Genomic DNA, 72,089 nt, shown 5'->3' with positions numbered 1-72,089 from the left:
CAAAAATGTTCTACTTGGAACGAAAAAGGGTTCTCTTTTTTCTGAGAGTGTACATTCTAGATTAAGGTTGTGAGTCAAAGGTTAGTAGAAAACCTGGTATTTGGCTGAAATGAGCCCTTAAAGGGCAGCCCCCGAAGTGACTCTTATAATCAACTGTACGCAAGATTTTCCTCTGCATTGATCTTACCAACCTCCATTGTTTCACCTCTGAGAAGCAGAGTTTACATCTGGTAGGTCTGCTATCTGATTGGAGGTTAATTTTACTGTAATACTATTGATCATCAACTCAGTTTTGGAATCCAGACAGCTCAGATGCTTATAAAAGGGTGTTGGATTCATTGTTCTTTCTCTTATGTTCCTGACCTGCTGTGGTGAGATACTCTCTCAATTCAATTTCAATTTCAATTCATGGCCTTTATTGGGATGGGAAACATATATTAACATTGCCAAAGCAAGTGAAGTAGATAACAAACAAAAGTGCAATAAACGATAAAAATGAACAGTAAACATTACACAGAAGTTCCAAAATTATAAAGACATTTCAAATGTCAAATTATGTCTATATACAGTGTTGCAACAATGTGCAAATAGTACAAAAGGGAAAATAAATAAACATAAATATGGGTTGTATTTATAATGGTGTTTGTTCTTCACTGGTTGCCCTTTTATTATGGCAACAGGTCACAAATCTTGCTGCTAAGATGGTGGTATTTCACCCAGTAGATATCGGAGTTTATCAAATTTGGGTTTGTTTTCTAATTCTTTGTGGATCTGTGTAATCTGAGGGAAATATATGTCTCTAATATGGTCATACATTTGGCAGGAGGTTAGGAAGTGCAGCTTAGTTTCCACCTCATTTTGTGGGCAGTGTGCACATAGCCTGTCTTCTCTCGAGAGCCAGGTCTGCCTGCGGCGGCCTTTCTCGGTAGCAAGGCTATGCTCACTGAGTCTGTACATAGTCAAAGCTTTCCTTAAGTTTGGGTCGGTCACAGAGGTCAGATATTCTGCCACTGTGTACTCTCTGCTTAGGGCCAAATATCATTCTAGTCTTCTCAGTTTTGGGAATCGCTTCCTTTTAGGTGGTTGTAGAATTTAAACGGCTCTTTTCTGGATTTTGATAATTAGCGGGTATCGGCCTAATTCTGCTCTGCATGCATTATTTGGTGTTTTACATTGTACACAGAGGATATTTGGTGTTTGTCCTATTTTGTGAATTCTTGGTTTGTGTGCGGACCCCAGAACTCACAACCATAAAGGGCAATGGCTTCTATAACTGATTCAAGTATTTTTAGCCCGATCCTAATTGGTACGTAGAATTTTATGTTCCTTTTGATGGCATAGAAGGCCCTTCTCTCTCTTTCTTTCTTTCTCTTTCCCTCTCCCATGACCTATGGGCAATGGCACAAGCCATGATTTATTTTGACCATGCTTGGAATAATGCCTTGTAACGCTTGTTAATGTTTGTAATTTAAGCTTTATGCCTTGTATGTCAATCCATTCATTTTACAAAGTAATTAAATACACTTGTACACATACTGTACACAGACACACACTTGCACAATATTGCATATGCTATTTATCTTATGGAGTCAGATAATTCATTTAATGGGCTAATTGCTTTGTCGATTTCTGAGTCGCATGTGAGGTATGTACAGTTGAATTCAGAAGTTTACATACACCTTAGCCAAATACATTTAAAAACCCAGTTCTCACAATTCATGATATTTAATCCATGTAAAAATTCCCTGTCTTAGGTCAGTTAAGATCACCACTTTATTTTAAGAATGTGAAATGTCAGACTAATAGTAGAGAGAATGATTTATTTCAGCGTTTATTTCTTTCATCACATTCCCAGCGGGTCAGAAGCTTACATACACTCAATTAGTATTTGGTAGCATTGCCTTTAAATTGTTTAACTTGGGTCAAACATTTCGGGTAGCCTTTCACAAGCTTCCCACAATAAGTTGGGTGAATTTTGTCCCATTCCTCCTGACAGAGCTGGTGTAACTGAGTCAGGTTTGTAGGCCTCCTTGCTCACACACGCTTTTTCAGATCTGCCCACACATTTTCTATAGGATTGAGTTCAGGGCTTTGTGATGGTCACTCCAATACCTTGACGTTGTTGTCCTTAAGCCATTTTGCCACAACTTTGGAAGTATGCATGGGGTCATTGTTCATTTGGAAGACCCATTTGCGACCAAGCTTTAACTTCCTGACTGATGTCTTGAGATGTTGCTTCAATATATCCACATATTTTTCCTCCCTCATGATGCCATCTATTTTGTGAAGTGCACCAGTCCCTCCTACAGCAAAGCACCCCCAAAACATGATGCTGCCACCCCCGTGCTTCACAGTTGGGATGGTGTTCTTCGGCTTGCAAGCCTCCCTATTGTTCCTTCAAACATAACGATGGTCATTACGGCCAAACAGTTCTATTTTTGTTTCATCAGACCAGAGGACATTTCTCCAAAAAGTGTGATCTTTGTCCCCATGTGCAGTTGCAAACCGCAGTCTGGCTTTTTTATGGCGGTTTTGGAGCAGTGGCTTCTTCCTTGCTGAGCAGCCTGTCAGGTTACGTTGATATAGGACTCGTTTTACTGTGGATATAGATACTTTTGTACCTGTTTCCTCCAGCATCTTCACAAGGTCCTTTGCTGTTGTTCTGGGATTGATTTACACTTTTCGCACCAAAGTACATTAATCTCTAGGAGACAGAACGCATCTCCTTCCTGAGCGGTATGATGGCTGCATGGTCCCATAGTGTTTATACTTGTGTACTATTGTTTGTACAGATGAACGTGGTACCTTCAGGTGTTTGGAAATTGTCAGGCGTTCTGAATTTTTTTGTCTGAGGTCTTGGCTGATTTCTTTTGATTTTCCCATGATGTCAAGCAAAGATGCACTGAGTGTGAAGGTAGGCCTTGAAATACATCCACAGGTACACCTCCAATGATGTCAATTAGCCTATCAGAAGCTTCTAAAGCCATGACATAATTTTCTGGAATTTTCCAAGCTGTTTAAAGGCACAGTCAACTTAGTGTATGTAAACTTCTGACCGACTGGAATTGTGATACAGTGAATTATAAGTGAAATAATCTGTCTGTAAACAATTGTTGGAAAAATTACTTGTGTCATGCACAAAGTAGATGTCCTAACCGACTTGCCAAAACTATAGTTTGTTAAAACCTCTACCGACCCCTCCTCCCGGATCCGGGATCATCCTCATCAGAAACGCTGACTAGCATAGCCTAGCCTAGCGCCACAGGGATATCATATAATATAATTTCATGAAATCACAAGTCCAATACAGCAAATGAAAGATAAACATCTTGTGAATCCAGCCACCGTGTCCGATTTTTCAAATGTTTTACAGCGAAAACACAACATATATTTATGTTAGCTCACCACAATAGCCCAACACACAACGCAATTTTTTCACCGCAAAGATAGCTTTCACAAAACCCACAAATAGAGATAAAATGAATCACTAACCTTTGAACAACTTCATCAGATGACAGTCTTATGACATCATGTTATACAATACATTTATGTTTTGTTCGAAAATGTGCATATTTATAGCTATAAATCGTGGTTTTACATTGCAGCCATGGTCACAAATGGCACCAAAACGGCCAGAATAATTACAGAGAGCAACGTGAAATACAGAAATACTCATCATAAAACTTTTATGAAAAATACATGTTGTACAGCAAATGAAAGATAAACATCTTGTGAATCCAGCCAACATGTCCGATTTTTAAAATGTTTTACAGCGAAAACACAACATATATTTATGTTAGCTCACCACAATAGCCCAAAACACAACGCCATTTTTTCACCGTAAAGATAGCTTTCACAAAACCCACAAATAGTCACATGGTCACAAATGGCACCAAAATGTCCGGAGAAATTTTAGACAGCCACGTAATCTAACAGAAAAACTCATCATAAACTTTGCTGAAAAATACATGTTGCATATATAATTAAAGATACACTGGTTCTTAATGCAACCGCTGTGTTAGATTTAAAAAAATAACTTTAGTACAAAGCACAGCATGCAATAATCTGAGACAGCGCTCAGCCATTCTCCGCCATGTTGGATTCCAAAGAGTCCACAAAAATACGAAATAAAATCATAAATATTCCCTTACCTTTGATGATCTTTCATCAGAATGCAGTGCCAGGAATCCTAGTTCCACAATAAATCGTTGTTTTGTTTTAGAATGTCCATTTCTTATGTCGAATTAGCAACTTTGGCTAGCATGGTGTTGCTCACGTGTCCATGAAGATTTTACGCATGAACGAAAAATTCAAAAAGTCATAATAATAGTTGAATAAACTGGTCAAACTCAGTTGATAATCCATCTTTAGGATGTTTTTCACAAATATATCCAATAACGTCCCAGACGGAGCATTTCTTCGTGTCTACCTAACGCATTGCAGAAAACGATATGACAAACCCAAGTGCGTAGCCAGGTACTACCAATATGGCTGACCTCTCACTCCAACGAGTCCCATCCGGTCCCAGAAAGGCTAGAGACTTCATTCCACGTTCTACTGCCTGTTGACATCTAGTGGAAGGCGTATGAAGTGCATACAGATCCATAAATAAAAGACAATTGAATAGGCAATGCCTTTCACAGAGACCCATTTCAGAATTTTCACTTCCTGTTTGGAAGTTTGCCTGCCAAATGAGTTCTGTTTTACTCACAGATATAATTCAAACAGTTTTAGAAACTTCAGAGTGTTTTCTATCCAATAGTAATAATAATATGCATATCATATGATGTAGGACAGAGTACGAGGCCATTTAAATTGGGCACGATTTTATCCAGAAGTGAAAATGGCTCCCCCTATTTCCAAGAGTTTTTAACAATACATTTGTGGAGTGGTTGAAAAACTAGTTTTAATGACTCCAACCTAAGTGTATGTAAGCTTCCGACTTCAACTGTATATAATATACTGTATGTACACATATTAAATATTACTGCCTACAGACTAAGCTTTGTACTTTTACTGTACCATGTATCAAGGCACAAGGCGAGATCCAGATGCAGACACAGGAGGCAGATGGTTGGTGTCTTACAATGTTAACTAATCCAAAAACGGGTAGGCAAGAGAATGGTCGTGTACAGGCAAAAGGCCAAAACCAGTTCAGAGTCCAATAGGTACCGAAGGGCAGGCAAATTCAAGGTCAGGGCAGGCAGGATAATCAGGCAGGCGGGAAAGTAGTCCAGAGTCAGGCAGTGGTCAAAACCGGGAAGACTAGCAAAAGAGAATAGAAAATGAGTACGGGGAAAAACACGCTGGGTGACTTGACTAAACATACAAGACAAACTGGCACAGAGAGACAGGAAACACAGAGATAAATACACTGGGGAAAATACGCAACACCTGGAGGGGGTGGAGACACTCACAGGGACAGGTGAAACAGATCAGGGCGTGACACCATGAGGAGTGGGACGAATTCCGACCTACAAAGACTGTGCCTTTTGTGATCATGTCATATCACAGAATGTCAGTTTAAATAATACCTGGAATGAGTTTCAGGACCTCCAAGGCCGGCTCTTGAAGTCCAAAGACGTGCTTTTGAACTGCATGTTCATATATACAACAGGCACTGAAAGTTCCCTTCCACAATGTTCTTTATCGTAGTTCTTTATCATGGTTGCCACCTTGTGACTGAAATGATACCTAGAACCAAGAGACAGAACAAACAACTGAGTGGAATACAATTTTGTTGGGCTATAAAGTTGTAAGCAGCCTTACATCCTGTCAACTGCAAAGCATTAACTATGATCAGTACAGCAGCAACATGAAATCTAATGATTACAGGACTTACGTCTTACGTGATCCTTTGGTTTTACTGAGAAAACTATCCCACTGTTGGAATACAGGATGCATCCTTCCCAGTTCTGCATAGTTCAGGAATCTTGTCAATGACATCCTTAAGTCTCTAGAAATGTAGACACAACCACGTTGTCAAGTATTTAATAAGAATTTCAAGTGTACAGATCTTTCTGATACTGTTGTATTATTTCATTCTATATTTTCTTGTTTCTCGTTTCCTGGATCGAGAAACACTCGCTAGTTTCTCTGTCTATACATCTGGTACCAGAACCAAAATCAAGTAGCTGACATGGTTCTGGGTGCTGAGATTAGTGGCAACATGATCCTAATTTCAACAGTGGAATATAGATTTGAACAATTATATGAAAAGATTATTGTTCACATTATTTCTTCAGGTTTCTGTGTACTCATCTCCTTCAGTTAGGGCCCCATCTTTTTACGTTTCAGTGGAGGACCTGTGCTATACTTATTCAGTACTGTTTTAACAGTCTCAAGATGCTCTCTGATTTCGTCTGTCAAGTATGGCAGTGATGTCTGTTGGGAAACAATTAATTGAAGTTAAGTAGTGTTCTTAGCATTGAATGTAATTGTCAATGACAAGTTAACAGTCAACTTAACTTGATATGATCTACCAGATCTTGTGTGAGCTTGGTGGAAAGGCATTGTATTGTAACCTTGTTTTGCTCAAGAAGTGGACTGTAATTGAGATGCACAGACGTGTGTATAAACGAGCCATAAACCAATGTGAGAATAAGTTTCCACATGCCCTTAGCACTAGTACCGCCATGGCTGTTTTTGATGCATTTTGTGAGTCCTAATAACTCTGCCATTGTGAAAGTTATTTCCAAAAACACCTGGGGGCCCATTTTAAATCCCCTGTAGGTCTAAGCCTTAGATCACAATATCTACTCAGCTAACATATGGCATTGTTTTAAGATAGTCATAAAATTGATAATTTTGCCATTTGATTAAGATCTTTTAGGGCTTTTAAGTAAGGTTGTGAGTAAGCTTTTCACGGTAAGGTGTATTCGGCGCATTTTATACATTTTATTTGAAATATATACAAAATATTTGATCAAACATTGAATTGGCCTTTACTGTTTTAGCCCATTAGAAACACATTAAATAACACATTTGTACATGGCAACACAGAGTCCCAAAATAAATCATATGGAATAAGGTTTTGAAGTGTGTGTCTTATATCCAAGATGGCATAGCAGTGTAGACGTGTTTCGTTTCGTCCTCTCGTATACTTTTGTATTTTTCGTATTTTTTGTATATATTTTAATTTTTTTTCTATCTCTTTTCGATTTTTAATTTGATTATACCTTCCGGTAACCTACCTCACCCAATGTGATACGGAATCGCTTTTATTTTTAACTTTAGAACACATTCAAGAACCCCCAGTAGCTAACCAGCTAACCAGCTACAAGCTATTTAGTCATTTTTAGCCACTGCTAGCAGCTTTTACCTTCTGCACAGACACCAGCCCTGTTATTAGCCTGGATATTACTCACCAATTTACCAGCATCGGACTGTCTCTCCACAACAACGCCGGATTCCTGCCGTAATCCCTGAGCCACTTCTGATCCTCACAGCTAGCTTGCAGCTGGCACCACTGCCACGAAGCTAGCACCAGTTAGCAAACAAAATTCTACAATACCTCTTTCGCCATCTGGCTTGGATTCTCTGTCGACACGGCGCCCCGCCGCACCACCACGTCTGGTCTGCCGACAAATACCCCATCCGCTGTGCCCTCAACCGGCCTCCGTCTGAGCAGACCCCCTCCGTCTGAGCAGTCCACCCCCGGGCTACTAACTTTAAACGCCGCGTGCTAGCGTAGTGGCGGCTTCCCTGCTACATCTACGGCTGCCCCCTGGACAATATGATCACTTGGCTACATAGCCGATGCCTGCTGGACTGTCCATTAATTCACGGTACTCCATTCTGTTTATTTGTGTTTTATCTGTCGGCTCTGTGTTTTAACTCAGGCTCTGTGTGTAGTTAATCCGACCCTCTCTGCCTAGTCATCGCCATTTTACCTGCTGTTGCTGTGTTAGCTGACTAGCTGCTGTTACCTCACCTGTTGTTTTAGCTAGCTCTCCCAATCAAGACCTGCAATTACTTTATGCCTTGTATACTGTTGTTCAGGCTAGTTATCATTGTTTTGGTTTGCAATGGAGCCCGTAGTTCCACTCCCCGTACCTCTGATACCTCCTTTGTCCCATCTCCCACACATGCGGTGACCTCACCCATTGTGACCAGCATGTCCAGAGATACAACCTCTCTTATCATCACCCAGTGCCTGGGCTTGCCTCCGCTGTACCCGTGCCCCACCATACCCCTGTCTGCACATTATGCCCAGAATCTATTCTACCACGCCCATAAATCTGCTCCTTTTATTCCTTGTCCCCAACGCTCTAGGCGACCAGTTTTGGTAGCCTTTAGCCGCACCCTCATCCTACTACTCCTCTGTTCCTCGGGTGATGTGGAGGTATACCCAGGCCCTGCATGTCCCCAGGCACCCTCATTTGTTGACTTCTGTGATCGAAAAAGCCTTGGTCTCATGCATGTCAACATCAGAAGCCTCCTCCCTAAGTTTGTCTTACTCACCGCTTTAGCACACTCTGCCAACCCTGATGTCCTTGCCGTGTCTGAATCCTGGCTTAGGAAGGCCACCAAAAATTCTGAGATTTCCATACCCAACTATAACACTTTCCGTCAAGATAGAACCGCCAAAGGGGGAGGAGTTGCAATCTACTGCAGAGATAGCCTGCAAAGTTCTGTCATACTTTCCAGGTCTATGCCCAAACAGTTCGAACTTCTAATTTTAAAAATTAATCTCTCCAGAAATAAGTCTCTCACTGTTGCCGCCTGCTACCGACCCCCCTCAGCTCCCAGCTGTGCCCTGGACACCATCTGTGAATTGATCGCCCCCCATCTAGCTTCAGAGTTTGTTCTGTTAGGTGACCTAAACTGGGATATGCTTAACACCCCGGCAGTCCTACAATCTAAGCTAGATGCCCTCAATCTCACACAAATCATCAAGGAACCCACCAGGTACAACCCTAAATCCGTAAACATGGGCACCCTAATAGACATTATCCTGACCAACTTGCCCTCCAAATACACCTCTGCTGTCTTCAATCAAGATCTCAGCGATCACTGCCTCATTGCCTGTATCCGCTACGGGTCCGCGGTCAAACGACCACCCCTCATCACTGTCAAACGCTCCCTAAAACACTTCTGCGAGCAGGCCTTTCTAATCGACCTGGCCCGGGTACCCTGGAAGGATATTGACCTCATCCCGTCAGTTGAGGATGCCTGGTCATTCTTTAAAAGTTACTTCCTCACCATATTAGACAAGCATGCTCCGTTCAAAAAATGCAGAACTAAGAACAGATATAGCCCTTGGTTCACTCCAGACCTGACTGCCCTCGACCAGCACAAAAACATCCTGTGGCGAACTGCAATAGCATCGAAGAGTCCCCGCGATATGCAACTGTTCAGGGAAGTCAGGAACCAATACACGCAGTCAGTCAGGAAAGCAAAGGCCAGCTTTTTCAAGCAGAAATTTGCATCCTGTAGCTCTAACTCCAAAAAGTTCTGGGATACTGTAAAGTCCATGGAGAACAAGAGCACCTCCTCCCAGCTGCCCACTGCACTGAGGCTAGGTAACACGGTCACCACCGATAAATCCGTGATAATCGAAAACTTCAACAAGCATTTCTCAACGGCTGGCCATGCCTTCCTCCTGGCGACTCCAACCTTGGCCAACAGCTCCGCCCCCCCCCCCCCCCCGCTGCTACTCGCCCAAGCCTCCCCAGCTTCTCCTTTACCCAAATCCAGATAGCAGATGTTCTGAAAGAGCTGCAAAACCTGGACCCATACAAATCAGCTGGGCTTGACAATCTGGACCCCCTATTTCTGAAACTGTCCGCCGCCATTGTCGCACCCCCTATTACCAGCCTGTTCAACCTCTCCTTCGTATCATCTGAGATCCCCAAGGATTGGAAAGCTGCCGCGGTCATCCCCCTCTTCAAAGGGGGAGACACCCTGGACCCAAACTGTTACAGACCTATATCCATCCTGCCCTGCCTATCTAAGGTCTTCGAAAGCCAAGTCAACAAACAGATCACTGACCATCTTGAATCCCACCGTACCTTCTCCGCTGTGCAATCCGGTTTCCGAGCCGGTCACGGGTGCACCTCAGCCACGCTCAAGGTACTAAACGATATCATAACCGCCATCGATAAAAGACAGTACTGTGCAGCCGTCTTCATCGACCTGGCCAAGGCTTTCGACTCTGTCAATCACCATATTCTTATCGGCAGACTCAGTAGCCTCGGTTTTTCTAATGACTGCCTTGCCTGGTTCACCAACTACTTTGCAGACAGAGTTCAGTGTGTCAAATCGGAGGGCATGTTGTCCGGTCCTCTGGCAGTCTCTATGGGGGTACCACAGGGTTCAATTCTCGGGCCGACTCTTTTCTCTGTATATATCAATGATGTTGCTCTTGCTGCGGGCGATTCCCTGATCCACCTCTACGCAGAAGACACCATTCTGTATACTTCTGGCCCTTCCTTGGACACTGTGCTATCTAACCTCCAAACGAGCTTCAATGCCATACAACACTCCTTCCGTGGCCTCCAACTGCTCTTAAACGCTAGTAAAACCAAATGCATGCTTTTCAACCGTTCGCTGCCTGCACCCGCACGCCCGACTAGCATCACCACCCTGGACGGTTCCGACCTAGAATATGTGGACATCTATAAGTACCTAGGTGTCTGGCTAGACTGCAAACTCTCCTTCCAGACTCATATCAAACATCTCCAATCCAAAATCAAATCTAGAGTCGGCTTTCTATTTCGCAACAAAGCCTCCTTCACTCACGCCGCCAAACTTACCCTAGTAAAACTGACTATCCTACCGATCCTCGACTTCGGCGATGTCATCTACAAAATAGCTTCCAATACTCTACTCAGCAAACTGGATGCAGTTTATCACAGTGCCATCCGTTTTGTTACTAAAGCACCTTATACGACCCACCACTGCGACCTGTATGCCCTAGTCGGCTGGCCCTCGCTACATGTTCGTCGTCAGACCCACTGGCTCCAGGTCATCTACAAGGCGATGCTAGGTAAAGTGCCGCCTTATCTCAGTTCACTGGTCACGATGGCTACACCCACCCGTAGCACGCGCTCCAGCAGGTGTATCTCACTGATCATCCCTAAAGCTAAAACCTCATTTGGCCGCCTTTCCTTCCAGTTCTCTGCTGCCTGCGACTGGAACGAATTGCAAAAATCTCTGGAGTTGGAGACTTTTATCTCCCTCAACAACTTTAAACATCTGCTATCTGAGCAGCTAACCGATCGCTGCAGCTGTACATAGTCCATCGGTATATAGCCCACCCAATTTACCTACCTCACCCCCATACTGCTTTTATTTATTTACTTTTCTGCTCTTTTGCACACCAGTATCTCTACTTGCACATGATCATCTGATGATTTATCACTCCAGTGTTAATCTGCTAAATTCTAATTATTCGATTTATTGCCTACCTCCTCATGCCTTTTGCACACATTGTATATAGATTCTCTTTTTTCTACCATGTTATTGACTTGTTTATTGTTTACTCCATGTGTAACTCTGTGTTGTTGTCTGTTCACACTGCTATGCTTTATCTTGGCCAGGTCGCAGTTGCAAATGAGAACTTGTTCTCAACTAGCCTACCTGGTTAAATAAAGGTGAAATAAATAAATAAATAAATAAAAATATCTGAGAGATTTAAGAAGACACCCCTGAAGCTTGTATCATGGAGCAGAACAACTGACACCTCTGTGTTCGTGAGAGTCTCCCCTTTCGATATTGGTGACATATTAGTTTGTAGCTCCAACAGTTCGGTCTGGACGGTTGGTTTTTTGAAAAGACCTCTTTGAAATGAGGACGTCTGTGACAGAGTTCAGACGACTGCCATAAAGCTTGTGTATATCTTACAGCAAAACAGCTCACACTGTCATATTCTTCAGTCTAATATTTCAATGGTGGTGACTTCAGTTTGTAGCTCAAATGCTTTGGGATTTACAGACGATTTCGTGGTGATTTTCTTGTCCGGATCCTTATCTGTAGAAAAAGACCGCTTTCACAAGCCCAATGTTACGCAATAGCTGCAAACTTTATATCAGCAGAAAGAGGGGGTTGAACTGCAGCCACTACAAGCAATGGTAAGTCTCTAGCCTAAACACACAGGGAGCTAACTATTCAATATTCAAAATCAGGACCCCCCAAAAACCTGTTCTAGTTGCATATACCAAATTTTTGGTTTGGTAAGAAGAACCAGGCTTATCACTTTTGTTTGACTATGGAATTTAAAGATAACTACTTGTAAATGTTCAATTATCAAAACTAATGACAGATGATAAAGGCAAGTTAGCAGATCTCAAATGTCTGGTAGTTCTGCAATTCTAGAAGACTTTTGAGACCAGCTGGTATTTTTTATTTAAAGATGTCCTTTCCAGCTTAATTCATAACGAATTGCCTTTGAATTATATCACACATATCTCAGTTTTCCTACATTTGCTTGGTATATTTATTTGTCTGCAGATATAAGCGCTGGTATGAAAAGTGGGGAGATAAAGCAAAGCAGTGCGACACAAACAACAACACAGAGTTACACATGGAATAAACAAGCGTACAGTCAATAACACAATAGAAACGAAAGAAAGTCTATATACAGTGTGTGCAAATGGCGTGAGGTGGTAAGGCAATAAATAGGCCACAGTAGCGGAGTAAATTACAATTTAGCAATTAACACTGGAGTGATAGATGAGCAGATGATGATGTGCAAGTAGAAATACTGGTGTGCAAAAGAGCAGAAAAGTTAATAAAAACAGTATGGGGATGAGGTAGGTAGATTGGGTGGGCTATTTACAGATGGGCTATGTACAGCTGCAGCGATCGGTAAGCTGCTCAGATAGCTGATGTTTAAAGTTAAAGAGGGAAATATAAGTCTCCAGCTTCAGCGATTTTTGCAATTCGTTCCAGTCATTGGCAGCAGAGAACTGGAAGGAAAGGTGGCCAAAGAGGTGTTGGCTTTGGGGATGACCAGTGAGATATACCTGCTAGAGCACGTGCTACGGGTGGGTGTTGTTATCGTGACCAGTGAGCTGAGATAATGCGGAGCTTTACCTAGCAAAGACTTATAGATGACTTGGAGCAAGTGGGTTGGTGACGAATATGTAGCGAGGGCCAGCCGACTAGAGCATACAGGTCGCAGTGGTGGGTGGCATAAGGGGCTTTGGTGACAAAACGGATGGCACTGTGATAGACTGCATCCAGTTTGCTGAGTAGAGTATTGGAAGCTATTTTGTAAATGATATCGCCGAAGTCGAGGATCGGTAGGATAGTCAGTTTGACTGACACACAGTATGACTGACACACAGTAACAATTAAACTGCCCAGACAATCAGTGACTTTTATAGCTGACTGATATGTTAAGGGCAGTGAAAGCAGCTGATTCAATGGCCTATTGGGATCAACATTGACCCCCTGGTATGAAGTGGTGCTACAAAAATTGTCTAAAGTGGTGGTGGTTTTCTAAGAATTCCATTTCCAGTCAAGTGGCGTCCGCCAAAGAGATCTTCTGGATGATATCACTCTGGCCAGGGCATTTTACGATGATATAGCCTTTGTTCAGGTGAACAACTTGGCCATTAACACTTTTTAAGATGTCTGGCTCTGCTCCTTTGCCAACCAAGTCTGGCTTGATCAGAATTTATTGTAAACACAGTACAAACTGTATATCCATATTTAAAAAATATATTTTCATGAGAGAAAAGGGTGAGGAGTTCAAATAAACAATTGTGATAATATCCAGAGTCCTTGCACCTTTGGGATCCACTGAATGTGCCGTTCTCAATGCTTCAGTTGTTGCTATGTCAACATTGCATGGCACTACTACCAGGTTAATGGTCTCTTGTTTTATAATAATATTCAAAATAAGATGTCTGATCTAAATCGACATGAAAGACCAAAATTGGTAAGAGTATTATCTGTTGAAACAGACTGCTAACATCTGTCAGTGATACATATGTAACAGTTTAACTTTAGTCCGTCCCCTCGCCCCGACCCGGGCGCGAACCAGGGACCCTCTGCACACATCAACAACAGTCACACACGAAGCATCGTTACCCATCGCTCCACAAAAGCCGCGGCCCTTGCAGAGCAAGGGGAACCACTACTTCAAGGTCTCAGAGCAAGTGACGTCACCGATTGAAAGGCTATTAGCGCGCACCACCGCTAACTAGCTAGCCATTTCACATCCGTTACACATAGTCAATCTGAGACAAGGAGAAAATAACCATTCAGTTACTATAGGGCAAGACATGAGTTGAGTCATAGGCTTGACACATTGATGGACCAAATACTAACCGTTAGACTACTTTAATCTCTTCACTGTCCAAATAAATGTGGAGAGCACTGTATATGATTCAGTGAAGTTAACAAGGTTCAAAATGCACATTAATAATAGTTACATCGTCTACATACAGTATCTACTTCCTCCTAACCCCATTCATTTTGTGACACTAACCTGGTCACCAATATCCTCTGGTTGGTCTTTGAAAGGTACAGTGGTAATCCCAGGTAGATCAATAAGTGTGACGTCACATACATCAGGAGACGTGATCTCCAGCGTGATCAGGTCATCACAGATCCCAACACCATCTCCGGCTAGAGTATTCTGAGCTTTAAAAACAGGTAATTGGGTAACATTATTCACCCCTGTAATCGTACCTTTGTGAATTTGACTATCTATTGAAAACTATAAGCCAACATAAAATGACACTGTCAGTATGTATCTACTGTATATTTTGGGGAATATAAGGTGACATTTAATGCTTTACATTCAGTTGAAACTTGCATACCTGTTCTGACATGAATCTCAACCAATGAGGGGTCCTCAAAAGTCTCCAATATCCCTTGATAACAGATCTTTACCTTCCATTTGCCTCCAAAACTCTTCCTTAGTTTCAATTCCAACAGACACCTGGTGACAATACCTAAGAGGAAATAGATTTGTTTTAAATAAAAGTTGCACCCAATTGGTATTTGTTATGCAATATAAGAAATGCAGCCTATAAATTGTAAAGAGAACATTTACTGATCTAATGATGCAGTAGCAGATGCATGACAACATGTTTCTTCACACAGCACTGACTTGAGGAAGACCCCGTTGGGTAGAAACATATTTCTCCATGCGTCTGCTACTCTCTACTCAAGATAGTTTTCATCTGATCCATCTCACCACTTCCTCTGCGTAGTGCCCCCTCAGATTTTTTTAAATGTTTATTTTTTATTAAACCTTTATTTAACTAGGCAAGTCAGTTAAGAACAAATTCTTATTTACAATGATGGCCTACCCCTAACATTGCTGGGGCAATTGTGCACCACCTTATGGGACTCCCAATGACGGCCGGTTGTGATACAGCCTGGAATCAAACCAGGGTCACTAGTGACGCCTTTAGCACTGAGATGCAGTGCCTTAGACCGCTGCGCCACTCGGGACCCCAAGATAATGCATCCAGCACTGGTCTCATACGACAGCAATGGCTGGCAATGTCAGGTCCTTCTCGATTCCAGTCGATCTCTGAAAATCAATGAGTTCGATGAATGGTCGCACTTGTCTATCCAAACGGCTGTAGAATACCCCACTTTTCATACCAGCGCTTATATCTGCAGACAAATAAATATACCAAGCAAATGTAGGAAAACTGAGATATGTGTGATACAATTCAAAGGCAATTCGTTATGAATTAAGCTGGAAAGGACATCTTTAATTTGAAAATGGGAAACAAACCTGGATCAATTGTTTGGATTTCAACTTACCTTTCCTCATCCTCAGAACCTGCATCTGGTCTGTACATTGCTCGATGAAACACAAATGCACCAAGAATACATGTAAGACTAGATGTAATTTGTTCTTGAGTTATAACTTACATATTTCATAAAAATAAAGTAGACTTACTCAGTATTGCTCAGTTGTGTTTGTCAGAGTATAAAGAGCACACTGCAGAGACCTGTCAATATACCTTTGTACTGCAACAATGTGCAAAAAGGTTACTACCCCAGAATGGACACAGTCTGTAGCATCAAAACAATGTCCACGTACTGTAAAGGACTGGCATTATATGATCATCTGCTGATTTCAAAGAAATATAAACGGGGTGCTCCAGTTTATAATAAAGGATAAGGGTCAATCTATGCACTCATCTAAGGCCTGACTACTATTCAAGAGTAAAAAGGGTAGCAAGCATTCAAACTGAGAATAGACAGCGTAAAATTATTTTGGGAGTACCATTAAGGTTGAATCAAATCAAACTTTATTTGTCACATGCGCCGAATACAACAAGTGTAGACCTTACCCCCTTAACTTCTCTAGGGTAGGGGGCAGCATTCGGAATTTTGGATGAAAAGCATGCCCAAATTAAACTGCCTGCTTCTCGGGCCCAGAAGATATGATATGCATATAACTGGTAGATTTGGATAGAAAACACGCTAAAGTTTCCAAAACTGTTAAAATAGTGTCTGTGAGTATAACAGAACTGATTTGGCAGGCGAAAACCTGAGAAAAATCCATTCAGGAAGTAGGATTTATTTTGGTTTTGTAGTTTTCTATTCAATGCCATTACAGCATCCATTGACTTAGGACTCAAATTGAAGTTCCTATGCCTTCCACTAGATGTCAACAGTCTTTAGAAATTGTTTCAGGCTTTTATTCTGAAAAATGAGGGAGTAAGAGCAGTCTGAATGAGTGGACCCTGCCGTGTCACAGAGCTTTTTCATGCGCGTGACCGAGAGAGTGCCGTTCATGTTTACCTTTTATATTGACGACGTTATTGTCCGGTTGAAATATTATCGATTATTTAGGCTAAAAACAACCTGAGGATTGAATATAAACATCGTTTGACATGTTTCTATGAACTTTACGGACACAATTTGGATTTTTTTTGTCTGCCTGTTGTGACTGCGTTTGAGCCTGTGGATTACTGAAGAAAACGCACGAACAAAACTGAGGTTTTTGCATATAAAGAGACTTTATCGAACAAAAGGAACATTTATTAAGTACATGAATGTCTTCTGAGTGCAACCATATGAAGATCATCAAAGGTAAGGGATTAATCTTATCTCTATTTCTGACTTGTGTAACTCTTCTACTTGGCTGGTTACTGTTTGTAATGATTTGTCTGCTGGGCTATGTTCTCAAATAATCGTAAGGTATGCTTTCGCCGTAAAGCATTTTTTAAAACACCGTGGTTGGATTCACAAGAAGTTAATCTTTAAACCTATGTAAAATATGTTTTGTTTTCTGAATTTTTATAATGACTATTTCTGTATTTGAATTTGGCGCCCTGCAGTTTCACTGGCTGTTGAAGAGGTGGGACGCTAACGTCTCACATACCCTAGATAGGTTTTAAGGATCGAACCCTTTCTTTCAATTTTCACCTAAAATGACATTCCCAAATCTAGCAGCCTTTAGATCAGGCATTGAAGCAAGGATATGCATATTCTTGATACCATTTGAAAGGAAACACTGAAGTTTGTGGAAATGTGAAAAAATTTAGGAGAATTTAACATATTAGATCTGCTAGAAGAAAATACGAAGAAAAAAAGAATAGTTAAAAAAAATTGTACCATCATCTTTGAAATGCAAGAGAAAGGCCCTAATGTATTATTCCAGCCCAGGCGAAATTTAGATTTTGTGCACTAGATGGCAGCAGTGTATCTACAAAGTTTTAGACTGATCCAATGACCATTGCATTTCTGATAAAAATGTTTTTAAAAATTCAAAAATATAAAAAACTGAAAAGTGATGCGTGCATATGTATGTATTCACCCCCTTTGCTATGAAGCCCCTAAATAAGATCTGGTGCAACCAACTACCTTCAGAAGTCACATAAGTAGTTAAATAAAGTCCACCTGTGTACAATCTAAGTGTCACATAATCTCAGTATATATACACCTGTTCTGAAAGGCCCCAGAATCTGCAACACCACTAAGCAAGCCGCACCATGAAGACCAAGGAGCTCTCCAAACAGGTCAGGGGCAAAGTTGTGGAGATGTACAGATCAGGGTTGACTTATAAAAAAATATCAGAAACTTTGAACATCCCACGGAGCACCATTACATCCATTATAAAAAAATTGAAAGAATATGGCACCACAACAAACCTGCCAAGAGAGGGCAGCCCACCAAAACTCACGGACCAGGCAAGGAGGGCATTAATCAGAGAGGCAACAAAGAGACCAGAGATAACCATGAAGGAGCTGCAAAGCTCCACAGCTGAGATTAGAGTATCTGTCTATAGGACCACTTTAATAAGGCTAGGTGTCCCGCTAGCGGGACAACTTCCAGTGAAACTGGAGGGCGCTCGATTCAAATAAATCATAAAAAAAATATGGATATTAAACATTTAGGTACATACAAGTGTCATATCAGTTAAAATATTAAATTCTTGTTAATCTAACTGCACTGTCAGAATTACAGTAGGCTTTACAGCAAAAGCATGCCATGCGATTGTTTGAGGACGGCGCCCACATCAAAATATTTTCCACCGGCACAGGTTTCATAAATTCACAAATAGAGGTGAAATATTCACTTACTTTTTGAAAATCTTCCTCTGATTTGTCATCCAAAGGATTCCAGCTACAAAATGTAGTGTTGTTTAGTTAGATAAAATCCTTCTTTATATCCCAAAAAGTCTGTTTAGTTGGCGCAATCGATTTGAGTAATCCACTCGTTCAATATGCAGAGAAAGGAATCCAAAAAGCTGCCGCTAAACTTTGTTAAAACAAGTCAAGTTTCTATTTAATCCTCAGATACCCTAAAATGTAATTAAACTATATTATTTAATACGGAAAGAAGTATGTTCAATAGGAAAACGATATTAGCAGGTGTCCTCTTCGTCGTGCACGCCAACATGAATTTCCAAGTCTGTGTCCCTGTAGTAAAACTCATTATTTTTCCTCGTTTTGGAAGAAACAAGCCTGAAACCTTGAACAAAGACTACTGACACCCAGTGGAAGCCATAGGAATTGCATACTGGGAGATAGATTAAATTATTTCCCTATACGTTCCATTGGAAGAGCATGGGCTCTCAAAATGAATAAAAATCAGATTGGTTTTTCTTTGGATTTTCTCCTACCATATCTATTGTGTTATAGTCTCCTACATTATTTAAACATTTCTACAAACTTAGCCTGAAGAAGACAGAGCTGGGCTTTACGGAAGAGTGGCCAGAAAAAAAGCAATTGCTTAATTACCGTGAAATGCTTACTTACAAACTCTTAACCAACAGTGCAGTTCAAGAAGGGTTAAGAAAATATTTACCAAATAAACTAAAGTAAAATATAATAAAAAGTGACACAATAAAATAACAATAGAGGCTATATGCATAGATAATAAACAGCGAGTAGCAGCAGTGTATAAAACAAATGGGGGGGGGACTCAATGTAAATAGTCCGGTGACCATTTGATTAATTGTTCAGCAGTCTTATGGCTTGGGGTTAGAAGCTGTTAAGGAGCCTTTTGGTCCTAGACTTGGCGCTCCGGTACCGCTTGCCGTGCGGTAGCAGAGAAAACAGTCTATGACTTGGGTGACTGGAGTCTCTGATAATTTTATGGGCTTTCCTCTGACACCGCCTATTATATTGGTCCTGGATGGCAGGAAGCTTGGCCTCAGTGATGTACTGGGCCGTACGCACTACCCTCTGTAGCATCTTACGGTCAGATGCCTAGCAGTTGCCATACCAGGTGGTGATGCAACCGGTCAGGATGCTCTCAATGGTGCAGCTGTAAAACTTTTTGAGGATCTGGGGATCCATGCCAAATCTTTTCAGTCTCTTGAGGGGGAAAAGGTTTTGTCGTGCCCTCTTCATGACTGTCTTGGTGTGTTTGGACCATGATTGTTCGTTGGTGATGTGGACACCAAGGAACTTGAAACTCTAGACCTGCTCCACTTCAGCCCGTCGATGTTAATGGGGGCCTGTTCGGCCCGCCTTATCCTGTAGTCCACGATCAGCTCCTTTGTCTTGCTCACATTGAGGGAGAGGTTGTTGTCCTGGCACCACTGTTGTCGGTGATCAGGCCTACCACTGTTGTGTTGTCAGCAAACTTAATGATGGTGTTGGAGTCGTGTTTGGCCACGCAGTCGTGGGTGAACAGGGAGTACAGGAAGGGACTAAGTACACACCCCTGAGGGGCCCCAGTGTTGAGGATTAGTGTGGCAGATGTGTTGTTGCCTACCCTTACCACCTTGGGGCGGCCCGTCAGGAAGTCCAGGATCCAGTTGCAGAGGGAGGTGTTTATTCCCAGGGTCCTTAGCTTAGTAATGAGCCTCGTGGGCACTATGGTGTTGAACGCTGAGCTGTAGTCAATGAATAGCATTCTCAGATAGGTGTTCCTTTTGTCCAGGTGGGAAAGGGCAGTGTGGAGTGCGACTGAGATTGCATCATCTGCGTAGCTGTTGGGGCGGTATGCGAATTGGTTTGGGTCTAGGGTATCCGGGAGGATGCTGTTGATGTGAGCCATGACCAGCCTTTCAAAGCACTTCACGGCTACTGACGTGAGTGATACGTGGCGGAAATCATTTAGGCAGGTTACCTTCGCTTCCTTCAGACAAGGCAGTATTTTAAGAGAGCCCCTACTTACTTACATTCAAAGGTAAATTAACATTAATTTGGCATTTAGCTATCAGCTGATCATTGATGATTGATGTAAATTCGCTAGTTAGCTAGCTCAATTTATTTGACTGATTGTGATTTACCTCTGTCTTTCTGCCACGCTCAGCTGTGTGTATCAGCCAACAATACTGAATATTGATGATAATGTAGGCTAAATCAAGTGTTAATCAAATGTCATGCTGCTGTGGCAGTACTGTTGAAATTTCAACTAGGAAGCTAGCTACACACACTTGACCAGTGACCGCATCTCTTAAGGCATGCATGTGGATACCTAGCGCGCAATCGCCGTACAGGGCAGACTGGGGAAAAGGCTCCAAAGGATCCATAGAGGGAAGATGAACCGGCGCAACCAACAGTACGTGGTGGGGGGTTGCAAACTTGACTACGACTTGCTGGCAGTGGGTTCCGAACAACATTGACAAAAAACATACACCAAAAAATTATTTTTGTGGAAATTATACCACCAGACTGGAATGGCAAAGGGACATGAGCTCCGCAAAGGTAGAGCCCTATCTGTGCACGTGCCTGGGTGACATACAACAGACTGTCTGAGGGAGCTACAGCCATAAAGCCCTTAAAATATTCTGTGATTTCCATAGTGGAAGGCGAACAAATTCCATATTTTTCTTATTAATAATGTTCCCTATCATCCATGTGGTATTTTCTTCTTATTTTTTTATGTTTCAGGAATCATGGCCCTTTGATTTTAAACACTCTTGACTGGGATTGATTTATAAAGGCTTGGCACAATGCTATGGTCCAAACAGTGGGATTCCTTCTCTATCACGTGTTGTGTTGAGGGCTATTATGTTTTAGCACCGAATTACAAAATCAAACGTAAAAATGGTATTTTTCTTATTAATAACGTTCCTTGTTGTCCTTGTCGAGAAGACGGAACAACCCACAGAGTAAAAAATATTTGCTCTGATCCACTGCGGGGACAAAGTCACCAGATGCTTGCTGAGTGTGGATTCAGTTGATGCCTGTCGTGCTCCAGCTCTATTTCTGCCCCATGCAGCCTCCTTCATTCTCTCTTCTCCCTCTGCGCTGGGTCTCTGGACCTCTTTTAATCACCACCCTGACAGCAGATTGCAAATGACATTAGTTATCAATCTATCAACCCATCACTGCTCTGCTCCCCTACCCCCATTCCGAGAGGAACCACCAACCCATGCGCTCAGCATCGGCAAAGTTAATCACAAACGCCACAAAAAGAGAGAGGGGGAGGAGGGAGAAATGAGACAGAAAATCTGAAAAAACATTTAGCATTTTAAATAGCTGCACCACTCCGAGTCAGCCGAGCCCCATTAATTAAAGGACACGGCCCGTCGCAGCTGAACTGAAATCTCCCTCCTATTCACTGTAAGACAGTGTCAGGGAGAATTATATTTTTCTCCCTCACAGTAAACCACGTAATCTGGGCTACAGTATCATAATTGGATGAGGATGATTTATGCTAGGCAGAGGGAGAGCAATGATAGGGAAACCCTCTGCGCTCACTCACTCAGTGAGGTGCAGTAAGTTTAACAGGTCTGGCCAGTTATTCACTCACACCCATCTCCATCCTCATCCCCCGCCCAGAGTTAGGATTTATATTTGATTTACATTTTCATCTCACAGGATGAATTATCGATGACTTATTCTGGCATGATTGCGTAATTGAGGAGAGTTTAATATGCACACCATTTATCTAGTGGAGCTGAACTTGTAATAGGATAATCATGTGCTCGAAGGCTGATACCACAGCCAACAGAATACACAATATCCTGCTCTAAAGTGTGAGGTGTGCTAGCCTCAAGCCTATCCTATATGTCCAGTGGTAAGAATTTCCATTCAGAAGTGTTAAGAAGAACAGCACCAGTATGTGTGTGCGACCTGTAGTACTATGGCTGTTGCATGCTGGGATTCTGCTCCTGGCAATCTACTCCCAAACGTTCCCCAGCTACCTGCCCTCCATCCTCCCACCAGCAACTTCTCCCCAGAGACGCCTTATTGTTTGAACAAAAATGTCCACGGTGTCTGTCTGACTGTTCAGTTGAAATGGAGGTTTGGCTTGTACTGAGCGTAAGCAACTGAGAGAGACCAAGATTTTTAACATTCACAAATTGATTTTAACAGATCAACTGCTACATCAGCATTGTACCAATGGCCTCATCCCTCCAGCTTTCTCGTACAAATTGTGACAGCACCTGTTTTTGTAGACAGCAGGGCGTAGTATTATTAATTTACACAGCTTTCTATGTTGCACCTTGTATAGAAGGAATCACAGGACTAGGCGGAAGAATTATCATATCACAAATCTTGTAGCCCACAGCTGAAGTCGGAAGTTGACATACACTTAGGTTGGAGTATAAACTCGTTTTTCAACCACTCCACACATTTCTTGTTAACAAATTATAGTTTTGACAAGTCGATTAGGACATCTACTTTGTGCATGACACAAGTCATTTTTCCAACAATTGTTTAGACAGATTATTTCACTTAACTCACTGTATCACAATTCCAGTGGGTCATAAGTTTACATACACTAAGTTGACTGTGCCTTTAAACAGCTTGGAAAATTCCAGAAAATGATGTCATAGCTTTAGGAGCTTCTGATAGGCTAATTGACATCATTTGAGTCAATTGGAGGTGTACCTGGGGATGTATTTCAAGGCCTACCTTCAAAGTCAGTGCCTCTTTGCTTGAAATCATAGCCATCATACTGCTCAGGAAGGAGACGCCTTCTGTCTCCTAGAGATGAATGTACTTTGCTGCGAAAAGTGCAAATCAATCCCAGAACAACAGCAAAGGACCTTGTGAAAATGCTGGAGGAAACAGGTACAAAAGTATCTACATTCACAGTTAAACAAGTCCTTTATCAACAAAACCTGAAAGGCTGCTCAGCAAGGAAGAAGCCACTGCTCCAAAACCGCCAGAAAAAAGCCAGACTACGGTTTGCAACTGCACATGGGGACAAAGATCGTACTTTTTGGAGAAATGTCCTCTGGTCTGATGAAACAAAAATAGAACTGTTTGGCCATAATGACCATCGTTATGTTTGGAGGAAAAAGGGGGAGGCTTGCAAGCCGAAGAACACCATCCCAACCGTGAAGCACGGGGGTGGCAGCATCATGTTGTGGAGGTGCTTTGCTGCAGGAGGGACTGGTGCACTTCACAAAATAGATGGCATCATGAGGGAGGAAAATTATGTGGATATATTGAAGCATCATCTCAAGACATCAGTCAGGAAGATAAAGCTTGGTCGCAAATGGGTCTTCCAAATGAACAATGACCCCATGCATACTTCCAAAGTTGTGGCAAAATGGCTTAAGGACAACAAGGTATTGGAGTAGCCATCACAAAGCCCTGACCTCAACCCTATAGAACATTTTTGGGCAGAACTAAGGAAACGTGTGCGAGCAAGGAGGCCTACAAACCTGACTCAGTTACACCAGCTCTGTCAGGAGGAATGGGCCAAAATTCACACAATTGTGGGAAGCTTTTGGAAGGCTACCCGAAACGTTTGACCCAAGTTAAACAATTGAAATACAATGCTACCAAATACTAATTGAGTGTATGTAAACTTTTGACCCGCTGGGAATGTGATGAAAGAAATAAAAGCTGAAATAAATCATTCTCTACTATTATCCGGACATTTCACATTCTTAAAATAAAGTGGTGATCCTAACTGACCTAAGACAGGGAATTTGTACCAGGATTAAATGTCAGAAATTGTGAAAAACTGAGTTTAAATGTAGTTGGTTAAGGTGTATGTACACTTCCGACTTCAACTGTATATTAAAGCCAATGTATGAGAATTGTGTAAATACAAATATAAATCTACTTTTCTGAACCAATGAGGGGAAAATGTCAATGTCCCATTCCTCGAGTCAATTTCCCCCTCCTTACGTGTCATTTGTTGAGGCCTGATAAAGTGATAACGATGCTAAATTATTTCATAAGCAGCTTGTTAAACTATCAGAACCGGAGGAAATATATAATAAAAAAGCAGCAAAGAAGCTGAGTGGTGATAACATTTCCCCTAGTGTTTGGGGAGGATGCGTGGCTAATGAAATGGGCCACACAGGGGACATGCTGCTGATACAGGGGTAATTACAGAGCTACTGCTGCTGCTCCTCACCGCCACCAGGCAAGACTTAGGCATAACTAGGAGCAGCCTGCGGATGGGCCTCTCCATATCCACCATCCAACCTCGTGTCTAAAACCCACTAATACCATCCAAACAGTGGGTTGCCTTGCCTTCTCAAGTGCATCAGCCCTCCACAAGAGGCACAGATTACATTCCACTTGGAACTGTTTTAATCAGGGGAGGGCGTGGCACCACACTGCAGAGCCATACATCCTGCAGATTGTTCATAATCAGCCCATCCGGCGAGGAGCCAGGCAGCCGCACAGGCCTATTGTTCCAGCAGCAATTAGCATACCGGTACGTTAATAGGACTGTGTGTGGAACTCTTTAGAGTAATTACAGTGTCGACTCACAGAAGGGTTCTGAGGGTTGGATACAACAGCTCATCGATTACAGCGAAGAGGGGAACAAAATCCATTTGCAGCCGGAGTATAGTTGTGAAGTAAATGAGGCTATCGAATAAAGTGTTGCTGTTGAGTGAATCACTTCCATGAAAATAAACATTTTGAGAAGAGAAACAAGAGAAATATGACTGTCAGTCAATGGCTAAAGGTATTGGCTGTTCCAAGCCCTGCAAATGGCCCAAGTGAACAAACATGATTTAACAACAGCGATTCCAACAATATGACTGGAATTTAAACACCTGCAGAGATCCTTAAAGCTAATTTGGGACAAATCCTTTGAGTGAGACATTAACTCAATGCAAATGATATGAAGAAACTCAATTAACATTTAACCAAGTGGTAAAACCAAACAACACAAACAGCTGCACCTCTGGGCACATGAAAATAAGGCCTCATTAGGCAGATGGAAATGATTAAAATGAGTTAATATGAAGTTGTCCCCCAGTGCAAGGCTTCATGGGTAAAAAAAGCAGAGTTTAGTTTATTTGCTCATAGGCAAAAAAACATAAAAAAACAAGATTAAAATAGAGAGAAAATAAAACTCTACATGCACAAAAATTATGAAAACCTCTAAGAGCATAAAAGGTAGAATGCTTTGCTTTGTTTAACTTTACACATGGGAGAAGACATGCCAAAAGCTATAGAAGTCTCATCAAGTTCTAAAGGGACCGCCTTGATCTGCTTAAAATCAAAACCAAATCCTGCCCTAAAATCTAATGCTCATGCGATCTTTAAATAACATAACAAGACTTATTACATTCCACCAAATTACTACTGTATCCTGACCCTCTCAACTCAAAACCCTAGCCTTTGTGTAGGCTAGATAGCTTCATTGATTCAATCCATTTGAACTAGACAACAGCTTATCTAATCCCGGAATCATTATAGAATTAAAAATATGTCAGGGATAAGAGGCTTGGAATGGATGGGGGAATGTTCCTCTCTGGGAATGCCTAGTCCTAATTTCTTCTCTCCTTTATGATCTTTTAATAAAGTCAAATTTTTAATTTTAACATTTTTGGGTGGCTGTTCCTGGGAACTCTATAGCCATCCCCAATCTCCTACTACACCCTTTGCCCTGGCAGTACCTTGACCTCTCTAAGGAAAGTAAATTGATATGGCAAGAGCTACCCTTCATCATAATAATATCTGAGATCCATTTCCCGTCATTTCCAGGATAAATACAGTGACTCCATTCTTTGATTTGTTCCTGGTCCTGCCTGCAGGCATGATATTGATTTAGAGTTTTTGCCATGCAGCTTATGGCTTTGTTCGGTCATCTTGTAAAACACAATAGCGAAAAGCAGTAAATCTCCAATGTACACTTCCTCCTGCACAATAATGTGCTTGCATCATCTCCATTGTACAGGTTGCAGGCCTTGAGTGTGCTGCCATAAAAACACATATCTAATAGTATCACATGGGCTACACATGCTGGGCCGTGTAATAAACATATGTGATTTATGGAACACTCCCATCATCCCTCCATTCCAAATCCATATCCAGTGCTATAATTGTACTTAAGGTATTTTTATTGCACTTGCTGCGCAGATTGATGTTCAGAATTTATTTACTTTCAGAAAGTTTTTAAATAAGAAGCACCAAACCACGGCATATCCTTGGCACATCTTGCAAGTCCAGTTGAGTCGCTGTCACTTTGAAAAAGAGTGGGGATATGCAAATCTGAAGCCTTTCTATAAACCATGGCAAAGGCTACAGCGTACAATGGTGACTTCCTCTTTTGTTTGTCATCAGCAAGTAGGCTACTCCTATGAATATGACCATTATAAGCCTTTCCATCATTATTCCAGAGGCTTTTGATATGGAAGTTTATTGGCCGTATATATAGAGGTGGACATGGAAAGGACACATAAACAGAGGAGAGAGCAATCAAACTGGAATTAAGGAAGAGCCCTAATGTCATCATCACTGCTGACGTCTGATTTCAACACCCAGGAAAGGAAGTCAGGAGAGAGCAGCACTTTTACTCAGTTTACTATGGGACTTCCACATAACTGTTCCCAGTCCACTACGTGTGGTGTTTACAGCATGGGTAGTAGGGACCGGCAGACCGCCCAACATTAATAGGCTTACATGTCCTACTGTTCTACTTCCCATAGCCATTATGGGTTAATGTATGAAATGGTTGCCAGAGGGAAGAGTTTTGTCCCCCACATCTAGGAATACAAGCATAAAATTAATATTTCATAGTGCTGCATCGCCTGTCAGACAAATTTGTGTGGACATCCCGTCAATAAATGGCTGAAAGATTGATGAAATTTGATGTCCCCAGGCCGAGCATGAACCAGCTTGTGGGGGTGTTGATACAGAGGCTATTTTTGGAGGATTCCTAGTTCTCTCCTCAGAGCTACTAGCGGCCTGGCCAACTGACTGATGCATCGGTGCTGGCATCACAGTGGTCTGGTAAATGAAAAGCAATGTCACAATAACTTCCCATCTTTGTGCCAGTCCAAATACAATCACTGGCTCCTCATTGCTATGTAATTGACATGGAGTACTCAGTGAATAAACCATAGTATCTCTCAATTCAATTTAGAACTCTTATTTGTGAAAGAAATCACCAATACATGCATTGACTAGGAAACATTTTTCCTCAGAAAATGTGTTTAACTTCCACTTAGGTTAACACAATGAAGTATCAATTTCTGTACATTCATACATACAATGTTCTGTAGATTCATTTACCATAATGATAGATTTCATACAGCAAGTCAATATATTTCACTCTTGCAAATACAATATAAATGTGGTGTAAGAAAAAATAGCTTTGATTATCAAGGAAATTGTGTGTGCCACTGTGCCTCAATTATGCCTGACTGTTTTTTGTTTATCTATGACAGATTGAAGGATTAAAGAGATATTATTACATCTGCCTCAAAGCAACAGTTCCTCTGTTGTACCTCAAAACAAATTCTGGACGAGTACTAAATGATTAAAAGCTAATTAATATCTCCCATCATGTTTCATTCCACCCTTCATTTGGCATGTATTCCCTTGTTTAAATTGCTTCCAATTCTTAGCATGAATGCATAAAACACCAATTATTGTGACTACATTAGGCACTGCAGTGAACAATGAAGGTGGAAAGAAAACAGACAAACCAAAAATAGCGGAAACAATCATCATATTGGTTTTGACAATGATAGATCCAGCAGTATCTCACAGATTTGACAAGGTCCCATCTTGCCGAATCTGTCAAAATGGCTCTTGAACTTTCTCTCTAGAGTTTAAAACACACAGCCCAAAGGAGCTCCTACTCCTGCATGGGTTTGAAGTAATGTGGTTTATCCCGACAGTAAAGATAAAGAGGTAGAGCTTGGGGTGAGGAGAAAAAAACTCGAGGTCTCCTGAGAGCTCACTGAGTTTCTGAAGGTTAGCGCCGCAATTTTAGGCCGATATAAGGCCGGTAGTCAATTCAATTATTCCATAAAGCCTCCACCAGCAATACATTTACCAACAATATTGAGAGTTATTTGACCTTCTTTTGCACTCCATAAATGACCTGGCTATACAAATAGCTTCTCAATTAAATTACATGTCTAAATGCAGTCTTATTTCACTCCTGCAATTCCATCACTGACTTTTTGGAGGTGGCAATTTGGCAACCAAGGCTGAACCAGGGTTTTTAAGCTTGCTGTAATGTATGTGCATCATATACGGTATACATGGTCCATCGTTGTCTTTACCATGTATGTTCACCCTTTGGATAGATATTTGATATTGTCAACCAGTTGAATCTATCAGGTTTGTAACATGGAAATAAAATATTTTAATCACGGCACGTGCCAGTTGGCTGTACACTCCAAAGGTTACTCTCGTGGTTTGATGGGAATTCCTCAGTGGCGTTGTTTAAACATCTGACATTTGATTGTAAGGGATCAAGATCTCCTTCTGGGACTAACCATTGATTCCTAATTTGTAAAAACTAATTTAATCTCTAGATGGTCATCAGAGAAATTACATTGTGGGTTTGGTTACCAATAAACAAACAATCAACCGATTTCAGTCCATCAGATCCACTGGCAGAACAAATATCTGCATTACGAGTCAGTGTTAGCAAACCGTACCCCTGATCAACTGATTATCATATTGATGATGCATTCGAAGGAAAACTGGGTGATTTAAAAAATATATATATATATTTTTTTCTTCTATGAGGACATTCAGATCTGAAGCCCTCACTTCCTGAATGTGATGTTGTCTTAGCTATGATATTGACTGGTTATGAGGCAATATTTTGCTTAAATGCTGAAATGTGGGACACCACACTGTTGAATATGTGGGGAAAAAAGCATTTTGAAATATATTTATTTTGACAGAGCTCATTATCTTCTCCAAAGGCGTTGAGGCTTCAAAAGCAGCGGGAGTGGAGGAGAGGGAGCTTCAGAGCCGCTGTGAGATGTGAGATGAGATGCGCTTGATACTCTGGATATCCATCTCTTATTAATTATTCCTGCAAGAACGTCGTTATCCCCTCCATCTTCCCTCTATAATGTACTCTCCATATGGCCCCTTTGGCAGAGGGTATTATTTTGTGTCTCAACAGGTGGTCTTGGTGAGAGAGGGTGAGGATTTGCAGAGCTTGATAAATGTGCTTACGCTTCAATTTCTTAAAACCGTGAAGAGGAAGAGGGAAGCTGCGTAAAAAAATGAACTGCTGCCCCCTTGATTAATTTTATTACGACCTGCGCTCCTTCCCATGCTCTTAATTATTTATGTTCATTTAAGTAATCAAACTCCTCCTGGGACCAAAGGGGGGTCCTCAGACGTAAGTGATGTGGGGCTGGAGCGCTTGTCGCCTATAGCCGCAGTTGGTGGCAAGGTGCTGATGCCAAGCACTTTTACTCAGCACTGCAGTAGCCTAGTACTATGGCAACAAGCAGGCTGACACCCTTCTGCATACACTAGTTCTGTGCAGTCAGAGTCACAGTCTGGAAATAGTCATAGCATATCAGGGTGGCAGCATGTAGCAGTGATATTCAGATAACAAACATGGTGCAATATTAAATAAATAATGTGCTTGGAGGCCTGCCTCAGCATCTTCCGCCATCCATCCTTGGAGGCCTTGAAATGGGCTGATACAATGTCACAGGAACTAACTGTGTGTGTGTGGTGTGTTTGTATGTGTGTCCTGTTCACTCAAGCAAATAGGTAAGAAATGCAGTACCCTACTAGTGGATGAAGTACCCAATTATCATTAAAAGTAACGATACCTTAAACGAAAATGACTGATGTAAAAGTGAAAGTCACCCAGTAAAATACTACTTGAGTAAAAGTCTAAAAGTATTTGGTTTTAAATATGCTTAAGTGTCAAAGGTACATTTGATTTCTATTTTGTGAAGTGCACCAGTCCCTCCTGTAGCAAAGTACCCCCACAACATGATGCTGCCACCCCGTGCTTCACGGTTGGGATGGTGTTCTTCGGCTTGCAAGCGTCCTCCTTTTTCCTCCAAACATAACAATAGTCATTATAGCCAAACAGTTCTATTCTTGTTTCATCAGACCAGAGAACATTTCTCCAAAAAGTACGATCTTTGTCCCCATGTACAGTTGCAAACCGTAGCTTGGCTTTTTTATGGCGGTTTTGGAGCAGTGGCTTCTTCCTTGCTGAGCGGCCTTTCAGGTTATGTCAATATAGGAGTCAATTTACTGTGGATATAGATACTTTTGTACGGGTTTCCTCCAGCATCTTCACAAGGTCCTTTGCTGTTGTTCTGGGATTGATTTGCACTTTTCGCACCAAAGTATGTTCATCTCTAGGAGACAGAACACGTCTCCTTCCTGATCAGTATGATGGGTGCGTGGTCCCATGGTGTTCATACTTGCGTACTATTGTTTGTACAGATGAATGTGGTACTTTCAGGTATTTGGAAATTGATCCCAATGATGAACCATACTTGTGGAGCTCTACAATTTTTGGTCTGAGGTCTTGGCTGATTTCTTTTGATTTTCCCATGATGTCAAGCAAAGAGGCACTGAGTTTGAAGGTAGGCCTTGAAATACATCCACAGGTACACCTCCAATTGACTCAAATGATGTCAATTAGCCTTTCAGAAGCTTCTAAAGTTATGCCATCATTTTCTGGACTTTTCCAAGCTGTTTAAAGGCACAGTCAACTTATTGTATGTAAACTTCTGACCCACTGGAATTGTGATACATTGAGTTAAATAATCTGTGTGTAAACAATTATGATACATTAAGTGAAATAATCTGTCTGTAAACAATTGTTGGAAAAATAACTTGTGTCATGCACAAAGTAGATGTCCTACCCGACTTGCCAAAACTATAGTTTGTTAACAAGAAATTTGTGGAGTGGTTGAAAAAAGAGTTTTAGTGACTCCAACCTAGGTGTATGCAAACTTCCGACTTCACCTGTAAATGTAAAAGTATAAATGATTTCAAATTCCTTATATTAAGCAATTCAGACAGGATGTTTTAGCCAGCGCCACACTCCAACACTCAGACATAATTTACAAACGAAGCAAGTGTGGTTAGTGAGTCCGCCAGATCAGTGGCAATAGGGATTACCAGGGATGTTCTCTTGATAAGTGCATAAATTGGTCCATCTTCCTATCCTGCTAAGAATTCAAAATGTAAGTAGGACTTTTGGGTGTCAGGGAAAATGTATGGAGTGAAAAGTACATTATTTTCTTTCGGAATGTAGTAAAAGTAAAAGTTGGCAAAAATATTAATAGCAAAGTAAAATACAGATACCCAAAAACCTACTTAAGTAGTATTTTAAAGTATTTTTACTCCACTGCAGTACACACAGCACTTATATCCATATGTACACAAAATCACCCTCCGTAAATACAGTATATTACTGAATAATTTCTGACATTTGAATGAAGTGTACCAAAAGTGCAAGGCTCTGCCACTCTATTGAATTAAGTATGATTGATCCACACCCTTTCAGTGCCATCTAAAACCATTCAAAACCATCTCAGACTAGACTGGCCAGTTAGAGTGCAGGAGATGTAAAATAAAGCGGTGAAAGGGGGAGCTGAGCGCATTGAACGGGAAGCCTCTTGATGACGTCATGCTCTGAGGGATGGCTTAATTAAAGTGTCATCCGACAAATTTTCATGTTCATTTAATGATCTCAAATCACTTCATTCCACATGAATTATGAATATTAATGAATGAAAGGATGGATAAATTGAGCCAGAGGCGAGGGCCAAGGCATGAGATCAGCCACCAGTGTATCGCCACAGCAACAGTCGCTTCCTTCCAGGATGGGGGACTAATGTGGAGGAACAAAACCCATACGTGATTTCACCACAGGCTAGTCGCCTAGTTCTTGGGCTGGCCTGGTCGTTGCATCTCACTTTTTTGAATGCTCATTCACTCCCATCTTGCCCCGGAGCGGTATTCCCCTTTGGTCAAGTTGTTCACTTCAATCAAAAATAATGCAAGCTCCAAGATATGGGGGCAGAGACAGACACCAAAGTGGCCAGTGTTAATCATGCTAAATGTGTAACATTTTGACATTTCAGTTCTCTTACAATAAATGGAATGCCAACATTCCAATCTTTCAATACACTTAAGTGTCTCCTTAATTATTAAAAACATATAAAAGACCATAGTGCTTGTTATATGCTGTGTTTACTAGATTAAGATGAGAGAGATACAGTTAGGGTCAACATGTAAATGTATCTTACCATAGCGAGACAGGCGATGAGGCATATACTGTAACTGTGGGTGTTTAATAAGTGAACGCATCTTGCATGCAACAAGTATTTATATTTACATAGTTAAATATGCCATGATGTCATTCTGAGAATAATTAGGTGAACAGTTTTCAATTTCCGAAGCTATTTGCATGACACAATGTAGCATCATTTTTCAACATTGACACAATGTTGCAGTTCCAATATATTCAATCCCTATCTGCACTGCATCATTGGTCAGTTCCACTATCTATCGCTGTGTTTTGTACGAATGAGATTGTCTATGAAATAGAATCCAGGTACACTCAGTAAGGCCAAACTCAAAAGTGCATATTTCTCTTTCCACTAAGATTGTTTTTCTTTCTCTTTTTTGCTTTTACAAAAGCTCAATAGTAGGTTATGCCCTTGTTACAGCAAGCAAATCAAACCAGTGTGTTCTCCATAGGGATGCAGTCTATCATTGGAACAACACTGCCATCTGCTGCCACTCTGGAGAGAAACCAATGGGTTAACTCCCTGCTGTTACAAAATAATACTATTCCACTTGAATAGAGAGCAATCCCAATTGGTGTTTCATATTATGAATCTGAAATATGACAAGATTTAGGTTTCATCCAAAATTCCATGGAGAAAGTCTACTAAGCAGATGTATTCGTGAAATAAAAAAGGCTCAGCGCAAACTTTGTTTTCTTTCAGCATCTCTTCGTTTTTTTCTTACTCAAAGCAACTCTTTCTGCTCTGTCTCCCTCACTAGCTCAGCCTGTTCACTTGTTGTTCCCGACTTTACTCTATTTCATGCCTATTTTCATCTGTTTCTGCTTTAAGTCCAATAGTTCTGCTGTTCCTTAATGCGCTCCTGAATTCCATCCAACGCTATAAAAAGGGAAAAGGCATCAGGGAGATATATGGGTTAATAACTATTCTGGGTCAAATAATAGATTAATGTGCCTTAGTCATCAGAGTGCATTGCTGCACAGGTGTGGTTTTATGGTATAGATTTATTGCTGTCAGCTGTCAAAAATGTGCTGCATTTGAAATCATAAATATTTAATGTGAAAGTGCCGATACATCAAGTGTTAACTACCCTATACTGTACACGACACGTGATGCCCATAACAAACTGGGCTGTAAAAAGAATTGATGATTTTAGTATTAAACTATAGATTTTATTGCCACATTATGAATGATAGCCATAAATCCTGTGAAAATGACATAATTAATCATACAGATTTACATGACATGTTTAGTTGATTCACTAATTCCTAGAACATTTACTGTACAGCACATTTCACGAACACTCCCTGCCTAGTTAAATAGACCTAATAGTGGGTATCCTGTAAATAATTCTGCCTCATGGACCATGAAAGCAGGAAAAAGAACAGCCTTCAAAAGAGTCCCTCTTATCTTTACAGTGTGGTCCTCATGCACAGCCTCAATCACAATCTCTATGGGATTTCTCCAGGCATGGGGAAAATCATTAGACTTTTAATCAATCTAATTAATATAGCAGCCACGCACAGTTCAAGTGCCATCTGATTAGAGAGGAAGTCAAGCTTTTCACACGGCTCATTTGACCTCAACGCTATAATGATGCTGCCATCACCACAAGGCCAGGGGCATACCTCGCAGGGTGCTTGAGTCAGTGATCCGATCGCATGCACCGGACTGCGGCATGTACTTGTACAGGAAATTCTTATCAGCATGCACATCGACTTCCAGGGGGATGAGGAGACCTATACACACAGTTGGAGGAGGGCACACTATTACAGCTTGTTTGAATCATCACCTTCTCTACTCTATAGAGCTGTTAGTAAGGATAGGCTACTTGCTGCAGGAAATGTCAGAGAACCCCAGAAGAAGTTATGCAATGTGGTATCATGGCAATTCGTAATATTCTATATGTAAATCTTTAATTCTTCATTTAGTATTTTATTTATTTAACCTTTATTTAACCTGGCAAGTCAGTTAAAACCTCTCTAGGGTATGTGGGATGCTAGCGTCCCACCTGGCCAACATCCAGTGAAATTGCAGAGCGCCAAATTCAAAAACAGAAATAGTCATAATAAAAATTCATAAAACATACAAGTGTTATACATTGGCTTAAAGATTAACTTCTTGTTAATCCAACCGCTGCGTCAGATTTCAAAAAGGCTTTACGGCGAAAGCATACCATGCGATTATCTGAGGACAGCGCCCAGCACACAAATCATTACAAACAGTTACCAGCCAAGTAGAGGAGTTACAAAAGTCAGAAATAGCGATAAAATTAATCACTTACCTTTGATGATCTTCATATGGTTGCACTCACAAGACTCCCAGTTACGCAATAAATGTGTTTGTGTGTTTGTTTTGATCGATAAAGTCCCTCTTTATATCCAAAAACCTCCGTTTTGTTGGCGAGTTTTGTTCAGTAATCCACAGGCTCAAAGGCAGACACAACAGGCAGATGAGAAATCCAAAAAGTATCAGTAAAGTTCATAGAAACATGTCAAACAATGTTTATAATCAATCCTCAGGCTGTTTTTAGTCAATAATCAATAATATTTCAACCGGACAATTGCTTCGTCAATATAAAAGAAAAACAAGAAAGGCGCGCTCTAGGTCATGCGCACCAAACAGGTCTGGGGACTTTCCACTATCCACTCACGCAGAGTGGTCTTACTCCCTCATTTTTCAGAATACAAGCCTGAAACAATTTCTAAAGACTGTTGACATCTAGTGGAAGCCATAGGAAGTGCAATCTGAGTCCTAAGTCATTGGATACTGTATAGGCAGTCAATGTAAAGCTACAAACATAAAAAAATCTCACTCCTGGATGGATTTTTCTCCGTTTTTTGCCTGCCATATCAGTTCTGTTATACTCACAGACATTATTTTAACAGTTTTGGATACTTTAGAGTTTTCTATCCACATCTACCAATTATATGCATATCCTAGCTTCTGGGCCTGAGTAACAGGCAGTTTACTTTGGGCACGCTTTTCATCTGGAGGTGAAAATAGTGCTCCCTACCCTAGAGGTTTTAAGAACAAATTCTTATTTTAAATGGCGGCCTACCCCGACCAAACCCTAACAACGCTGGGTCAATTGTGCACCGCCTTATGGGACTCCCAATCACGGCCAGTTGTGATATAGCCTGGAATCGAACCAGAGTCTATAGTGTCACCTCATACACTGAGATGCAGTGCCTAAGACCGCTGCACCACTCGGGAGCCAAAAATGATGATGATAAGTATGATATGTTACATGATGAATAGAATAGCGGTCTCACAATGTCATACAAATTAGAGGACGTATATTATCATATGTCTTAACCGTTCGTACAATAGCATACAAGTTTGATTATTTTAATGAATCTTGGGGTTTGTATAGTATTTTACATCTTTCACTGAGACCAGGTTCCTTGTCTCCAGGGGGAGAATTTAGGTTGGTGGTTAGGTGAACTAACAAAAAAGGATAGGACAATTTATGTGAAAGGTTAGGGAAACTAAAATGAGTTAGATTAGGTGAATTTACGTAGCAGATTATGTGAATTGTGTTAAGTTTAGAATAAGGGTTAGGGGAAGGGTTAGCTAAAATGCTACAGTTGTATTCACTGTGTATTTATTCATCATGTTGCTATTTCTATTTTTTACATCGTTATCTTAACTCTGCATTGTTGGAAAATTACCTGGAAGTAAGCATTTCACTGTTAGTCTACACCTTTTGTTTACGATGCATGTGACAAATACAATTTGATTTGATTCCCCCGATGCGACACAAACACGAAACCTTTAGATTGCTAGATGGTCACGGATTACGTCCAACCATCCTCCCCGACCAACTTCTCTACTTTTGTTTCTCTCTCAACTAGACCATTAGTAGGTGTCTTACATCTTGGAGCTGTCAAGCTGTCATAAAGTATATTTTGTAAGACTCTGAGGCCAGGCTGAGTTATCACCAGGGGATTGGGTTCACACCTTGCCCACCGGCACATCGGACAGCTGGGGACAGTAGTCCTACTTTGCCACAGCATCAATCAATCAAATGTATTTATAAAGCCCTTTTAACATCAGCAGATGTCACAAAGTGCTTATACAGAAACCCAGCCTAAATCCCCAAAGAGCAAGCAATGCAGATGTAGAAGCTCGGTGGCAAGGAAAAACTCCCTGGAAAGGAATAAACCTAGTAAGAAACCTAGAGAGGAACCAGGCTCTGAGGGGTGGCCAGTCCTCTTCTGGCTGTGCCGGTGGAGATTATAAGAGCACATGGCCATTACGGCTAGATCGTTCTTCAAGCTGTTCAAACATTCATAGATGACCAGCAGGGTGAAATAATAATCACAGTGGTTATAAAGGGTGCAACAGGTCAACAGTGTTGCCAACTTAGCGACTTTGTCACTATATTTAGCGAGTATTCAGACCCCTCTAGCGACACATTTTCCAAAAAAAACGACTAGCGACTTTTTCTGGTGTTATTGAAGACTTTTGGAGACTCTGACGTGAAAGCACGTATCGTTCTTACTCTTCTCAACGAGCAGTGGGTGCTTCCGTGGGCCCCACCCTCGTCCCAAAGCACTCACAGGTGGCCCAGTCGTCGCGCAGCAGTCCCTCCCAGCTGCAGTCAGAGCAGATGTTCACCCCTCCGCATCCAGACTGCAAATGAATCGTGCATGCGGGAAGCCAATGCTGGCTGATCCCGCCCCTGGCTTACATTCAGGGCGGGATGTAAATGTAAAATGTTCTTTGTCTAAAATAAATCACTGCACAAAAATAAATCACTGCATTTGACTCGCACAGCCTCAGTCACTTACTTACTCACCTTGTCCACTGTGTGTGTTCCTTTCTGTGACATAAGCTAAACATCTAGCTGGCTAGCTCATCATGTCTCAGTCTAAACTGTATACTCAAAAATACAGAAAGGAGTGGGAATCAAACCCTGAATTCAAAGGCTGGTTGAAGCCGTTTATTGGAGATGATACACGGGCATACTGCCTGTATTGTAAGGCTGATTTCTACGCCAAACTTAGTGATGTAAAAAAACACATGACAACTCAAAAACATACTCAAAAGGCAAAGCCTTATAACAGTTCCACCCAAAACAAGCTGCCATTTATGGTTAAAAAAATTTACTCTGCAAAAAAGGCTGAGGCCACCATGGCATTAGCTATCGCTGAACACTGTTCCATGCAGGCATGTGATCACATTGGAGAAGCATGTAGAGCTGCTTTCTCAGACTCCACTGCTGCTACCCACTTCAAAATGCACAGGACAAAGTGCACAGAAATGATTAATGGTGTTCTAGCACCATACTTTCTGAAAAAGTTGGTCGCAGATGTGAGTGACCAGCGTTTCATCCTCCTCCTCGATGAGTCCACGGATGTAAGTGTTTCTAAGTACCTGGGGGTTGTGATAAGGTACTTTAGTGACACCAAACAGACAATTGTGTCAACATTTCTGGGGCTTGTTGAGTTGGAGGGAGGAGATGCCAAATCTATAGCCCGTGCTGTTGTGGCTTTCCTCGAAGTGTTGTCTTAAAAAAGAGAAACTCCTGGGGATAGGGACTGACAATGCCTCTGTTATGACGGGGATTAACAATGGGGTCCATAAAGTGCTGAAGGAGGAGTATGGCCTCAAATATCTGGTTCTTATTCGCTGTGTGTGCCACTCTGCAGCTTGCTCGTTTGTAGTTCTAAACATATTTAGGGTGTTTTTGACTCACTTTTTGTCTCTCCCACGACGTTATTCCTCTCTCCTACAGCGTCCATCACAATTACATGCACATGGCCAATTATGCAAATTCGGCAATGACGTTATTTATCGACTTTAAGGACAGCCAATAGCTACTTTCCTTACTGAGGAGTTGGCAACACTACAGGTCAACACCTCAGGAGTAAATGTCAGTTGACTTTTCATAGTCGAGCATTCAGAGGTCGAGACAGCAGGTGCGAGAGAGAGTGAGAGAGGGTCGAAACAGCAGTTCTGGGATAAGGTAGCAGGTCTAGGGAGGCTCAGGAATCCTTGCATGGTAAACATTTTGAGCTGATAATTTAAAAAAGAAAGCTCTCACCAAGGCTACTTTTTTCACTATTAACTGTTATTTGTTTGTTACTGATCAGCATATTGTAACATTCAGTAAATACAAACGTAACAGGAAGCTAATGGGGGCCTAGCTCATGTGTACAAAACGAATGACATGTTATTTGATGGCGTGCCCTTTTTTTTACTGGAGCGCAAGGGCATATGTCGTAAAACAAGATGGTTATTGCAACTCGAGTTAAGGAATTACGTCAGTTTTGCTTTACGACCGTACCACGGACCTCCTGTTTTAAAATCGCAGCATTGTAATTTGTTTACAAATTTGCATCCCGATAAAGTGCATTAGGTATAATTAAAACGAGATGGGAGTAGCGGATGAAACAGACAGGACTCTCTTTGTTGGAAATTTGGATCCAAAAGTGACGGAGGAACTTTTATTCGAGCTATTTTTACAGGTGCAGTAGCTTTGAATTAGCTACCTTCGCTACGATATCTACCATTAGCTAGCTAAATTATTTGCTATACTTTCTCAGTATTCAACAAATTAATTATGGTCAGAAAGCTTCTGGCCCGTAATTATCTAGCCATCCAGATCAATATAGTTCCTTCATCCTTAGCTAACTAGGTACTCGTTTGCAGCAACGACGTTAGCTAGGTATCAATATTAGCGAACACATATCTACCTCTGGTCTATCGAACGACGACTAAGGGTTGCCTCTGATCGGTGTCGCTTTTCAATTTTACTGTTGTGTTCTCCATCGTCTGTTCTGTGTTTTCTCTTTGATGCAGGCAGGACCTCTGTTCAAAGTGAAAATCCCAAAAGACAATGATGGAAAACAGAAAGCGTTTGGATTTGTCTGTTTCAAACATGAGGTGTCCGTACCCTATGGCATGAACCTGCTCAATGGGGAAACTCTATTCGGGAGGACTCTCAAAGTACAGTTCAGAGCAGGTAAACTAATGTAAACCCCTTACAAGTCATGTGAATTGACTAGCTAATGGATAATTTGGTTCTGCCTGCAACTGAGCTGTCATTCTTTCGATACTGCAACTGAGCTGTCATTCTTTCGATACATATTTACAGGAAGCAGTCACATTAACAGTCCAGGGCACTCTCAGAATCAAAGCCCTGTGAATACTCCCAATCCACATGGGGCTGTGGGCAGGTATGTTGTAACATAATGCAAATTCCTACAAAACAATGTTCGTATGCATATGTAGGGGATGTTTTTGTGCATCAATAGCTTCTCTATTCCTCTGTAGTTGATATGGAATGCCATGTTTCTTGTGCAGGTTTGACAAGAGCCTAGACCAGATGGGTTCACCATCATTTTCACCCTCTCAGCACATCCAGAGGTCCGTCTCCTCTCCTGATAGTCTGCAGAGACAGGCCATGGTGAGCTTACCGCCATCCACACTGACCATTACGCTTGTCAAGCCATTCAATTACACACTGTCCTCATCTCCAGTAGAGTGACACTTATGTCACATTGTTGATGTGTGAACCTGCAAGTAAGCATTTCATTGTACTGTGTACCATGTACCATGTGTATCCTGTGCATAAGGCAAACTTGACTACATAACTATGTGGACTGTGTCATGAACATTTAACCAGTCTACATGGATCAGTAAAAGTGATGCTCTTTGGTCCCTTTCAACAGATTAACAACATGTGGCAGGTCCAGATGCAGCAGCTCCAGGGGGTGAATGGAGGCTTCCCAGCTGGTCTTCTGGGGCAGCCACCACCACAACAGCTACAGCCACAGAGTGGTGGAGGTGGTGGGTCCTGGCAACTGGACAGCTCCTCACAGCGAGGCAACAGGCAGGGGTACCAGCAGGACAGCAGCAGCCACTACGGCAGGGACCAGCGGTACCCAGGAGGCTCTGATGACACCGGCTCCAACCGCCACCACCGCAGCCAGCGAGATGACCAGCGAGGTGAACACTATAACCATGACGACAGGAGCGGGAGCAGTGGAGGCAACCGTAGCAGAGATGACAGGTGGAGGGACGGCTCCAGAGATGGCCGGTGGAGACGATACTGAAGCACTATGGGAATTTAAGAACAGAATTGTGAATATTTTTCACTTTTTTTAAAGTACATTTGAGTATTTTACAGATTTGTCACACACTCACTGTGTAACTCCTAATCAAAACAGAATGATGAGTTTATATTGAGAGAAACATTTTCGTGCTCAAAATAAATGTTTATTTTTATTTTGAATTTTTTTCAATTGGTTAGTCATATGTTTAAGATGATATTGACCATTTTTAAATGCACTGGACTGTGTCCAAGTAAACAAAATATTGATTGGTTATTTTAAGTTTACTCGTGAGGTTTTCCACAATTGTTTTACTGTGATTAATTTTTTTTAAATTAATTAGAGATGAAATAGATTTTTATACCGTCCCCTGGGGAATTGTTAAATCATTCTACCCTATTAGTTATAGCTTTTTGAAGGCGAGGTTTGTTTGAAAAGATTTGCTGTGTTTGTCAAGTATTGGTATTACTGTGCACATTTCCTTTTATACAAGGTATGGTGCTCAACTGTTTTTAGTGGGAAATTGCTCAGGTATTCAGTAAAAAAAAAATGTTTGGGAATTATTTCGGCATGTTTCAGCTGTGTAATCTAATTCCACCAGCAACACTTACATGCTGACCAGACCGGACACGTCGCGTGCGCGAGCGTAGCAAAATAAATGTAGAAATCCATGTTATTCAATTATTGTACCCACACTGCTCGCACGCGCCAACGAGCGTCTGCGATGCCAAGGGCTAGAATAGAACTCCTTTCTATTTCTGATGCAAATCGCGCTGAAAGTCCTTTCTCTCCCATCTCCTCATTGTTTTATAGAAGCAGGTACCTACGTGCCATCTCCTCATTGGTTATATCCACGTGGGTGATTGAAAGACAAACTGTTTTGCCGGTCGTCGTGGTAATACTATGAAAGTTTAGATGCCAATCACCATAAGTTCAAAGATGACTAGAAACGATTTGGTTGGCCGTTTTATGTGTGGATTAATTGTAGGAGTAAAGGTCCTTGTGCATTTCAGGTAAAATAACAACTCAATGTTTATATCCAAGGACAAATTAGCTAGCAACAGCAAGCTAGCTAAATAGGACAAATTAGCTAGCAAGTGCAAGCTAACTAGCTAACTCGCCATACATGTTTAATGCTTTTCGACCTGTCCCCAAATTAATGCCATTGGTTCAGAGTTTGTTTTGATATTTCATCCTGTGTTTCGTGATCGCGTTTGTTGTAGGGAGACAAAATAAATGTATGCACGATAGCGCAAGATGGCGCACAAGCGCAGCCGGTTTGGGTTCCGTGTTACTCTGTAGGCTGAAATTGACTGTTTTTCTGATTGTTACGTTAAATGGAAAATTGATTTTACATTAGTGTCTTTTTATTAATTGGAGAATAGTATTGTAAGATACCCAACAGATTCCATGTACATGTGAAACTAGATCTTTTCATGTAATATTAGCATAAACATAATTTGTCCACACTTTTTTTTGTGGTCTTCTGTTTACAGGAAAAGCATTACTATGAAAATATCAATGAAATGTTGATACAAATTGTACTTTTTCCATCCAAACACATTCCTACAGAAGTTAACTATTGTATGTTAATGCTATTACATGCAGTTATGCCCAAACTCATGCCTGGCTTGTCTGCTGTCTCTAAAAATGGACCATGTGTAACCAATATGCTTGTGCAGTGGGTTAGAAAGTAATCTGCAGGTGGCGCCACATACACCTCTTTATTGAATCAATTAGGATGAGAAAGATGACCAAGCCAACTGATGATCTGTAGCCTACTCTGTCTTTAGAATGTTCAATCAAGTGACTGCTTGAGTTCTACATAGTCAAGTTACACAAGGTAAATAACAGGATCAACATGTATTTTCTCTTTACATTCAGTGCAACTTAGCTATTGTCAAGATGGTGGAACGATCATCTTGTTGACATATAGCCTAGAAGTGTCACTTTTTCATCACTTGAGCATCCACATTAGGTATTATTTCTGACTTATACAAACTTGGAATCATAGGCTATAGCTCTAAAGCCTGGTAACCTTTGGATAGGATTTAAAACTATTGTTCAGACATGGAATTAGTTCCACTTTGGTCATTGTTTCAGCCCAGGATTGGGATCTCATGTTACAATTAGTGGCCCTGCTGTATGTGATGCCCCTGTGTCGCCTGTACCATGGGTTGTTTACAACAAAGTGCCTGCCGAAATCCCTTAAAGTCCACGTTGAGGTCATAATGTACCCTTCCGAAAGTGCTTAGGCCGCTAACAACGGCTCCCGTTGTGTATCAACATGTACATCCCCAATAAAGCTCTGGATCCAAAAGTGGAGGTGCATTTGCACCTACTACACTAAGCCCTTTGTCTTGCTTGTAATCTGGCAAATGTCAGATTCCGCCCTGATGATTGGAGGTGGCTCTAATGAAGAGGATCCTCAGTACCTTGTCACAGGCAGTACCAGGAAGGCTGTAATTACCACTGCTGGCTGGGGCCTAAATGTTTTAATTGATTGATCTGCTTGGCGTCTCTAGCCCTAGAGTGGCCGGATTAGGTGGCCGCTCCTGTGTGGATTTATATAGACAGAGGCATCATGCCCATAGGGGGCACGGGTATGTACTGCCTCAGATTTGTCCTGTTTAAAAAATATATATATATACAGTTGTTGCTCTGTAATACTACTAACCACCTAGCAATGTTATTAAGTTGGCTTTAGCTAGCCCAGATAGGTTCCCAATCTCCCAACCTCATAACTAGCTACCAATAATCAATGTGAGGCTATCAAGTTAGAGTAGCTGGATTGTCTAACTATCTTAGCTGGCATGCCTACTGGCAAGGTTAGTAGACTTTAGAAAAGCAAGACATTACTAAATGTACTGAATAAGACTCACATTCCTTTCAATCGTTAACACAGATTTTTGCAGAGAAGCATGTTTAGTTTCTTTAAAAAAAGATCCATCAGTCAAGAGTATACAGACAGCTCAAGAGGTATGCTTAGATATGCAGAAAAATAAACAAATTTTTACATAAAATAATACATAATGATTATGGCTCTAGATTTCAGGAAAAAGCTGTTTCATTTGTTAGAAAATTCGCCAATTTACGGATGGGGCTGGACATCCTCACGTATACTTAACAAAAATATAGATGCAACATGCAAAAACGTCACCGATTTTACTGAGTTACAGTTCATATAAGGAAATCAGTGAATTTAAATAAATACATTTGACCCTAATCTATAGAGTTCACATGACTGGGCAGGGGCGCTGACATGGGTGGGCCTGGGAGGGCATAGCCCCACCCACTTGGGAGTCAGGCACAGCCAATTAGAATAAGTGTCTGCTTTATTGCAGACAGAAATACTCTTCAGTTTCATCAGCTGTCCGGGTGACTGGTCTCAGACGATCCCACAGGTGATCTGGATGTGGAGGTCCTGGGCTGGCATGGTTACACGTGGTCTGCGGTTATGAGGCCGGTTGGACATACTGCTAAATTCTCTAAAACGACGCTGGAGGTAGAGAAATGTACATTCAATTCTCTGGCAATAGCTCTGGTGGACATTCCTGTAGTCAGTACGCCAATTGCACTTCATCAAAACTTGAGACATCTGTGGCATTGTGTTTTGTGACAAAACTGCACATTTTAGAGTGGACTTTTATTGTCCCCAGGACAAGGTTCACCTGTGTAATGATCATGCTGTTTAATCATCTTGTTGATATGCCACACCTGTCAAGTGGATTAATTATCTTGGCAAAGAAGAAATGCTCACTAACAGGGATGTAAACAAATTTCTGCACAACATTTGAGAGAAATATGTGTTTTTGTGCATATGAAACATTTCTTGGATCTTTTATTTCAGCTCATTAAGCATGTGACCAACACTTTACATCTTTATTAATATTTTTGTGCCCTCTTAGATTTTTGGGGTGCATGACGCCTATGTATATAGAAGCACTTTCATGAAATTATCGACCAATCCCCCCTTCCCCATTCCCTTCCTTCCCTCCCTGCAGCCCGGGAGCCTACTTCCATCACGCTGGATCCATGCACTCCGGTTGCAGGGTTCATTGGTGCCAAAGTATCCAAACCCCCCCCCCCCCCCCCCCCCCAGCCTCTCACAGTTGTTCTCATCTTCTCCCTTTGATCAAGCTATCAAACCCAAAAGAGCCCAAGCTTTCACATGCAGAGCTCCATGTTTCCTCACCATAATCCTTCACACTTTGAACATGGCGGCTGTAATCTACATAGGCTCTCCAGTAAGTTATATTTACCTCCATGGCTTTGGAAAAATATAATTATTTCTGTTCAGGCCACGATTTCAAAGTGTAAACTTGACACTATCCTCTTTGAGGTTACTGCTGCTGTGGTCTCTCCTCTCATTAAACAGACAGAATAAAATGAGCCATCTGAAATGAACATCATGCCCTTTGAACTGCACATTGAGTACAGTAAATTGTTATCTGAGCCGTTTCAGGAAAGCAATCGGGTGATCTACTAGCCTACATTTTCACTATAGCCTATCTGTAACTTCGAATTAAATATGCTGTATTAAAATCTCAGTTTTATGATACTTCTACGGGACTTTTTTAGAATTCCTTTTAAAGGTTCCACTGAGAGAAAACGTGGCGCGCCATTGAGGTTTCCTTGTCTAACCAAAACGAAGCCCCTGAAAGCATATTGGAAAACATACGGAAAATATGCAGCCTGCCAACTAAGGAATCACACTTGTCAACTGGTGTGTGAGTGATTACTCATTTCCCTTGTATCTGTAGCTAGTCATTAAAAATAGGTTATAATGGACTTTTGGGCGTGGATATTAATTAACTCACTTCACGAGAAAGATAATAGGTTGTATTAATTTACATTTTGGCATCGGTTGGAGTATTGTTCCCACTCACAGGTATAACTATTTCTGACAAAAGCCTAAATGGTTGCAGGGTCGTATAAGACGCACCATTAAAATGCAATGTTTTTCTCTAGGCCTACTGATTTATAAGTGCTTATGACTATTTTGTATAATTACTTTCGATGGCCCTGCAGTTGATGAACATATAGACTACAACAGTTTATTTTCTGGTGAAATCAATTCAATAATCGTGTGTTATTTAACTTTAATTTTCAAGACCCAAAAGTTTAAATGTTAAAGACAGTAGGCCTATTGTCTTGCCAGTTACCCACCTTTCCGCACGTCATTGCAGAATAGAGAAGGTATTCGCTTTTAGGCAGTTATTATCTTATAGCCAGTAGGTATTTGACAACCCTTGGTAGAAATAAAGCCAGAAGTTAAATTGAGGGTTAATAATACATATTTGAATGTCGTCATTTTTATTTGGCAAGTAAAACGGAACATAAGGTTACTTAAACCTCATCGTTATGTTTGAATCGTTATGTTTGAAATGTCGGTTGTTTACTCACCTTGTAAATATATCCATGCCATAACTTTTTGGTTTTAAAGTCAAATTCGTTGACGAAAAGACCTACAAAAAGACCTACAAAACGGCATAATAAACAAATAACCAAACAAATAACGGCACAATAGCAACAATAATATAATTATAATTCTATACAAATAGCATTAAAAAAATTACCATTAGTGTGTTATTGTGTTAGGCTACGAAAGTAAATGTGTAATAGAAAAACACGATCGAAAAACATGTGCATAAGAAAATTACCAACGCTACAAAAGTTCCTCTTTCAACTCACAAGAAGGAATAATACCAACCTGCTGCAATACGTTTTTCTCCGTAGTACGAAAGCAGGGTTGCACTGCAAAATACGTTTAGTGTTACGGTTAGTTTGTAGTCGTTTATTGTTATCTTTCTTAACCCTTAATTGCTTTTAAAGAATAGCTTTTACAATAATAATATATTTAAACTGTATGTGTAATCCCAAATGCATTAAATACATAGCCTACCTATACATTTATTTTAATCCGATAATTTAGTATAGTCGTTTTGTTATGCCTTAATTGCTTTTAAATAATAGCTTTACAATAATAATAATATATTTTTGATTTACGTGTGAGCCCAATGCATTAAATAGCCCATATTCATTCATGCGTAGCCTAGTTATACATTCATTTTAATCCCACCAATTAGGCATAACATAATAGGCCTGAAGCGTTTGACAAAATATCATGCTTTTCTATTACCATACATTTAAATTCAGTCTATTTATAGGCTACGCACTTCTCTATTACAATCAACTATGCACATCCATAGTCCTATTGATGTTCGAGAAATAATATGAACACAATAATTAGCTGCTAAAAGGTTAGGCATAACACTAAAGCAGATACTAATAATGGCAATAATAATAATAATCCCTCCAATAATCATCTGAAATATTTTATCATATGGCCAATGTTACTACTGTAAAGTTTTTGAACGCCTTGTGCAATTAGAGTGGATATAGGGAAGAACAAAGAAGCGAGACCGGTTTGGGCTGCTCAGAGAGCGAGAGGGGTTGAGGGAGAGAGCGAGTGTGTCTGTCAGTCTGAGAGAGATAGTGCGAGAGAGAGAGAGACATTGCGGGATAGTGAGAGAGAGAGAGAGAGATATACGTTGATTGACATCTGGAGTGTCCTGCAGTAAAAATGTGTGTGGGGAGATCGTTTATATATAGCGGCGCGTCCGGGCACATTGTTCATAATAGCCACTCTGAAGCCCACTGCGCGGCTCAAGTTGAAGGCTACTGCAGTTAGTACGGCCAGGGATAGAACAAAGCAAACCTTTTCGGAAAACGGACGACTAAAATGCATCAATAACACGAATTTGCTTGAAGACACCCAACTCTCAAGTTTGAACTGGTTTAATTTTGACATTTTGAACTAATATTTGGGCACAGTGCGAAAGCCAAGCACATCGGGACATCATGCACTGTCAAGCCGAGTTGAGACTCTCCTCCTCCGGGCAGCTGAAAGCAGCCAGGCGTCGCTACAAGACTTTTATGATTGACGAAATTCTTTCCAAGGAAACATGTGATTACTTTGAGAAACTTTCTCTTTACTCTGTATGCCCTTCACTCATCGTTAGGCCTAAACCTCTGCACTCATGTTCGGGTAAGTGGATATGCTTGAACTCTCAGTCAAATCAAGGGATGCTGATGAATGCATAATGGTGTTAATGGTTTATATCTAATATTGCTATGCATTCAGTGAATGCTAATCATTATTGTATGAAAACTACATCTGATTTTGTTTATCATGAACAAAGTGAGTTATCAGGCATATGCTTCTTATATGTCCAGGCGGTCGTCCATCATGGGTCTACTCATATCACGAAATACATAAGGCTAATGGTTTTATTAGGAGTATTGACAAAATAACTTGTATTCAATTGTCAATAGAGGCCATAGCATGGCGCAACACACCTGTGCAGAATCCGTTACATGTAAATTAACAGCTTTAAAGAAATTGAGCTGCATTTTCATGACTTTCTGTTCGATACATCTCTAATATAAGGAACAGGGACAGGTTCAGAATCACATTCGACGTCATGATTGTCAATTCATGTTGAAGTTTACCTGTGCAAGACGAGTACTATAGCGATGGATGATGTGTAAACTTAATTCAGGCGACTGTCCTCACTTGCACTTTTACTCATGGTGCACCTTTATATTCGTGTTAGGCCTGCTATATTATGGTGCTTACTCTTGTGATAGCCTGTTATTTACAGGGATTTATCATGTAACTTTAACCCGTGAAATAAAGCACACCAAATAAATGCAACAGGTACAGTAGATGTAATGTAGACCCCTAATGTGTTGTAACCTATTTGATATACTTGACCGTTTTAAATTCCTTTTACAACAGCAGAACGGATGTGACCCTTTTCCAATCCAAAACATGATTTCACAGTTTAACTGTAATTTCCATATACTTTCATTCACAAATAAAACATTTTGTACTAGGGCCTATGAAAGTTAAGCAACATTTACTCAGTATGATGTCTCACAATCAATCAGCAAATTCCTCCAATAAGTCTATATTATTAGTATAATATATTACTCTGACATTCAGATCATTATCAACCTCAGTCTTTTATGTTCATGTTAAAAATACAGGATGAACCAAGCCCCAGTGTAGTGATCAAGGCGGTTAGTAAGGTGAAACCTGATTCCCCATGAATTATGTTGACACTGTCAACTTAACATATTCACTTCTGACAAAAGACACATGAACTCAGAACACACAATAACTAACCCTGCACTTAGATGAAACAGCAGGCGTTTGGTTTCTAGAGCAGTAACTACTACGCCACTTGTCCTCATTCAGAAGGATTAATGTGGGCGCAGTGCTAAACCCAGAGCCTTGCCTAATGACTTTTACTGCTGCTACTTTGCATTTACTGAAGCATGGGCAATGCCCTTTACCCAACTTACTTTCTGGGGGGTATATGGGGGTGCAGGATGTGCCCAGAGTTCCACGGTTTGATATTGGTGAGGGCAGGTACATGGTGGTTAAGGGCAAGGTTAGTATGTCATCATTGATGGACATTTATCTACCTGACACTACAGTTGCTTGTGCAAACACCATGAAAGGTTACAGTATGGTGATGAAGTGTGCAAGTCAGCCCCAATGACCGTCATTCATAGAAGTATGTTGCTTTATGAAGAGACATTCATTGCGATTGTCATCTCAGCAACGTGTAAATTCATGGGCTACGTGTGCTTGATCCAACTGTTTCAGTGAGGAAGACTAACTTCATTCTTCATTCAGTATCCCAAAAGGCCAATCAAAACAAGTAATTAGTGCATAAAATAATGATTGCATGTTCTTCCTTAATCAATACAAGCAAATTTGAAAAAGCAACAAAACAAAACATTGCCACAAAGTGTGAAGACAAACTATTTGAATGCTGTCTCACTTGCTTAGCCGGTCAGATAATGCTTTGTTCACAAAACATCTAGCTTAGCACTTGATTTCTCTAAATCATCAACTTATTTTTCTTCACACTTATCATAGCTTACTGCAGTCAGTCATAAATGCTTCCAACACTGTGTTATAATTATACAAGAAAGTGACAAACTAATTTCCCTAAAAAGCATTTGGCCTGAAAGACTAACACATTTCTTTCCCTCAAATGCAGCAGAATTTCTAAATCCATTCTTAATGGGTTATTCTGCTGTTATGAGTCACAACAGCATTGACTACTGCTCTCTCAAATAATCATTATGATAATTACCTAAACTATGAAATAATAACTGCTGCAATTTGATGATGACAGCGACATAGATATAAATAGCAGGCGATGTGGGGTTCGGGTATGTGCTAGAGGGCACTGTAAAGGGTTTTGGCAACCCCGTGACGGATGGATAGAGTAACCAGCCCACATATTACTACCCAGTGCCCACCACTTAGCTGAGGGGGTGTGAGACACAGTATAGTCCCACACTTCAATGGCTTGTAACGCTCAATATAGAAGCTGGCAGGCTTATAGGCCCAGAGCCAGTGAAAGTCCATTGGCCCGCTGTGGTCCCCATCAGTGAAAGTGGAGTCTACATTCTCACAGTGTGGAGCTTCTGCTCTAGCAATTACCAGTAGAGGCTGCTATAGGACAGTGGTCCCAGGCAGGTAATTTTACCCAAATTACAAGATATTTGTTTGTTCTTGATATAATATGGCATCAACTAGTAAGAGACCACTCAACATGTCAACAAAGTGATTACTCCTCTCTTTGATCCAACAACCCCCTCTGCTCTGTGATGGTTTTGTCTGTCACGGACCACACCTCTCTGCTCCTTGCTTTACATTTCACGTTGGTCCATTTACCTGTGCCAAGCCAAATGCCCTCACGACAGTGTTCACAGTAAAACCGGTTGATGACCTCTGAGCCTATTCTCTGTTCTCGTTTTGTGCCTTGTAAAACTACAGGAGTGATAGACCTGCTAGACAGACCTGACCTCCAGCAGATCATTACCTTGCAGGGGAGCAGTGAACAGTGTAATGGTGGGTTACAATATTTAATTTAGAGTCTCATCTCTCAGCAGAACCCAGGGCAAGGCTTTTAGTGGGATTTCTGGAAGGAGGTGAGAGAGATAAAGATCAACTCTGGCGTAATCTCACATGACAGCGCGATGAAAAACGGCCAAATAGGAGGGTGTGGACCTCGAGGGGCCCAGGTACTGCATCATAGTCCTACGCCACCGCTGAGGGTTTATGGAAGAAAGCAGGGAGAGAAAAGGCTTTTCATCCCATTTTAACAGCTAATCCACCACAGACAATAAGGCCTGCCATTAACCATGAGGCTAGCTTGAGGGGTACGATCTTGTCTCTGTTAACACATAAAGCATTGACTTACACAACCACTCACACAAGCACTCTCTCTCACACACACACACACACACACACACACACACACACACACACACACACACACACACACACACACACACACACACACACACACAATTCCTGAGCCATCAGATCATCATCAGAGCTCTGCATCAAGGCAGATCAGAGATCGGTTTTACAGTAGATTGCACTGCAGGCTGTTGTCAAATGCCAAGGTAAAATTCACAGGATTGTGTTTCACGTAAAATACGTAGTTAACACTTACAGGAAACACAATGCCCTCGGATTGGCACACATCTGAAAAAACTGCCTGTGAGCATGAGAAAATAGCACCACAACACTACACATAACACTCTAGAAACCTCAAAACATCTCATGAAATCCAAACTTGAGTTGAAATTGGCACTTAACTGGTCTGATCTGTCAAAAGCAGGTGACTAATTTCAATTAAATGAGTGATAGTTAAAGCAGCATACCCTGTTGCCCATCCCATTCCTGCAGTGTTTGACTTGGGCTGGCTTGACAAGATGGCTGTTGAGTGAAGAAATAAACATGTCTAATGTAACACTTCTCAACCTGTCACCACATGATACACCCAAAACAATACATATTACTGTAAGTTCATGTGGCCTCTGAGTACCAAGTCTTGAATCATCATCTTGGAATCCATTTAAACAAATAGAAAAGGTGCAGAAAATAAGGAGTAAATATCAAACAACCAATGAGTTTGTTGCTGGAGATTTCACTGCAAAATGGTGACTTATTCTACTAAGTCCTGCCATTATCAAAGCCTTTAAATTATATATAAAATGTAATTTAAACACCAAAAATCATTTAAAAAAAATGTATAATTATTATGTTATCGATACCATATGATAAAACAGGCATGTGTGTATCTAATGCTACCAGCCTATTCTTTATCTATTATTAGGAGGTATTTATTCTGTAATGACTACCACAAGCACATGTGCCAGTCCGAGCATTCCGATTGTGCTTGTCAAGAGTATCAGTGTGCTTTAGCATGGACAGAGTGCACTCTCCTTGCTACACAAATGGTTTATTTGTAGACTATTGACAGGACACTGGAACTTGTCAACAATGTGTCAGATCTGGGCTAAGGAAGCCGGCTCAGTTGTCAGTAGAAAGTCACCATGAGGTCTGATTTTTCCCTTCTGACAAGCATCCAAAAGACACGGCTGTCACAACTCTCAAGACAACCTCAAGCTCTACATTGACAGGAGATTTCCTGAAGACCGTGAAAGAAACCAAGACGTTTCCTTCCTTGCTTTTCAATCAATCTTCCCATTTAATGTGACAGCAAGTAATTATTCACTTGGACTCTTTATGTATTGATATTTCTGTGTATTTTGTATTATTCCATAATAATACCAATATATTTCCGAAAGATAAATACATACAGTGCCTTCGGAAAGTATTCAGACCCCTTGACTTTTTCCACATTTTGTTATGTTACAGTCTTATTCTAAAATGGATAAAAAATAAAAAAAACTCAGCAATCTACACACAATACCCCATAATGACAAAGTGAAAAGTGAAAATTTATAATAATATTAATAAATACGTATTTACATAAGTATTCAGACCCTTTGCTATGAGACTCAGGTGCAGCCTGTTTCCATTAATCATCCTTGAGATGTTTCTACAACTTGATTGGAGTCCACCTGTGGTAAATTCAATTGATTTGACATGATTTGGAAAGGCACAGACCTGTCTATAGAATGTCCCACAGTTGACAGTGCATGTCAGAGCAAAAACCAAGCCATGAAGTCGAAAGAATTGTCCGTAGAGCTCCGAGACAGGATTGAGTCGAGACACAGATCTGGGAAGGGTGCCAAAAAAATTCTGCAGCATTGAAGGTCCCCAAGAACACAGTTGCCTCCATCTTAAATGGAAGAAGTTTGGAACCAACAAGACTCTTCCAAACTGAGCAATCGTGGGAGAAGGGCCTTGGTCAGAGAGGTGACCAAGAACCCAGTGGTCACTCTGACAGGGCTCTAGAGTTCCTCTGTGGAGTTGGGAGAACCTTCCAGAAGGACAACCATCTCTGCAACACTCCAATTAGGTCATTATGGTAGAGTGGCCAGATGGAAGCCACTCCTCAGTAAAAGGCACATGACAGCCCACTTGGAGTTTGCCAAAAGGCACCTAAAGACTCTCAGACCATGATAAAAAAGGTTCTCTGTTCTGATGAAACCAAGATTGAACTCTTAGGCATGAATGCCAAGCGTTACTTCTGGAGGAAACCTGGCACTGTCCCTACGGGGAAGCATGGTGTTGGCAGCATCATGCTGTGGGGATGTTTTTCAGCGGCAGTGACTGGGAGACTAGTCAGGATCGAAGCAAAGATGAACGGAGCAAAGTACAGAGAGATCCTTGATGAAAACCTGCTCCATCAAGGATCTCTCTGTACTTTGCTCCGTTCATCTTTGCCTCGATCAGGACCTCAGACTGGGGCGAAGGTTCACCTTCCATCATGACAACGATCCTAAGCACACAGCCAAGACAACGCAGGAGTGGCTTCGGGACAAGTCTCTGAATGTCCTTGAGTGGCCCAGCCAGAGCCCGGACCTGAAACCGATCGAACGTCTCTGGAGAGACCTGAAAATAGCTGTGCAGCAACGCTCCCCATCCAACCTGACAGAGCTTGAGAGGATCTGCAGAGAAGAATGGGAGAAACTCCCCAAATACAGTTGTGCCGAGCTTGTAGCGTCATACCCAAGAAGACTCAAGGTGGTAATTGCTGCCAAAGGTGCTTCAAGAAAGTACTGAGTAAAGAGTCTGAATACATATGTAAATGTAATATTTCATGTATTTAAAAAATAAGTAAGTCAGCAAAAATGTCAAAAATCTTGTTTTTGCTTTGTCATTATGGGGTATTGTGTGTAGATTGATGAGGGGGGGAAAAAACAATGTAATATAAGTTTAGAATAAGGCTGTAACGTTACAGAATGTTTAAAAAGTGAAGGGGTCTAAATACTTTCCGAAGGCACTTTATGTTAAAATGCAACAAAGAGATAATAAACAAGTTTTTCTGACATTTATCTGCACAGGTCCCCTCAGTTTGTCACAACTCAACATCAAAGACAGAGCTAATATGGAAGAGACAGAAAAAGAGACAAAGAGAGATACAGAGAGAGACAGACAGAGAAAGAGAGAGAACGAAGGAGAAAAAGAGAGAGAGAGTGTTGTGGAGGGAATGAGGCATCATGTCCAGACAGCAGCAGCAGCGATTCTCCAAGGTGGAAGATTAGTGATGAGCTCAGCGCCCTGCGATGATGTCACGTATATAGGGACGAGCCCGAGGCTCTGTCTGAAAGAGAGGAGGGTTCAGGGTGGGGGTGTAGATATGGTAGGGGCAGGCTGCAGCGCGTAACCTCCCTCCTCTTTCCCCCCCATGTGCCCGAACACATGCTCAATTACCTCCCAGACCAACCAACCCCCTGTCACACCAGCTCCCATAACTGCTGAACATTACTGAAAATGTCAGAGAAAGGGGATACAAATTTACGACCCAGGTCTGCCTGGATGTATCCTCTCAGTTGTACGTGTAGGGTTTGAATAATATAAACATGTCTATGGGTTGATGGAGAGATAAGAGAGGCAGATCCACCACAGGAAGTGAGGAACACACAAGAGGAAAGAGTATGCTGTGTATGTAATGTGACAGCATAATGTCCTCTCTTTTCTGTCATTGGATTTTATATATCTTCTTCCTCAACACATCCCTCTCTCCTGCCACATAGCAAACAGAGCATTAGTTTCTATGTCTGTCTTAGTTCAGTCGTAAATTATGCCATTGGGATCTGATGTTTATTAGAAGCCGTAAGGTTTTCACCACCAGATATTATGTTCATTGCGGAGCGCAGTCTTTGGTCTTGGCTCCAGTGGGTGGCTCCCCCAGACATTTGTTACTTTTTATTGATACTGGCGTCTCGATGCTTCTGTCTGCATAGATAAAGAGATAGAGAGAGGGGGGCAGAGTTAAATGGCGAGGGGCATAGTCACTTCGGATTTACAGTGTGTGTGTGTGTGTGTGTTCGAGGTGGCAGAGAGACATCCTTTATCTGGCCCCAAAATAATTATTCAATTGGTGGGTTCAGAGTGGCAGAGTAAAACACACAGTGCGTCATTAGGATCAGAACCTTCTACATCAAAGAGGTCAAAACACTTTTCATTGTAAAAAAATAGCAAAAAGAACCCTGTCTTAGTGATTATTACAGGTCTATAAAAACTGCCATCCAAGGTGATGCATACAGTAGCAAATACACATTTAAAAGTACAATTGTGTTTATTGCTCTGCATTTCACCTGCCTCTGACCTCTCTTTTTGCTCTTTTAGGATCCTCCTCACTGCGGGGCTACCCCCTTCTCTCAGTAATCACGCGGCAGCCCCCCAACATGCCCCCTCACCTCTCCCAGCCCTCATCTCCCGGCCAGGTTCCCCACCTTCCCCTGCTCTCCCCCCAGCACCACTCCCGGGTCTCCGAGCCCTCCCACAGCGAGACACCTGTCAGCATCAGCAGCGAGTCAGACACGGAGCACAGCACCACCCGACTGAAGAAACCCAGACGCAGCCGCACCATCTTCACTGAGCTGCAGCTCATGGGCCTGGAGAAGAAGTTCCAGAAACAGAAGTACCTCTCCACCCCTGATAGGTCAGTATCATATTGCATCTCGCCTGTGATAGGCCAAAATGATAGCACCCCAGAGGCTGACTGGTTACTTGAAAGAAGCTTCCTTCCTGATAGATCAGTATTATAGTACCTCAAATTTCATACAGTATTTAGTCCGGTGACACTCAAGTTTGTGAAAATGGGAAATTCTGTGAAAGCAACCAAACTTCATAAAACATAAAACAAATGCAATAGCTGACTAGAGGTTCAGCATCAACATCATAACATTTTGATTTATGTCCTGGGTAATGTGTCATGTAATGTTAAGTTCTCTAATCCAGGCATTACCTCAGCATTCTAGTTGAGACAAGAGTAACGTTTTAACCCTAAGCTCTTGAATAGCAAAAAGCCTCAACAAAGAATCACTGCTCTATTCAAGAAACTAGGGACGTCTGCCAACACAAGCAAACAGGAATGTATTGCATTGATTTACTGCCAATCATGTAATATATGTGACGGTGTATATAAAATACATTTAGCTTTGTACACTGCATATAGATGAGGTAATATCCATGCTAATATTCATGTCGTAGGTTCCAGTCCCTGGGTCGTTTTCGATACCTGACATACTGCAATAACACATTTTCCATTTTATTTTAAACTCCACTTTTAGATTTGGCCTGCCGGACATATTTCCATTATACCCCAAATTAATATTGAGCCATAAACCTCATATTTTCCTTCGGTCGAGCAACAAGAACATCAGACAGCTAGTAAACCTCAGCAACACATGGTTACAACAGCTTGATCTGAGCGAGAAGATAAATCATTATTTTACTAAAACACAACAGCCACAAAATGCTTTAAAAATGGTCAGTTATTTTTTATATTGTTCTAGATTTGTACTAAAAAGGCATCACTGTATTTACCGGAACTTTACAATTTTAAACCTGTGTGTTCCTTCTCCTTGGCCCTGAAGAATCTCAAAAAGACTTGCTAGAGGAGGTTTGTTATCAGCCCTGTCTATAGTGATTTACCAACAAAACCACCGTGTGTGCAAATATGAGGCAAAACAGACAGGGTTGGTTTAGATTGTTGACAACATCTAAACTATATTCACCTCCAATGTTTATTGGAAACATAAATACATTTGTACAATGAGCACTTGTTGTCTCTCAAATACATTGTTACAGTTGTTGATTAGCTAGCTAGCAAATGTTTTTCCATATTAGCATAGATGTGACATTAGTAAAAACACCTCAAAACAAGACATGGTATCAAGAACAAGATGAAACTAGCTGAAATGAGCCACCTACGATTCCCCACATGGCAGCTTCTTGTTATTGTTGCTAGCTATCTGGTCATCCAGAATCATAACAACACACAGACTTATAGCCCATTGAAGTGCGCACATTGTTTTCATGACGTTGTCATCTAACCCGTCTATACTCATCCCATCCCTGGGGAAAACTCCCACAATGCATCTCTACTTCAATGCAAATCACACTTCTCTGTTCTAGCCAATGAGCCACACCACAGCTCTTCTGTAAACTCCCAGGCAGGCTGAGGTAGACTACAACAGCCCAGCGGTGATCCAAACGACCCATCCTGGCCTCACTGCCAAATCTGTATCATGCTAATAATCAAATTCCCACTGGCTGTGATGAACTAATTAAACCCACAGCTGGATGGAAAACAAACAGAGAAAATCCCCTTTCAAAACATCACAAGTGTGTCGTGCTCCCCAGTTCACTTTGCTATGATCCAAAGATAACTCCTTGTCTCTTTAGCTATTTCCTGGCTTGGAGACACTGTGGTCTTTGACTGAGACAGTGTTCTGAGGAAAACAGCATATAAAAAGCCCCTAACACCACACCACAGACTGTAATGATTTAAATCATTAAGCAATAATGATTTTATTTCATTGAGATTAGTATAATAAGCATCATCATCCTTATCATTATGCATTAAGCTGCAACTAAAATCCCTGCTGATACAGGTTTGAGACGAACAGCAAACAGAGGACTTCTAAGTGCCTCCAGCAGAGTCATTCGTACAGTACTGTACAGTACTGCCTGTCGCTGTAAGTGTGTGGTTTCCCCCCATAGAAAACTAATGACCATAAATAACTGGGGTGCTTTCCTCTCCTACAATTACTTTCCTTGCCTCCAGTCCCTCCACTGGGCGGTTTGACAGTAAAGCATGATGGACAGCTTGATTGCCTGTATTTTTGGTGTAGAGTGGTTTTTCAAAGTATGCACAGACACTTTTCTTCTGCACTCAATCACTGAGGCAGTGCAGCTGTCAATACTGTATGCTTTTGAATGAACTGGAGTTCCCTCTATGTAATACTTTCAAATCAGGTCAGATAGAGATGGTGAGAGGACGGGAAAGGGAAGGAGAAGATGGGAAAGAAGGGAGGATGAGAAGATAGGAAGAGTGGCAAGATCAGAGGGCAAGCTGATGGCTCTGTAGTAATCTAGTCTCTCTCTCTCTCTCTCTAGCTCTCTTTCACATCCTCTCTCTCTCTTGCTCTCTCTCTCTCTCTCTCGCTCTCTCTCTCTCTCTCTCTCACACACACCTCTCTCTCTCTATCTATCTCTTTACATCAAATGTAAAGAGTCCTTCACACTCATTTGAGTGTGAAGGACATAGAATTGAGATGTGGCGGAAATCTCATTTAAAAACCCTGATAAAGCTCCCTCCCGCTGTAGGCTGATCCCTCTTTCACTGACCCCCCTTCCTGGGATATCATGTTACACGCCATCCAATACCCTTATTAGTCATGGATCAGAGCACATGTGGTGGAAGTGTTCAGGAAGTGTCCCCCTGAACATCCAGATAAAGATGCTTTGATTCGATTGCTGACCTCCCTTACAGATGTTCAATATGGTCTCTCCTGTATGCTGCAGGTGTGAAGTCTTTCTCTGAACCATAACAGGGTTGTATCAAAGAGACTACAGTACTCTGATGCACCATACCAGAATGTGGTTATAAAGTAGGATAGTCAACAGGTGATTGGAAAGAAAAAGTAACTAATTAATTTGTTTTTATTACTCCAGCTACACCCTCTCTGTGTAAATCAATCAGTGGCGGTCGGTGTCGTTTAAGATGAGGGAGGACAATTTTTTTAATTTCTATTACAGCATATTGGATGTCTGTCATTCATATTTCATTCGCCCAGTTCAATGTAACAGCGATAGGTTGAGGCTACTACATGATACTTGAATTTTCCCTATACCCATCACGAGGTTGCTACAACCTAGTCTATGAATGACAGTTTACAACGTAGGTGCAAACAGGTCGAGAGACAAATTTGAGACAGTGACACATGGACTGACATTCAATACCGCCTTGCACACTCTTGCCTGCATCTAACTGATATGGGGTGTAATCATTAGTCCAACAGTTGCAAACTAGAGTTTCTATTGGACAAATTCAGGTATGTTTATCCCCGTTTTGTTCTGTTTGCTTCCGTTTAGGAAATGTTTTTCAACAGAATCGGCAGAATGAATACACCACTGATCACACGTAGACACAGTTCCCTTTCATTGCAGCCACGTTGTATTCCTTCTCGCATCTATGCGCTCTCCTCCTCTCACCTCTTCCCTTCGCTTGTGGACTTCAGTGCACAACACATCAGCTGTATGTGACCAGGCGAAAAAACCTTTCCAAGCCAAACTGCTACACACAGCCTACATTGTTGTCACCATATTAGCTAAAGTAACTTCATAATCGGCATAGCTAATATAATTAACGCGTTTGTAAACCCGCTACAATTATGCAGTAACGGTACAGTGTACATTCAGTAAGCAATTACACCAGCAGGCCCTGGTGGCAACAAATTAGTAAAACCAAAAGCTTACCTTGATTTGGATCCATTGCTGTGTTGGAAAGTCATAGCCAGGTAGCGAACATAGAATCCCTCTGTTTGAGCAGGGTGTTTCAGTAGGCTAAACTAGCTAGCTGCATTTGATAGCTAAGTAAGTGAAACTGAAAGTGAAAAAATTATAATCTCTCTCTCTATTTCTTTCTTGCTTCTCTTTCATTTTGGAAGAAATTAATTTGTTAAAAACTGTTCAACTACTGTCTTTCTCTCTCTTTGAGTTAACTACTCACCACATTTTATGTACTGCAGTGCTAGCTAACTGTAGCTTATGCTTTCATTACCAGATTCATTCTCTGATCCTTTGATTGTGTGGACAACATGTGAGTTCATGCTGCAAGAGCTCTGATAGGTTGGAGGACGTCCTCCAGAAGTTGTCATAGTTACTGTCCTCCTCCCAGAGGAGGATGGAAGCTAGTTGTCCTCCAGCTACACTATGGTGCTACCCTACAGAGTGCTGTTGAGGCTACTGTAGACCTTCTTTGCAAAATAGTGTTTTAATCAATTATTTGGTGACGTGATAATATTTTGTATATGTTAAAAAACATTTTTTTTAATGAAATTCACTGAGGAGGGTCCTCCCCTTCCTCTTCTGAGGAGCCTCCACTGAAATAAATTGTCTATCTACTGCTGCTTTTAATCTTATAAAGAAATAACTCATGTTTCAGAAACATGTACTGTATATTGAGTTGCCGTGTGTACTGTACGTCTTTGTTTCCCTGCAGACTAGACCTGGCCCAATCCCTAGGCCTTACACAGCTTCAGGTGAAGACCTGGTACCAGAACAGAAGGATGAAGTGGAAGAAAATGGTGAGAGCGCCACACACCCATAACAACAATGACCCCGGGTCAGTGTAGAGAGAAGGAGTGATAGGGGTGTAAATGTCTGGGTTTGAGGGATGATGAGGGATGAGGGCCTGGGACACCAAGTCTAGTCTAGTCTAGTCAGGTCAGCAGCTCAGAGAACAAAAGGCTCAAACTGTTAACTCTCCAGATTAATGACTGTACATGGAGCAGCTCAGAGCCATACATCTTCCCTTAACTGCTATAATAACCACGGTTGCCTTTGACCGCGGCCAGCATTCATCACAACCCCACTGAGCCGTGTGTCTGTGTTTGTGTGGGATGTGTTGCTCCAGGTGCTGAAGGGAGGACAGGAGGCCCCCACCAAGCCCAAGGGCAGGCCTAAGAAGAACTCCATCCCCACCACCGAGGAGATCGAGGCAGAGGAAAGGCTGGCCAGGCTGGCTGAGGACGAGAGAATGAGGATGGCAGCCGAAGAGGCCTTGGCCGACAGCGAAGCTCCCCAGTCGGAACCCCAGGACCTCAGCAATGTCGCTGGAGCTACAGAGACCTACAATCCCACGGCGGTGAGCGAGGGTCGAGAGCAGCAAGAGCAGTCACTCCCGATGCAGTCAGAGACACATGCTGCCAGCTAAAGAAGACAGTTATTCATGTCTGAATGAAACAGCCAAAGACTGGTGCTGACTGGAAAACAGAAGCACTTACTGTAGTGCCTCAGGATCACTGAAAAAAGCCTGTCTGGTGTTGATTAGTCAGTCGTGTTTGAGGTTTGACTAGAGTGGGTGACATTCATAGGTACGGTAGATCTGTTTGATTTTGCCATATCACTTTTGCCATATACTGGAAAAAAATGGTGTTTTAAAAATAGTTTACATGTAGAGTTAGGTGTATACACAAATGAAACATCCAGAATTGTACAGTGCATTTTGTCCCTGTGTTTTTGTTTTCCTTTTAGAACAACATGATCACCTCCCCAGCCTCAGACCTGCTTGTTTACCGAGAGAGGACTCCTTTAGTCACATGCTATCCAGCCTCAGACCTGCTTGTTTACCAAGAGAGGACTCCTTTAGTCACATGCTATCCAGCCTCAGACCTGCTTGTTTACCGAGAGAGGACTCCTTTAGTCACATGCTATCCAGCCTCAGACCTGCTTGTTTACCGAGAGAGGACTCCTTTAGTCACATGCTATCCAGTTTGCCTGAGTGTTGTAGCTATATGTAAATCAATACTGTGCCACAGATATAACACAACATGACCACACTGGTCATAGTGCCTTTTTCTCTCAGAGGATATAACAAGCTTTACCAGTCTAGAAACACCAAGGTTTATTAATACCAAATTCATATCAAGTGTTCTTTAACAGTGTTTTACTTTTGCTTATTAAAAAGAGCAACACTTTGGCAATTAATTACTATATGCTCTGAATTACAGTTAACACTGCCGTTGTACTTATTTTGTCAAGCTTTGAAAGGAATTGTATTTCTATCCATGAGCTACAGTATTGTCTTGTTTATTTGGTCAATTAACTTGTGTTGTGTTGCTTTACATTGGATAGGTTTCCAAAACAATATACTGTATTTCAATTTGTATCTATAAAGACATGCACTGCAACATACTGTAGTAATATTCTGGAATGAAAAATATATGTCAGATAACGACATACAGTACCAGTCAAAAGTTTGGACACACCTACTCATTCAAGGGTTTTTCTTAATTTTTACTATTTTCTACATTGTAGAATAATAGTGAATACATCAAAACTATTAAATAAAACATATGGAATCTTGTAGTAACCAAAAAAGTGTTAAACAAATCAAAATATATATTAATTGCTTTGTGCCAATCAGTTGTGTTGTGACAAGGTAGGGGATGGTATACAGAAGATAGCCCTATTTGGTGAAAGACCAAGTCTATATTATTGCAAGAACAGCTCAAAGAAGCAAAGAGAAATGACAGTCCATCATTACTTTAAGTAATTACTTTAAGTATTGAAGGTCAGTCAATAATAACGTTTATTCAAGTGCAGTCGCAAAAACCATCAAGCGCTATGATGAAACTGGCTCTCATGAGGACCGCCAAATAAAAGGAAGACCCAGAGGTACCTCTGCTGCAGAGAATAAGATCATTAGAGTTACCAGCCTCAGAAATTGCAGCACAAAAAAATGCTTCACAAAGTTCAAGTAACAGACACATCTCAACATCAACTGTTTGGAGCAGACTGTGTGAACCAGGCATTCATGGTCGAATTGAGTTGCTTGGGCCAAGAAACACGAGCAATGGACGTTAGACCGATGGAAATCTGTCCTTTTGTCTGATGAGTCCAAATGTGAGATTTTTGGTTCCAACTGCCATGTCTTTGTGAGATGCAGAGTAGGTAAATGGATGATCTCCACATGTGTGGTTCCCACCGTGAAGCATGGAGGAGGAGGTGTGATTTTGTGGGGGTGCTTTGCTGGTGACACTGTCAGTGATTTATTTAGAATTCAATGCACACTTAACCAGCATGGCTCCCACAGCATTCTGCAGCGATACGCCATCCCATCTGGTTTGCACTTAGTGGGACTATCATTTGTTTTTCAACAGGACAATGACCCAAAACACACCTCCAGGCTGTGTAAGGGTTATTTGACCATGGAGAGTGATGGAGTGCTGCATCAGATGACCTGGCCTCCACGATCACCCGACCTCAACCCAACTGAGATGGTTTTTGATGAGTTGGACTGCAGAGGGAAGGAAAAGCAGCCAACAAGTTCTCATCATATGTGGAAATTCCTTCAAGAATGTTGGAAAAGCATTCCTCATGAAGCTGGTTGAGAGAATGCAAAGAGTGTGCAAAGCTGTCATCAAGGCAAAGGTTAGCTACTTTGAAGAATCTAAAATATAATTTGATTTGTTTAACATTTCTTTGGTTACTACATGATTTCAAATGTGTTATTTAATGGTTTTGATGTCTTCACTATTATTCTACAATGTAGGAAATAGTACAAATAAAGAAAAACCCTTGAATGAGTAGGTGTGTCCAAACATTTGACTGGTACTGTATATATACAGTATAGGTAAAGGGTTCTATTTTCATTTTGAAAAAAATAGAGTGTATCTGACCCTTTAACTTTCTATTTGAAACTGGGGGTGGAGGGGTTTTACTGCCACGAGGGAAGTCTCTTAAACTGTCAGAGACTGTAGAAATGAATAAATCACACCCTCTGCCAAAGAAACGAGGAAACTGACAAACATTTAAAATCTTTTAGAGGTTTTCAGCCCGCAGGCCATTGCATCAACGGAGCAGTCCTCTAACTCTGTCTTACAGACTCCCCACATAAAACTGTCTTCAGCTGCTTGTCAACACTTTTATTTTCTGCTTTGGCCTCCTGTTGTTTCCTTCTAAAGATGTCTTTTTGTAAAGAGTTCCTTTTTTAAAACAAATAATCTATATTTAGTTTGATATAAACTAGTACAGTATTTTTATGATGTAAATAATGCTTGTTGGTAAGCTACTGAATAGTTTTCTTTTGGCATGGACAACACAATGCTGATTGTTTTATTTTTACCATATACAAGGTGTGTTTTGTGTATTAAAATACACTTAATAAAATGACAATAATTTCCATACGAATGATGAAAGTCCCACTTTATTATAATAATATTGATTATAATAATATTGATATTGATATACTACTTTCTGGAATATTTTTGATCTTTTTGAACTTTGAATAGCAGACCACAAGCATGGTATCCAAGTTTAGTTGACTTTCAGGAAAACGCATTTGTATTTTTAAGCATTATTTGAACCAGAATGAAGTGTACTCCTGAGTTTATTTAATCTTCATGCATAAAAATATCTTGATGCTCTCACTCTGCTAGGAGGAATCTTCCATTTGATCTGATATGCAATGTAACTACATTGACGTGAAACCCTCTGCCGACATGCAGCAAGAGGTTCGAACTGAGTTGACACAAAAGGCTTGTCATAGATATGACAGATCCCCTCCATACGGCAGAAGGCGAGGCCGCGAGGCAATGCATAATAGACAACTGTACTGCATGTCACATAGAAAAGTACATACAGTATTTCATCTATCCATTGACATCACTATAGTTAATGACAGTTGTGTAAATCACTCATTTGTGCAAATCAAGTAAATTGTTAAACATACACAACATCATATCATGGGTTTGCAATTTACATTTGTATTCATGAAAAACAATTTAACAACTGCAATACTGCAGTAAAATTAAATAATTCACAAAGTTGCACTGTGCTCGTAATACTTTATGGAAGAGTTGACCATAAATCAGGATTAGAGAACAAAGGCTTTTATGCACTCTGTGTTGTGACATTTATCATCTTGATCTTTTTCGGCAAGCACGTTGGCCTTTAGTACACTGAGACACTCCTCTTTGACCCAGGCCAGGCAAGCTAGTTATGCTGTAAAGTATATTTTTAGTGCATGATACCAGACATGGATGATTTGTAAAGCAAACAGTGCAGGTTGGCACTGAGTTAGATGCAATGTGCTCTAACGCCTTGTGTAAACACAGTGAGGATGCTTTCTATGAGTGTGTATTTAGAGGCGTACAGCAACCCCTGGGCCCTTCTTTGGACCGTCAGTACAACCCTACGGGCAGGAAGTGGTGGTGCGGTGGGGGGTGAGAGGCAGGTCTGTGTGTGTGTTACTGGTCTGAGGAAGGTCAAGGTGGAGGACGAAGGGGACGGGAAACTCTTTCGAAGTAGCTATTTCTTCAGGCCTAGCACTATAGTACAAGCCAGTGTACGATTTGAACAGGCAAGGCAAGATCAATCCATTGTATTAAAGCTACACAAATATTAATCTTATTTTCAGGGACACGCAGTGGAAGGGGCATCAGCATAATGCCAATTGCCTACTTTAAAAAGCACTGTCAGAGCATCAGCTCAGTTTATATTTACTTTGGCCAGAACACTGACTATAACATGAGTAAGAGGCTGGATATCTGCAACTGGAGCCAAAATATGTCATGTTTTCACTGTCATTGCTTTTGTCAAGACCCCATCATTCTAAGCCGTTGAATAAAAATAATACCTCATCACTGAGAATGATGACTGTGAATCAAATTTCCATGCCAGTCGACTGCACGAAAACGTAGATGTGAAGATGCCAAGGATCACGATCACGATCTACCAAGGAATTACTGATTCGTTATTGACTTTTGCATTGTACTGTTCCCAATCATTTGTTTAGACCAATGTCTATGTTGAAATATTTTACATTTATTACATCACTTGCCAGCCAGAGCCAGGCTGATGTTGAATGAGAAGTGATTCACTCAACCAAGTCACGTGGTTAAATTAGGACGAGAAAACCAGATAGATTGGAGCAGGTACAGTGGATCTGTTTTAATTGCAGAGACCGAGGGCAACATGTCCATATTAAAGCCTTGTGAAAACAAAGGCTGTGGTTGGCAGCCAGCTAGGCAGGCAGGCCTGTTGTATGAGCTGTGAGCTGAGCCATGCGGAGTGGCAGGTCTCCACAGGCAGGGAGCAGAGCACCACTGCTGGGTAATTGTTGTGTGGCGAGGTAAGGAAGGGTTACAGAAACAGCCCTGGGTAAAACACCAGCGGTCTTATTGGAGAGCCTGTAATTTTGTCACAGGTTCAGACTCAGGTCATAAAGATTGGAGCTGGTGTCAATCCCTAACCCCCCCCCCCCCCCCACCCCCACCCACCGGTAAGACATCCATCGCGCACCTTCACCTGTCAGCTTAACTCACGCTCTGCAGGCAATTAGCCCTGACGATTTGAGGGGTGCTCTCAGTGTTTTAGTCTCTTCTCTGTTATGACAGGGGAAGCAATTTCTAAATACCAAGGGTAGGAACCACAGCAGGCGTACTAAAGTCAATAGAGGGAGATACTTCCGACAACATTAACAATGACCCTATTGTTTTCAACAGCAACAGAGGAGAACATTACCGTGCACATGTACAGTACCAGTCAAAAGTTTGGACACACCTACTCATTCAAGGGTTTTTCTTTATTTTTACTATTTTCTATATTGTAGAGTAATAGTGAAGACATCAAAACTATGAAATAACACATATGGAATCATGTAGTAACCAACATTTGATTTAACAAATCAAAATATACTTTCTATTTTAGATTCTTCAAAGTAGCCAACCTTTGCCTTGATGACAGCTTTGCACACTCCTGGCATTCTCTACACCAGCTTCATAAGGAAAGCTTTTCCAACAGTCTTGTAGGAGTTCCCACATATGCTGAGCACTTGTTTGCTTCTTTTCCTGCACTCTGCGGTCCAACTCATCCGAAACCATCTTAATTGGGTTGAGGTTGGTTGATCTGATGCAGCACTCCATCACTCTCCTTGGTCAAATAGCCCTTACACAGTCTGGAGGTGTGTTTTGAGTCATTGTTCTGTTGAAAAACAAATGATAGTCCCACTACGCGCAAACCAGAATGCTGTGGTAGCCATGCTGGTTAAGTGTGCCTTGGATTCTAAATAAAACACTGAAAGTGTCACTAGCAAAGCACCCTCACACTATCACACCTCCTCATCCATGCTTCACGGTGGGAACCACACATGCGGAGATCATCCGTTCACCTACTCTGCATCTCACAAAGACACGGCGGTTGGAACAAACAATCTAAAATTTGGATTCATCAGGCCAAAGGACAGATTTCAACCGGTCTAATGTCCATTACTTGTGTTTCTTGGCCCAAGCAAGTCTCTTCTTCATATTGGTGGTTTCTTTGCAGAAAATCGACCATGAAGGCCTGATTCACACAGTCTTCTCTGAACAGTTCATATTGATATATGTCTGTTACTAGAACTCTGTGAAGCATTTTTTTGGGCTGCAATTTCTGAGGCTGGTAATTCTAACGAACTTGTCCTCTGCAGCAGTCCTCATGTGAGTCAGTTTCATCATTGCACTTGATGGTTTTTGCGACTGCCCTTGAAGAAACTTTCAAAGTTCTTGACATTTTCCGGATTGACTGACCTTCATGTCTTAAAGTAATGACGGACTGTCGTTTCTCTTTGCTTAATTGAGCTGTTCTTGCCTTAATATGGACTTGGTCTTTTACCAAAAAGGACTTTCTTCCGTATACCAGCCCTACCTTGTCACAACACAACTGATTGGCTCAAACGCATTCAGAAGGAAATAAATTCCACATATTAACTTTGAACAATTTACACCTGTTAATTGAAATGCATTCCAGGTGACTACCTCATAAAGGTGGTCGAGAGAATGCCAAGACTGTGCAAAGCTGTCATCAAGGCAAATGTGTCTACCTTGAAGAATCTTAAATATAAAATAGATTTTGATTTTTTTAACACTTTTTTGGTTACTCCATGATTCCATGTGTGTTATTTCATAGTTTTGATGTCTTCACTATTATTCTACAATGTAGAAAATAGTCAAAATAAAGAAAAACCCTTGAATGAGCAGGTGTGTCCAAACTTTTGACTGGTACTGTACATGACTGTTCATATGGATGACACGTGCACTGGTCCACCCCACGTCAATGCAAGCTTGGTCGTGTGTCACGGATGAATAGGAGTGGAAGGTAGGAGTCAGGTGCAGCGAGCAGAGGGTTCAAGAAAAATAAGCATTTTTATTCCGGCACAAACGGTCATGCCCAAACACAGGGCGGAAAACACTGACCAACCCAAAACACAGGGTAAAAACGGTCCGGAGCACAAAACCACAGCCAACACTAAACGTGAACACAAAATAATCCCTAACAAGCCTAACAAGCTTAAATAGGCTAGAAAATCAAGAAAACACAAATAGGAACAGGTGCAACTAATAAGATTAAACTAACAGAAAAGGAAAAAGGGATCGGTGGCGGCTAGTAGGCCGGTGACGACGACCGCCGAGCACCGCCCGAACAGGCAGGGGAGCCAACTTCGGCGGGAGTCGTGACATCGTGAAATGTTCATAAAGCTTGGCATTCAAATACTGTATCATCTTCAGGACCACTATCAGTTTTATTTGACAGATACTGATACTGAAAATTATTTAGTATTTTACAACCAATTCAACAGGCTTATTATCATTAGGATCAATTTTTAAATTAGCACAACCTATCTCCTGTCTTCTTCATCAACTAACAGCAAACTTGAAAAACTCCAGGAGACATTCATAAGTGGATTTGATTATTTCTGTATCCCTTCCTGTTGTTAACTAATCAGCTGCTTTCATTTAAAGAGGTCAGCCTCTTTACACCAACACCTTGGTATGGCCCAATCTGGTCTTCCTTTCTCCACTTTAAGGTCTCTTCTGCAGCTAATGCATTTACTGTGTTTATTACAGTGATGTCCGCCTCCCTGTCATCTTGCTCTAGCTAATGCCCTGGTCAAACTATCCCACTCATCCCAGCTCTCCCTCTGTCCAGCCCCGGTGTTAAATCAAATCAAACTTTATTTGTCACATGGGCCGAATACAAGTGTAGACCTTACTGTGAAATGCTTACTTACAAGCCCTTAACCAACAGTGCAGTTCAAGAAGAGGTAAGAAAATATTTACCAAATAAACTAAAGTAAAAAAGAATAAAAACTAACACAATAAAATAACAATAACAAGGCTACATACAGGGACCGAGTCAGTGTGCGGGGGTACAGGTTAGTTGACGTAATTTGTACATGTTGATAGGGGTGAAGTGACTATGCATAGATAATAAACAGCGAGTAGCAATAGTGTACATAACAAATGGAGGGGGGTCAATGTAAACAGTCCGTGGCCATTTGATTAATTGTTCAGAAGTTTTATGGCTTGGGGGTAAAAGCTGTAAAGGAGCCTTTTGGTCCTAGACTTGGTGTTCCGGTACCACTTGCCGTGCGGTAGCAGAGGAAACAGTCTATGACTTGGATGACTGGAGTCAATTTTATGGGCTTTCCTCTGACACCGCCTTTTATATAGGTCCTGGATGGCAGGAAGCTTGGCCCCAGTGATGAACTGGGCCGTACGCACTACCCTCTGTAGCGCCTTACGGTCAGATGCCGAGCAGTTGCCATACCAGACGGTGATGCAACCGGTCAGGATGCTCTCGATGGTGCAGCTGTAGAACCTTTTGAGGATCTGGGGACCCATGCCAAATCTTTCAGTCTCCCGAGGGGGAAAAGGTTTTGTCGTGCCCTCTTCACGACTGTCTTGGTGTGTTTGGACCATGACTGTTCGTTGGTGATGTGGACACCAAGGAACTTGAAATTCTCGACCCGCTCCACTACAGCCCCGTCGATGTTAATGGGGGCCTGTTCGGCCCGCCTTTTCCTGTAGTTCACGTCTTGCTCACATTGAGGGAGAGGTTGTTGTCCTGGCACCACACTGCCAGTTCTCTGACCTCCTCCCTATAAGCTGTCGCATCATTGTTGAGGGGCCCCTGAGGGGCCCCAGTGTTGAGGATCAGTGTGGCAGACGTGTTGTTGCCTACCCTTACCATCTGGGGGTGGCCCGTCAGGAAGTTCAGGATCCAGTTGCAGAGGGAGGTGTTTAGTCCCAGGGTCCTTAGCTTGGTGATGAGCTTTGTGGGCACTATGGTGTTGAACGCTGAGCTGCAGTCAATGAACAGCATTCTCACGTAGGTGTTCCTTTTGTCCACGTGGGAAAGGGCAGTGTGGAGTGTGATTGAGATTGCGTCATCTGCGGATCTGTTGGGGCGGTATGCGAATTGGAGTGGGTCTAGTGTATCTGGGAGGATGCTGTTGATGTGTGCCTTGACCAGCCATTCAAAGCATTTCATGGCTACCGACGTGAGTGGTACGGGGTGGTAATCATTTGGCAGGTTACCTTCGCTTCCTTGGGCACAGGGACTATGGTGGTCTGCTTGAAACATGTAGGTATTACAGACTCGGTCAGGGAGAGGTTGAAAATGTCAGTGAAGACACTTACCAGTTGGTCCATGCGTGCTTTGAGTACCCTTCCTGGTAATCCGTCTGGCCCCGCGGCTTTGTGAATGTTTACCTGTTTAAAGGTCTTGCTCACATCGGCTACCAAGAGTGTTATCACACAGTCATCCAGAACAGCTGGTGCTCTCGTGCATGCTTCAGTATTGCTTGCTTCGAAGCAAGCATAAAAGGCATTTAGCTCGTCTGGTAGGCTCACATCACTGGGCAGCTCGCATTAGGGTTTCCCTTTGTAGTCCGTAATAGTTTTCAAGTCCTGCCACCTCCGACGAGCATCAGAGCCGTTGTAGTAGGATTCAATCTTAATCCTGTATTGACGCTTTGCTTGTTTGATGGTTCGTCTGAGGGCATAGCGGGATTTCTTATAAGTGTTCAGATTAGTGTCCCGCTCCTTGAAAGCGGCAGCTCTAGCCTTTAGCTTGATGCGGATGTTGCCTTTAATCCATGGCTTCTGGTTGGGATATGTACGTACGGTCACTGTGGGGACGACGTCGTCGATGCACTTATAGATGAAGCCGATGACTGAGGTGGTATACTCCTCAATGCCATTGGATGAATCACGGAACAAATTCCAGTATGTGCTAGCAATACAGTCCTGTAGCGTAGCATCCACGTCATGTGACCACTTCCGTATTGAGCGAGTCACTGGTACTTCCTGCTTTAGTTTTTGCTTGCAAGCAGGAATCAGGAGGATACAATTATGGTCAGATTTGCCAAATGGAGGGCGCAGGAGAGCTTTGTATTCATCTCTGTGTGGAGTAAAGGTGGTCTAGAGTTTTTTTTGCTCTCGTTGCACATGTGACATGCTGGTAAAAGTTTGGTAAAACTGATTTAAGTTTGCCTGCACTAAAGTCCCTGGACACTAGGAGTGCCGCTTCTGTATGAGCATTTTCATGTTTGCTTATGGCCTTATAGAGTTGGTTGAGTGCTGTCTTAGTGCCAGCATCGGTCGGTGGTGGTAAATAGACGGCTACGAATATTATAGATGAGAACTCTCTTGGTAGATAGTGGGGTCTACAGCTTATCATAAGGTACTCTACCTCAGGCGCACCAGCTGTTATGACAAATAGACACACACACTTACCCCTCGTTTTACCAGACGTAGCTTCTCTGTTCGGCCGGTGCATGCAAAATCCTGCCAGCTCTATATTATCCATGACGTCGTTCAGCCACGACTCGGTGAAACATAAGATATTACAGTTTTTAATCTCCCGTTAGTAGGATAGTCTTAATCGTAGGTCATACATTTTATTTTTCAATGATTGCACCTTAGCCAATAGAACAGATGGCAGTGGGAGTTTACTCGATCGCCTACGAAATCTGAGAAGGCAGCCCGACCTCCGCACCTTTTTCTCTGTCTTTCCTTCACGCAAATGACGGGGATTTGGGCCTGTTCCCGGGAAAGCAGCATATCCGTCTCATCGGACTTGTTAAAGGAAAAAGCTTATTTCAGTTCGAGGTGAGTAATCGCTGTTCTGATGTCTAGAAGTTATTTTTGGTCATAAGAGACGGTAGTAGCAACATTATGTACAAAGTTACAAACAACGCAAAAAAACAAACAAAATAGCAGAGTTGGTTAGGAGCTCCTAAAACATCAGCCATTCTCTTTGGTGCTGTAACGATATGCGCTGAGAGTCGGGAAGCAAGTTCAGGGATTGAGTGTTTTAATAAATTAACACAACGTAATACAAAATAAGAAACACGAACAACGCA

General features: G+C 41.5%; 2 protein-coding genes and 1 pseudogene across 2 annotated transcripts; 2 read left to right on the top strand and 1 right to left on the bottom strand.

The window, feature by feature from the left end:
- Positions 1-6,270: 6,270 nt before the first annotated feature.
- On the bottom strand, positions 6,271-15,773 carry LOC120018514 (annotated as a pseudogene).
- A 23,332-nt stretch (positions 15,774-39,105) lies between these two features.
- On the top strand, positions 39,106-41,054 carry LOC120018745 (RNA-binding protein 7-like). The gene is made up of 5 exons (XM_038961950.1): positions 39,106-39,285; positions 39,620-39,782; positions 39,915-39,996; positions 40,124-40,226; positions 40,492-41,054. The coding sequence occupies exons 1-5, from the start codon at positions 39,193-39,195 to the stop codon at positions 40,873-40,875; spliced, it is 825 nt and encodes a 274-aa protein (XP_038817878.1). The 5' UTR covers positions 39,106-39,192; the 3' UTR covers positions 40,876-41,054.
- A 6,682-nt stretch (positions 41,055-47,736) lies between these two features.
- LOC120018513 (homeobox protein BarH-like 2) lies at positions 47,737-61,115 on the top strand. The gene is made up of 4 exons (XM_038961741.1): positions 47,737-47,923; positions 55,517-55,832; positions 60,402-60,486; positions 60,816-61,115. Exons 1-4 carry the CDS (start codon positions 47,737-47,739, stop codon positions 61,113-61,115), a joined length of 888 nt encoding a protein of 295 aa, XP_038817669.1.
- Positions 61,116-72,089: the final 10,974 nt, after the last annotated feature.

Source organism: Salvelinus namaycush, chromosome 23 (genome assembly GCF_016432855.1).
Source record: "Salvelinus namaycush isolate Seneca chromosome 23, SaNama_1.0, whole genome shotgun sequence".
Lineage (NCBI taxonomy): Eukaryota > Metazoa > Chordata > Actinopteri > Salmoniformes > Salmonidae > Salvelinus > Salvelinus namaycush.
Note: the sequence above shows the minus strand (reverse complement) of the source record. Positions and strands in the feature narration are given on the sequence as shown.

What these genes read in the sequence shown, in the direction of transcription:
- LOC120018513 (XM_038961741.1), top strand. Translation starts at nt 47,737, where the DNA reads ATGCACTGTCAAGCCGAGTTGAGACTCTCCTCCTCCGGGCAGCTGAAA. An exon ending in ACCTCTGCACTCATGTTCGG is followed by an intron (nt 47,924 to 55,516) that starts GTAAGTGGATAT and finishes TTGCTCTTTTAG; the next exon opens with GATCCTCCTCACTGCGGGGC. An exon ending in GGATGAAGTGGAAGAAAATG is followed by an intron (nt 60,487 to 60,815) that starts GTGAGAGCGCCA and finishes GTGTTGCTCCAG; the next exon opens with GTGCTGAAGGGAGGACAGGA.
- LOC120018745 (XM_038961950.1), top strand. Translation starts at nt 39,193, where the DNA reads ATGGGAGTAGCGGATGAAACAGACAGGACTCTCTTTGTTGGAAATTTG. An exon ending in TATTCGAGCTATTTTTACAG is followed by an intron (nt 39,286 to 39,619) that starts GTGCAGTAGCTT and finishes TCTTTGATGCAG; the next exon opens with GCAGGACCTCTGTTCAAAGT. An exon ending in CAAAGTACAGTTCAGAGCAG is followed by an intron (nt 39,783 to 39,914) that starts GTAAACTAATGT and finishes ACATATTTACAG; the next exon opens with GAAGCAGTCACATTAACAGT.